Source organism: Chrysoperla carnea, chromosome 4 (genome assembly GCF_905475395.1).
Source record: "Chrysoperla carnea chromosome 4, inChrCarn1.1, whole genome shotgun sequence".
Taxonomy (NCBI): Eukaryota; Metazoa; Arthropoda; class Insecta; order Neuroptera; family Chrysopidae; genus Chrysoperla; species Chrysoperla carnea.
In genome coordinates, this window is record NC_058340.1 from 32534252 (window position 1) to 32606340 (window position 72089).

At 26.8% G+C, this 72089-nt stretch overlaps 5 protein-coding genes across 7 annotated transcripts in view; 1 reads left to right on the top strand and 4 right to left on the bottom strand.

The window, feature by feature from the left end:
• Positions 1-657: 657 nt before the first annotated feature.
• Positions 658-7417, bottom strand: LOC123299161 (endoplasmic reticulum metallopeptidase 1-like). Its single transcript, XM_044881428.1, has 9 exons — positions 7157-7417; positions 4906-5467; positions 3933-4616; positions 3258-3487; positions 3017-3197; positions 2101-2441; positions 1671-1989; positions 1426-1604; positions 658-960 (listed from the first exon to the last, which is right to left on the bottom strand). The coding sequence occupies exons 1-9, from the start codon at positions 7172-7174 to the stop codon at positions 790-792; spliced, it is 2685 nt and encodes an 894-aa protein (XP_044737363.1). The 5' UTR covers positions 7175-7417; the 3' UTR covers positions 658-789.
• Positions 7418-10889: 3472 nt separating this feature from the next.
• On the bottom strand, positions 10890-20202 carry LOC123299162 (ninjurin-2-like). Of its 3 annotated transcripts, XM_044881430.1 has the most exons (4): positions 20140-20202; positions 16933-17106; positions 11519-11745; positions 10890-11485 (listed from the first exon to the last, which is right to left on the bottom strand). In XM_044881430.1, the coding sequence occupies exons 1-3, from the start codon at positions 20173-20175 to the stop codon at positions 11557-11559; spliced, it is 399 nt and encodes a 132-aa protein (XP_044737365.1). In that variant the 5' UTR covers positions 20176-20202; the 3' UTR covers positions 10890-11485; positions 11519-11556. The 3 variants fall into 3 exon arrangements, with proteins under 3 accessions (XP_044737365.1, XP_044737364.1, XP_044737366.1); XM_044881429.1 differs by having other exon boundaries at positions 10890-11745; XM_044881431.1 differs by lacking the exon at positions 20140-20202 and adding an exon at positions 17171-17229 and having other exon boundaries at positions 10890-11745.
• A 4175-nt stretch (positions 20203-24377) lies between these two features.
• LOC123298387 (allergen Tha p 1-like) lies at positions 24378-26090 on the top strand. The gene is made up of 2 exons (XM_044880374.1): positions 24378-24534; positions 25924-26090. Exons 1-2 carry the CDS (start codon positions 24378-24380, stop codon positions 26088-26090), a joined length of 324 nt encoding a protein of 107 aa, XP_044736309.1.
• A 1433-nt stretch (positions 26091-27523) lies between these two features.
• On the bottom strand, positions 27524-30402 carry LOC123299264 (ejaculatory bulb-specific protein 3-like). Its single transcript, XM_044881600.1, has 2 exons — positions 30139-30402; positions 27524-27862 (listed from the first exon to the last, which is right to left on the bottom strand). Exons 1-2 carry the CDS (start codon positions 30329-30331, stop codon positions 27639-27641), a joined length of 417 nt encoding a protein of 138 aa, XP_044737535.1. The 5' UTR covers positions 30332-30402; the 3' UTR covers positions 27524-27638.
• A 16441-nt stretch (positions 30403-46843) lies between these two features.
• The window catches only part of LOC123297299, a 28464-nt gene continuing 3218 nt past the window's right edge, over positions 46844-72089 (bottom strand). Inside the window, exon 2 of the mRNA XM_044878908.1 lies at positions 46844-47944. Within this exon, the coding sequence (XP_044734843.1) occupies positions 47343-47944 (602 nt within the window). The 3' untranslated portion in view covers positions 46844-47342. The remainder of the gene's footprint in view (positions 47945-72089) is intronic.

A 72089-nucleotide genomic window follows, 5' to 3' on the forward strand; every position in this document is an offset into this window, starting at 1 on the left:
CGGCTATCTCTGTAGTTTCACTATGTTTTGAATGACAGATGAAAGGTTGAATGCAACTATTGTCAACAATTTGGTTTCTATAAGTATTGATACACTATCATTATCCTGTCTAGTAGAACGCACTCGAGTCTCTCTTTGATTAAAGGAATACTTTGTTATTCATATCATGGAATATACCAAAAATCCTATCATAAAAACCCTAAAAATTATTAACCGAATAAAAAAATTTAAAAAAGAACCTCCTTCTTTGGTAAATAATTGTTGTTTTTATTTATAATCGCTTCAATCGCTATCAAATCGCTTGGAATAGACTAGAATAATTAACAATCTAAATAAAAGTCTAATAAAAAAAACTTGTAACACAAAGTATAATGATCTCTTTTTTTTAGTATTCGAGACCATAGACTTCTAAAACTGGACAATACATACATAGATTTTATTCGGAACGCGAATATTCTTATATTTTACAAACTATAAGTCGGTCATTTTTGTGTTTTTTTTTTTTTTTAAATTCCATATCCGATTCTGATCCAAAAAACACTTCACTGTTATTGAAACAACACAGTTCTTAGTAAAAATAAGTTCAACATTGAGAATATCTAAGTTTAGAAAACTTAGAAGGTATTCTTAATGTCTAACTTATTAAGATCTTTGTCGTTCTGAACAAGCTCATTAATGGTATTTATATTTAAATTTTTATTCCCGAATAAGTAAATCAAAACTTTCAAGGAGTATGTATGTAGTGTCCAGTTGTTTATTTGTGACTAAAAACTAGTTAGATAATTTATATTAAACCCGATATGATGCATATGATGCTGTCCACGCTGTAATCGCTGTCCATTGTGGAAATTGTTGAAGAAATTCACTAAATATATTTGATCGTTGATTTTTTCCATGTAAGTAATGACTAGTTACAGCAATATCCATTACAGGTTTTAATATGTTATATTTTTTAGGCACCTAAAAGGACCAATAACTTATTTTGTATTTATAATTCGATTTTAATTTGTTTTCATTTGTTTCTCATTCCCCGAAAATATAAAACTTATACGCTATATCGAAGGTCAATGGAAAGGCGCACAAATAAGATTAAATTCGCGATGTGGGGTTGTTTACTTTGAAATGGGATTAATTTCCCAGCTCCTTTCTCTTTTTATACCGAAATACCATGTTTTTTCGTGATTTTAAAACTTTGTGCACCTCTACAGTACCTCCAAATTCAATGAGAATTTATTTATGAATTGAATTAATATTACTTTTGAGGTAATACTCCTTTTGGAAATATCAACTCCCCAGGCTCTCCTCCTCCTTTAATAATAAGAAGCAGGTAATGATCAGAAAATATGACCATAGTAATCAAACTCTGCTGCTCAAAATTTTTTTAAGTTAAATCTTAATTTGCCATAGATTATCTATCCAACTTACCTTAAAATCTATATCGAATGTCAAAGGCACTGGATTGGCTACATAAGCGTAATAAATAAAATATGTGGGTCGCCCTTTCCATAGTTCACCACTTGCTAGAGGTTGACCATCGACCAAGCTCCATTCCAACAAGTCTATATTCGGTAATGGGGAAATCATTACACAAATATGATCGGGACCTGCGAAAAAAAGGCAAATAATATTATCATACAAGTTAAAACCTAAATCGGTGCAGTAAATTATACCTGTAACATTAATTTGATATCGAATAATATCATTCTCCAAATCAATTTTATTATAATCAAAAGTTGTTGGAATTGGTAAATTTGGTGCTGGTCCAGGTATCCAATGTGTTTTCCATATAAAATGTCGCACTGGTAATAAATATGGTAATCCACAATATAATTCTAATTCACAATCAAGATCCACGGGTTTGGCATTTTTCATTTCTGGCACAAAATTATTAACAGTATTTGGACTATTTATATCTAAATCCACAACCCAATATCCTGTATCGCCACCACGTACGTTCCCGGATAAATCGTAATATGTACGATTTGTATTCTAAGAAAAAATTTCCTCGGTTAAAAATTTGTTTAAAAATTAATGTACACTCTAATAATTCAATCAAATTTTGTTGAAATTCCGAGCATAATTAATCAAAGTACAACTTACCACAATCATAAAACGTTGAGGTGATGGAGAATTTGGATCACCAGAGTATGGAAATCCTAATGGTGTTAAAATCAATAAACTAATTGATATTAAAAACATTCCAATTAATAAACTAAAAACACGTTCTGGATTTCGTATTAAGGTGATGAACGGTGTTAAGTAACTGAATAATCCCACAAATATTAAACCAATCATGGCGGCAATCATTAATTCCGAATTATTTCCAGCACCAGATCGTCCCATTATTGGAATGAATAGATAAAATGCACCCAAAGTTAAATAAAATGATTGGATAAATGGTAATGAAAGTGCTAACATTTGATAAACAAGCCATTTCCAATCTAAAAAAAGAAATCAAAACATGTTTACAGAAAAAGAAGGGGTAGAAAGAGCCCAAAACATAAGAAGTTTTGGGTTCGATTATAGCCAAGATGCCTACATCTTTACTCCATATCAAATACTGATTTTAAATCGATACAAGACAGATATGGTTTGAGAACAATCGTAGGCGCTCTGAAAATTTTATATCGCCAAAAAACCACTTTAAGCAAAATAAGTGCGGCTATTACAGGACACTGACTAGGTGGCAGGTACGCTGGCAACTGGAGTACACCAAGGTCATTACAAGAATTGTCATAGTTTGGAGGAGTAGGAAACGATGTCTCATCTTCTCTGTCACTGTCCAGCTTTTACCATGAGGAGATGGAATCACTTGAGCCAGCTTAATTCGACGACCTCTTCAACCTAAAGCTCGTTGAGTAGAGGTCTGGGATGAGCCAACCAATGATACCTTTTCGGTATCACAACGGACCCTATGGTTTAAGTGTGATTTTGGTACTCACTCCAGATAAGCCACTCTAACCTAACCTAATCTACATATTGTTTGAAAAAAAGCACATAATAAAATTTTTATTACCTCGATTTGTTTTAAATATTGGCCCTTGTAGTAAATTACATACTGTTGGAAATATGACCCATATTAATGGAATAAACGCTGACCTTATTCGGAAAATTATTCCCACCAATAAGGCAAAGTTAAAGATTAATAAGTTTCCATCATAATACAATTGGAATTTTGTCCAAGGTGATTTTATATTCTGAAAAAAAATTCAATAATTAAAAAAAATGCATTATTTTTCAAGAAAATTTTGCCTTACCTTTTGATATTTTCTTGATGCAAATAAAACTGTGGAGAATGCCACACAAATTGTGGGTCCCACATATAAAAATAATAACCAAAATGGACGTGTAAACCAACTCATTGTACGCCCTAATAGTGTAAGACTGATACCAATTAATAATACTACGATAAGCACTAGAATCCATGTTATAAAATGGGTAAATGCACTTCCTAACAATAATTTTATGTAACGGCTTTGCGAAATTTCTAAAAACAAATATTTCATGTTATAATAAGTTCAATCATAGACGAATGTTTCACTCATTCGCGTAAATCTTAAGTTCGCCTGGTGAAAATAAACAAAATCTAATTTTTCAGGAATCTCTGAAGTTAACTTGTTACAAGGCAAAGTAGGGGGTCATCCGAAATGCCATTCTCGCCAGACTAAGAGAAATAAAATCTCAACTCTTGATTTTTGTATCTATAGAAATATAAATACACAGAGATTCACGTATAGAATGAATAAATAAAAACTAGGACTCATCGATTTTTTGAAAATAGGAAAAGTCTCGACGGAGAAGCTATGGGCATTCTGCGTTGCCTCAAACTCCGAGTATCGTAAAAGCATCTGTTTATAATAGAGCCTACTCTCATTGTTTTAAAAATTTACACCAAACGAACTTTACAAGTGATTAAGCCTATCGATACTTACCATTCGAAGCTAATAACATATTTTGATAAATCGAATATAACGATAATAATAAAACACTTGCATTAATAATATTTGCAATGAACTCCGACCAATGTACAACAAATGCTCCCAAAAAATCAAAATAAACGAGTCCACCTGAACTGTATAACGACATATCGGATAATTGATGCCCATTTACTATCCCTAATACTAAAGCTTGTATATTATCGCCAGTACGCTGTAAAGATCCCACCGGAACTTGATAAACATCATCGAACAATGTATGATAAACATAACCATTTTTAGACCAAACAAAATCCAATCCAGACACGTTACCAAAATCACGGAAAATTCGATAATCTGTATCGCCTGGTATTAAACCACTTTCAAATATTTCCTGTGCTAGTGAAGATCCATATGGATACGGGGCATTTTTTGAATAGATTTCTAATATCCATGGATTTTTTGAGTTTGCTTGAAATAACATTTCACGCCCACCTGCACCACAAGCTTCTAAATTTATAAATGCTTTAACTTCTTTAGCCCATTTATGTTGAGTGATAAATCCATGTGATGCTTGCATTATATTTTCTTCGGCACCGTTGAATAATAAAATGATGTTGTGGCGTAATGGAATATTGGATTGTGAAAATATACGTAAGAGTTCTAACATTACTGCACAAGCAGCACCATCGTCACTGGCTCCTAAAAATCGGTTAAGTGTGATATTATTGTTCTGTTCAAATTACTGTAAACACGGATTCAGAAAATTTTACAGAGGAGGGAAAATGAACTATGCATCAACCGAAAAAATTGCTCCGAGATTTGACCCTTTGTACAGGATTTTGAGACATATCATAGAAACTAAATACTAAATCGTCAAATGGACCCCATTTTTACATTTTCTGCTTCTGAATTAATGTTAAACTTCTTTAGGTATATGCATAAATTACCCCACGTAAAAAATTGAAAATTTAAACAAAAATATCCTTACCAGGACTATCAGTAACAGTATCAAAATGACAATTCAGCAACAAACTCGAATTAGATCCTTTTATCGGTGATACTTTAACAACAACATTTTGAACATCCCGATAAACATTAGTCATTCCATCCAGAAAATGTAACGGAAATGCACCACTAGATCGTTGTACATTATACTCAATAAAATGTAAATTTTTATTTGATTTCGCTATCACATTCTTAATTTCATCCACTAGATATTTTACCGCTAATACTTCATTTTCATAGCTACCAGCAACACGTGGACCGAACTTTGTTAGATTTATTAGATTAACCATTGCTCGTTCAGCAATAAAACGATTTGGATATAGTTCTTCTTCCGAAATTTTTAAGCCTGGTGGTAATTTTTTTTCAATTACAATTACGGCCATAAATACAGCGACAATTAATATTAATAAAAACATCATGTACGCTGATGGAATTGGTAAATTTGATGATTTCCTACGGTGTTTGTCATATTTGTCATTGTAATTTAATAGTAGAACATCATCTTCGGGAAATCTCCGTAATCTATTTCGTACCGATGTATCAGTCTAAACATATAAAATAGATTTTTAGTATGAAATTTCAATTGACCCTAATGCTTAGACTTATTCTATGTGGACGAATGTTCATTAAGGCACATTTTATATATTCAAGCAAAAATTCTGAGACTTAAGTTATATGCGGATACAGCATGAAAGTAGATATGAAAAATATACGCATTTTGGGAAGAATTGGAATAGAAATAAAGTATTGGTGTCAAAAATATTAAAATTGCACAGGTTTATTTCTTAAATGTAAGTTTACTAAAAAAAAAGGGCAGGGTAGTTACTATCATCATAGTACAAGATAAGCTTTTACTTCTTACTAATTATTGCCTAACGGTTGGTTAGATAAAAGTTGACAAAATCAGTGTTAAAAGAATAATCAAGGTTTTACTATTGTTTAGCCTCGAAGAATATATTAGTATTTCTTTCTAATTTTGGGTGCTATATTTTTTTTTTTTAATTAGGAAAACATGCGTCTGTTCATGTAGACCAAACAGAAAGTTTATGGCATAATGGTAAGCAAAATGGTTACTACTCGGTAAAACGCTACCCAAAGTCAGCGTTTTAGTGCTCGACGTCTCAATGCTGCTAAGGCATTGGTCGAAATGGTTATTTGAAAATAAATAGATTGGGATTATTTAGCAAATTGTAAGATGCCCTACTGCCGCCTTTTTACAAAAACTGTTTAAACCATTTTAAAGTAACTTAAAAAACCCCCACCCCTCCCCCACATCTGATGTACAATTTATAATTTGAATATAGGAAATTAATTAAAATTCCTTCAATTTCGAAAGTGTTTGAAATAATAACAGTAATTTTCATGTAATTTATAAATTTTAAAATCAAAATTCAAGTTTTGGGCGAGAACTTTTAGTGGGTAGGAGGAAGTAGTGTAAAATAACGACAAATTTAGCGACATTTTAATCTTTAATGGAAGAAAAGCAATTCAATAAATTCGGACATTAAATAAATCTTAATAGAGAAGATAAAAAACTCTCTTTTAACCACTTTTGGGGTAATAAAAGTTCTGATTCATATAACTTTGAAAATTAAAGTGAAATATCTTTTCGGCTGTAATACTAAAATTTTTAAAACGCCACGATTAACCTTGCAAAAATCGACAGAATGAAAGAAAAATTATAAAAATTTTCTTTTATTTTAGGAGGTATAATATCGTTTACATGTACTCTTTCGTTCAAGGAAAACCCAGCGCTCTAAGAAACAAAAACTTCTCTTGAATTAATGGATTCATGTTTCACAATAAAAACGCCTAATATTTTTACTTTGAGATAACTAATATTTAAAATTATTTTTTAATTAACCGGCTAATTGTTGTATAAATTAATCGCTTGATTATTTATAGTTAGCCGGTTAATTAAAATTAACTGCATAAAAAATCGTAAAACATAAATAAAATAAAGTAAAAAATAATTTCTGAGAATTGAATTAAATAAGTTTTTTTATTCAATAAATAAATAATCATACATAAATAAATATTTAGAAACATTTTTTAATTAGGTCAAACAAAAAAAAATTGCTAAACAAATGCAAATAACTTCTATATAAGCAAATTTCAACACAAAAAAGGCTATAAATTTATTTAAAAGAAATAAAAAAAAAATTGTTTGTATTGAAAATAAACATGTAGCAATTACGTAACAATTAATGAATATAATAATAAAGAAAAATTACCTTTACTCGTTGTTTCATTTTTGGTTATTTTAATTTAGATTTTAAATCCTTAAAAATTATTTATAATTTATTGTGTAAAAATTACATTGAAATTGTGATTTTGGAGTTTGTGATCCTCTGGGTACTTATTTTTGAATTCATTCCATGATATTATTTGTATATTTTGAAGTAGGCGAGTCTACAAAAAACAGTTAACCTCAAAATTTTGACATTTGTAAGAGATTTATGTAAATCTTCTTTTTATTAATAAGGTGGAACAAACACTGGCGTCACCTGTTACTATGGTAACGTAATTTGAAAATTAAGCATGAATAATGTATTTTTTATAAAAATTTTGGAATTTGAAACATCTTATAAAAATTACAATTCATATAATCAAAAATTAAATTTACTTTTTATTTTTTGTATAAAATTCAAGGTCAATTTGAATCTTGTAATGTTTTTTGAATTTTAAAACAATGAAAATTTTGGATTTTTAATGCCTTTTTTACACTTTAAATTACGAAAAGGATTTTTTAAATTTTATAAACTTAATTGAATTTAATTGTTTTTTTCACTTCACAAAAATAAACTTTTATGTTATTATTAATAAAAGATTGAAGAGTTCATTCATTTCATTTAGTTTTTCGTGGAAATTTATAGCGAAATTTCACACAAAAGGAGTTTTGTAATATTATTTTAAAACGAACAAAGACTTTACTACGATGTTTCTGCGTTGATTATGACTGGTGAATCATTTACAGACAGCATACAGTCACTTTTTGTTCAAAAAACAACTAAACTTTAGACAGAGGAATAAAATTTATGACTCCGTTTTTATACCCTTTGTATATTTAATATATTTTGTTTACAATCGTCAATTTATATAACAATGCAATGTTTTGAATTTTTTCATGAACACTGATTCACAGATTGATTCTTAAATAACTTTATATAAAGTGAGGGGCGTTCATTTACTAATTCTACTTTTTTTTTTACAAACTAAAAATTTGAGAAAATTGTTCAAAAATTGCCAATCTAGCCTCGGTGGGTTAGGTGCCTTGGGCGTGAATAAGTTTCTTATTTCGCACCGTGTTAGAATAGGTAGAACGAGTCAATGTGAAATTTTCATTATTTTTTTTTCAATATCACCTCACCCTTACGGCTTCACATTAGAGCTATTGATTTTGAATTTTAATTATATTCACCTGATAAGAAAAAAATGATTCATTAGAAAATCGTGCTTTTGATGATAATGTAGCATAAGTATATAGATATAAAGCGTCATTGAATTTTGATCATGTTTCAAAATCATGTGCATAAATTCAAAATGATATTTCGTCGGTGAAATGAATTACGCTAACTATAAACAGAGACTATATCAGTAAACCGATATATCTAACGATATATTCTCTGCTATATACAATTCTATAGCTTACTGCAGATGCTGGTAGAATTTCTGTATGGACTTTGAAAATTTAGTTCGAGAAAAATAGATTATTTGCTTATTGCCTATGTTTCTTGAGCATGTATAATCGATATTCGATGGTTTTACACTCATCTAGGCCAGGTGTCCATAAGTGCGCTTTAGAAACCTTCAAAAATCGATTACTCAGGTCAAAAAATATAGTCGCAAGTATTAAAAATTTTAAAATCCAGAACGTCTAATACAGAACGTCTGCCAGCACCCGCATTAGTTTTAGAAAACATTAATATTTTTTGATAAAAAAAAAACCTATTTTAAATCATAAATATTCTTTGTTTTAAAATTTAGATTAAAAAAAATATATATATATAAATAAATTATTAGAATTGAGGTTACGAAATAATTTTTTAAATACATTGTATTTTCAAATTAATATCATTGTTTATTAAATATCTAATTCATACAAATAAATAATACATTTTTATTTACATTTAATAATATCATAAAAATTATTAGTTAGTCGATAATTATAGATTAATATAATTTATCCATATTAAAAATTTAAATTTATATGACAATTAACTTATTGGAAATAAGTATATAATTTTCAATGATCTTTATCGATAATATAAATAATTGATGAGAAAAAAAAAATTTAGTACACTACAGACGCTATCCATTTTAGGGCGTTTTTTAGCTATGGCAATATTTAAGCCCAAAAATTCTGCAAAAATATTTCTCGAGTTGTATTGTGGACAGTATAACCATAGCATGACTGGAGGAGGTCATAGATATTTATGTTTTTCGTAGCGTAGATTACGAATTTTTTGATAGTCTCACAGAATTTGAATCTTCTTTAGTTATAGCCATATTTTGTCCAAAAAATTAGACCAGAGGACAAAAAATTCGTAATTTACGCCCCAAAAATGGACAGCATCGTAGTAAAAGTTCAATCCAATTGAAATAATTTATAAAACCAAATAAGCTTCTACACAATTATATCTATTGATAAGACTGGAGTTTCGTAAACATTTAGTTTTAATATTATGCACTCGTCAGCAAATGTAGACTTTGTATTTATTATTTTGATGTATGAATCATAATATTTTCTTTCAGGTTTTGTCGTTTTCGTTAATTTGAAATTAGTCCTAGAATTGCAGTAATTAAAAGCTTGTTTTTTCAACTCGTTTTAAAATTTTCCAATACTACAGCTATTTCTTCAAGAATCATATTAAATACAGAATGTTTAATAAAAATTGTTTTGTTCTACACTTACAAAACAGAGTTTATAATTGTTCTATAATCAGGTCTTTCTATTTCTTTGCCCACTGTGAATTTCCCATGGTTCCGCCATTGTAGTTCTACATGTTCATATGAACATCCCTGTATAAGTTTGTTCAGGTTTTTAGTCGGCTTTGAAGGACGTCCAGTTTTGTAAAATGTCAGATACAATAATTTGTATGTCTGTAATCAATAAAAACTGTCACTTAAATGCGTACTGGGGACGATCCACAAAATTTGAAAGAAATTGATTCAATAAGCTTACGCATTGATTCAAGCGTTATTTTATGAAAATCAATTATTAAATACAAAAGTATTCTATTTTGTTTCGCAGTTTTATGCTTTGCGGTATTTTGTTTTGCGGTTTGCCACTTGCACAAGAGCAAATGAGTGCTTTTATCGCTCGAATATGCAAGGACAATCCGTACGAGTTTTACACACTACTGTATGAATGTGTGGTTAGTTCTAATTATTTCATTTTGAATTCCCGATGATGAATAAATAATTGATCATTGAGTGCAATAAGTAAAGTGCACGCAAAGGAAAAACCGTGCGAAAAGAGAGAAATTTTCCTGCAAGAGTAAATAAGAATTATTCTGTATGTTTACGAAACTTCTGTTTTTAAATATTTGAATATTGTTTTGTCTAATAAAAAACACAAAAAATTAACACAAGTGTTTTAAATGTTTTCATTAAAATCATTATTCCATTCTTAACATAAAAACAAAGAAATTAACTGACATATTAAAAATACAAGAACTAATTTTTCATAAAAGTTTTTGACAAGAATAATTAACAAAGCAATAAATTTCAATTGGTTTACTGACTGATTTTTTTAAATTAGATCAACTTGTGATAATTTTAGTCACAAAATGTAATTATAATTTCATTATTTCTATTTTTAAGTACATTATTATCATCAATCATTTGTTTTTGTTGATAGGCAACTTTTAATACATAAACATAATAACTTTGCATAAAGTTTATAGATTCATCTCATTCATTTCGTAAAAGATCATTCCGTTATAAATATTGAAATGTCCAAGTTATTAATAAGTTAATTCTATATTATTTTATTTAAAGCCATTTTACATTCATGTAAAATATAGAGAAACCATGGTATTTTTGTAAACTCAGCAAAAGTCATTATTACACAGTATACAATTTATTTTTTCTTTATTTATTGACATGCAAAAATTTCGTTTTTTAACGAAATGAAATTTATGTTTCAATGTAATTTGTTCAATGTTATTTGAAGTGGTATCCTCACTTTTCTATTTTAGTACTATTTTATAGACAGCGTCTTTGACATTATTTATAGCGTATCGATATTTTTAGCGAAATGATTGAGATTTTACTGATTTAGGCCGAGAATACATGAGCGTCATAAATGACGGGCGAGGATTTTAACAAATTTTGTAATTGACATGCGGTAGTGTGGCCAGCTCTAACAGGAAGATAATGTATTACTATAAACGTACGTTTAAATCAATCCACGTCATTTTTAATGCTCGTATGTAGTGTACTCGCCCTTAAGATTGACAGATGGGCTGAAATAATTTTTAATTACAATGCAATAATAAACAAATACTTTATTACAGAGTACTTTTTAAGATAGGGAAAGAATTAACAAATATAGTACATTTTCTTTCTGATTGTTTCATACTGGCATTGTTAGAAAAAGATAATTGAAATTTTTCACCTTAAATTAAAATTACGTATCCGAATTCATGATATACTGACTTTCTTTAATATCAAAACCACTGATTACAACATTTACAGCAACTGTTATAACTGTTAAACTTAATGCAATATTATTTGCACAATTTGCTTTATTTTGCTCGTGTTCTTTATTTATATTTAGCGCTGATCCCAGAAATACACCAATTATTGCAATCAAAATCTATAACAAAAGAAACAAAAAGAAAAAAACATAAAATAAAAATTAAAAAAATTAAAAACAACTAAAATAATATTTAAATAAAATTACTTAAAAAATAAAATTGTAAAAATAGTTTCTGCCCTGTCTAATTGATTAAAATGATTTGAATAACTTCTCCGTCGGTAAAAAGTTAGCTTGTCAAAAGTAAGATTTATTCAGTCAATTTTTGTCTTATGTCATGCGCATTAGGCTATTGCGCATTGGATGGCTCGTACGTCATTGCTTTCAGAATTTTAAAAAGAATAAAATAAATGCAAAAGAAAAAAATAAATAATAACCTAAGTTTGGATAAAAATATAAAGTAAATAAAACAAAATTTATAGAAAATTAAAAATAAATAATGGCAACAAATTATTTATGCATTGTTTCATTAATTCCAAGTGCTGGATCTAAACCAAAATTCATTTTAATAATATCACAAAATAATGCAATTGTTACAAAACCAAGTGCAACATGATTTAATATTTCAGCGATTAATTGTTGTTGTTCAGATCCTTGTAAATTCATTACAGCTAAGATGACTGATAATAATCCAGCTGTTACCTGTAGAGTATTACAAAATTTTACACTAATTTTCTTAAATTTAAAGATACTTCGCTGTCTTTTTTTTTTTTTTTTTATAATTTATTCATTCTAATAAAATACTTTTGTTGGCATTGAGCATTATTTCTTTTATTAAATTATTTTGTATACTCCTAAATAAATATTTAAAAAAAAATCCAACTTTATGGATTATTGCTTATCATAAATGTCTCTATTATACGATAGTTAAAGTGCCTTCGGCCACTAAAAACTATATAGTTAAACTTTAACGTAATGAAATCAGAACTGTTAAAACAACCCAGTTGTTAAAAGTTCTACCGCAGGAAATGAGAACATCTCGAGATAGCAAGATGATTTGGTTTGTTTTGCAGGTCTTTGGTCATGTAATGTTGAAAAATGAGCCAATATGAAATGTGACCTTCACATTGAAAAATAAGCCCAAGGGCTCCAACAAAGGAATAGCTACGAGGAACCCGTCTTGGTTATTGGAATATTTTACGGAAGGTATGTGACATACAAAGTTGTACTGCATTAATCCCAGCTATATAATTTATATATATATTCGGTTAAAATTCAATAAGAAACCGTTGAGTTGTAAAGTAGATCTCAGGACTGAACATTCCTGACTGACTTACTATTCTGGGTATCTGCGTCCATCCCCCATTCAGGCAGGGCATGCATGGAAGTTCATGAAATTTCTAGTCACAGGTTCGTAACTAGGGCGTGGCAAAGGAGGCACACGCCACCCGCTTATGAGAAATAGATCCGCAAAACAAACGTATGTTTTATACGTAAAGCAAAAAGTTAGTAGAGAATCATGTAAAAGGCGCTCATTCATTAATTTACATGAAGTCATAAAGTTAAAAAATTCGATTTTTTTTGATAACACAGACAAATTTGATCAGATCTGATTGAATTTTTTTTTTAAATCCACTAATTTTGGGCCATTCTTTTCAGCTGTGATGTAAATTTTTCGCTAGCTATCATTTATGTGCTTAATTCCGAGATCAGGGCTCCACATTCTTGAAACCTATTAGAGCTAAGTTAATTTTGATCTCAAATTTGAAAAGTATGACCCAAATTTAGTAGGATTACATACTTGGTTTATCAAAATTGGACAAAATTTGGATGTGATAGAGCAAAATTAATTTTTTTGATTATGATGACGTCATAAAGTTAAAAAATTCGATTTTTTTGATAGCACAGGCAAATTTTTCGTTGGGTAGTTCGCGAATTCCACTAACATTTTTTCTCGGTTTTCAATCACTATTATCCCATTAACTTTGCCCTCTAATTTGAAATTACACAATATTTATAGGAGGATGAATTCTAGATTGGAATATGGAATTTCCAGATTTCTTCCACCCTATTTCATGAGTCTTGATTATGCTAATTATCTAAAGTATAGTATAGACATCTGTGGAATGCAATAAAATGATTTAATTTTTTAAGAATTTTATAAAAATTTCATTGTTAACTCATTTTAAGGTGTAATTAATGACATATTATTAGTAGGTACAATAATTAATTCAAGGTTTAATGGCATTGCTCGCCATAGTATGATCATTCAATAAAATTAGCGGTTGACTAGAATGTTCAATACCAAAACCGGATATAATAACATTAACAATTGATATTATAAATATAAATACAACAATAACATCATTTAAAATAACAGCTGTCATTTGTTCAGCATGACGATTGATACTAAGTCCACCAATTATTACAAATAGAATTCCAACAATCATCTGTCAACCAACCAACAAATTATAAATTATATGTGACTAATCTTTTAATTATTTAAATAAATTTATTTATTCATTAAATAATTCTATAACTATGTTGTTAATTAAAAAAAGCACAGATGTTTATACTAAACATAGATCGCTAGCAGAAACTCAAAAGGACAATAACATAATATTTTTATTTTTTCGTATTTTCTATTAAATGTTAGATTCTTATAGATCGGAACGAGATACCACTTTTGAGAAGTCAGAAATCAAAAAAAAAAACCCGATTTTGAATAGTATAGAGCAAGAGACGGTATAAGGTCGAAATCCGATACCCAGATGAGACATATTTTTATGAAATTACATTAATTTTTAAACATTCTTATCAGAGATTTTCTACCGAAAAGTGTTCATGGCTATTGTTAATCAATTTTTTCCATGAACGGTTTTTTGTAGACAAACCTGTACCATTACTTTCGTAATTAAATTGTCTTTATTCTGATCCCAATTTCAATTTGTTATCAGATCGATGTAGATCTGTTCATACATATGAACAGGTGAGTCAATATAGATTGCTACATTGATCGTTTAACCAATCGAAATTGGTATCAGAAGAAAGATAATTTAATTGCGAAAATAGACTTTCCTACAAAAAAACCTTTCATGGAAAAAAGTGATTGAATTTAAAAACTATGTGAGTGTTTAAAAATCAATAAAATTTCATAAAAAATATGGCTCATCTGGTTATCAGATGGGTGAAGTCCGACCTTATACCGTCTCTTAGACTATTATGTTCGGTTGAATTGTTAACATTCAATGATTGCTTTTTACTTTTTGCAATTAATCACTTTTTTGGAAGAGTACAAGGATAATTTGACTAAGCAAACACTAACTTAGCAGTCTAAGATTACGATAGACATCTGTGCTTTGAGAATATAAATCACAAATTCAAGGGCTCATTCACTGGGTCCTATTTAAAGCGTATAGTTTCGTAAACAAATGAATACTTGAAGGCATTATTTTTATTCTAGCTTAAATATAACTAATTTTAGTCGTTGTAATCAGTAAGCGACTGAAGCAAGGAAATGCAATTTTGCTTCAAATGGCTAAATTTTGTTCTAAATGACTAATGGAAAAATTTAGGCATAAATCGTTTCAAATTGTTGTTGGTTCTTAAAATTTAAGGGTGTTGTCTCCGTACAATATTGTAAAAATGTTTTGGGCTATATGCACGGTAATAGTATAAATGTAGTCAAATAATTGTTATTTTTAACTCTAATGTACAACGGGAGATATTCTCGTAATAAATATTTTGTATTCTAATAATTAAGTCTGTGTTAAAATAGATATCTCTCTTCATCTGTCAATACTCTAACTATAGCCGCTTCTGTTAAACGATAAAATTGATTAACTTTGAGTTATTATATTTCAAGAATGAAACAGTCATTAATTTTTTTATTCCCAGAACAAATACACCAATGTTCAGTTAGTTTTTTGAAAATATCTTAACTAAGTCTAGTTTTTTTTTTCTAGAATTAAAAAACACAACCTCTCCTATGCTTTCTATGTTAGAGACGGTTAATCGACTTCAAATTTGTATACAAATTGTTTTATAATATCCTTAGTATATAAGTACAAAAGAAATTTAGAAATTTCTGATACCCATAGCGAGACAACAGCCTGAGAGGTCAATTATTTCAGTATTTCCTATTCCTAATGAATGAGCCCATTTCAGATAGTGTAAGAAAGTGATTTATTCTCCGATTTCTTGATCAAAATTAACATAATATGCAACAGTTGGATCAAATACTGAAATTAATAAATTTAAAGCAGTTATAATAAAGGATGCACCGGTTGAAACGTAGTTTATGTAGTTAGCCGTATAATGATATTCAACTAGATGCAGCTTACAATCATACATTAAATTTAAACTTAAACTTAATAAACCCACAACGACCTGAAGATTAAGCAAGAAAAAATAATCGATTTAGACGATAAATCTGATAAAAGATATTTTAATTTAAGAAACATTACATCTTGAATAAGTTTACTCCAATATCATTACAGATTTGTAATAACATTTGCCTATATTTAATTCTAATGAAGAGGTTTCTCAAAAAAGTGATTCGAGTATTTGCCCTGTTCGAAGATGGGCATCCTATGGTAGCTTTATTTGGCTTTTATCTTCAGAGTCATTTTTAAAACTAATTTAAGTTCAATTTTTCGAAAATGTTAAGGAAGAATTTCTTTAATTTAAAGTTTTCTTCTAATTATTAACAGTTATGAATGAATATGAAAAGACTCTTTGACTTTGAAAAAGCCAAGAAGGATTTTGAAAAAATACTTGTCTGTATTTTTTGATATAATCTATCTCTTTTAAGGATGTATGACCGTATATGGTCAAGTAATTTCAAGTAAACAAATAAAAAAATATATATATTCAATGTTGGTAGTGAATTATGTTATAATTTGACGATATAAGACGAAAAGTAAGAATAAAATTTTCGATATCTTGCGTAATTTTCAAAATAATGAAATATTATTCAGCTTTTGATATTTCAAAAACCAAGGCAGATTTCGAAAAATTTTATTCTTGTTTTTCCATAAGGGCAACGTATTCTTTGAGTAAAAGTCATACATTTAAAAAAATTTTGAGTCTTTAAATCAAACATTGTTGTCATGCTCATACATCCTTAATACTAGTTATATTACAGGTACATAATAACGTTTGCCTATAACTTTTAAATAGTTTGTAATAATGTTTGCCTAGATCTTTTCACTAATGACTAAATATATTTTGTATCGAAAGAATTGAAAATATCTAAAACAATAGATATTTTAACGAAAATTTAAAAAACCAAAAACATATACTTACTTGTAAAACAATTGAAACAATAATTAATGTTAACATTAGCGTATAAAATTGATGTTTTTCACCAACTTGTAAAATATATTTTAATTGTGATGCATTTGCTGTTAATAATGCTATATCAAGCATTCCTTGGGCAATTGTTTTTTTCGTTGCATAACGATTTGCGTCTAAGGTTTTCTGTAAAAAACAAATAAAAATTTTTAGTATTATTCAAAAAGTACATTATGCTTAAAAATCCTACCATGATTATTGCCATTTCATGCAGTTTTGAATGTTTATTAAAATACGTTTTTGAAAGTAAACAATAATCACTAAAATTTTAGTTAAAATTGCATTGATAAGATACGAAATCTAATGCGTATTACTATCGTATAATACCTAATTCAGTTTTAAGGTAGTTACAGTGTTAATCCAAGTAGGTATATTTGATTTGACAAAAAAAGGGAAAGAAAGTTTTCAATGGATTTCGAACAGAGCTATTTATGATGAAAGTGCACATAATTAACATACAACGCGGTGGGAAATAAAGTGTGAAAAATGAGTTTCGCGTATTAAAAATTAAGAAATGTAATTTTTTTTACAAATTTGTTCAAAAGATAAAAAAAATTATAAATTTTGAGCTGTGTGTGTGTATTGAGTATACATATGCGCACTATGTCTAAGTATTATGTACATTAACATGACTGTTGTCATAAATAATACATGAGCATGTTTTAATGAATATAAAGGGCAAAACTACCTTAAAACTCACAAGTAGTTTCAGAAGTTTTCGAAAAAAATTGATTTCTTATCAATTTATGTAAAGTGAGTGGAATATTTTTAAGAAATTATTGATTGATTGATTTAGTCCAGTAATTTGAGATAAAAAAATACTAATTATGCTCGTTTTGTTTGTTGAATTACAAAACGTGATTTTTGTAATGAGTAATACCTATGGAATATATTATGAGTTATACACTAGTTTATGTAGTGACTATGAGTTTATGAGTGCTTCGAAAATTACAAGCCGATTTCGGTTCATGCTTGTAAAATGAATTTTCTCGATGGCAATTATCATTATCTTTACTGAAGAATTAAGTTACTTTTATTGTAAATAATATTTACTATTGAGTATGAGAAAATTATCCATCAAATTACTGATAGAAAATATTTTATTTTTATTTCGCAAAATAGGAATAAAAAATACTTTACGTTTTGAGATGTCCAAAATGTTATTTGTGGATTCTTGTTGTTAGATTTTTGGAATGCAAATAGCTTGTGAAACAATAAAGCATTCAGTATGAAATTTTGGTAAATGGAAGGACATTATGAGAGTTCAATCCCTTGAGGATTTCAAATCGAACAAAAGAAAAGAGAACTTAAAATGTAAATACAAAACTTGAAATTTTTAAGTTAGTGATGATATGAAATGAAATATTAGTATTCAGTAGCAATGCCGCTAAAAATAAATGTTGCTAGAATTTATTTATATCAATACAATTTTACTTTTGTAGCAAGAATTTTGTAGTGATATAATTTAATAATTTATGTAATTTGGAAGATATTACTCTTTCTTTATAGGGTCATACCTACCACTTATTTTGACCTTCTTAGCCAAAACGATATTTTTGGGAAAAATAGTTTTCTGTGATCTTTAACGTTAATAATAAACTGACTTTGGATTATAACTATATTAGTCTGGATTTCATAAATTTAATATTTCAGGAAGTTAATTTTTATAAAGATCACGTTATACGTTTAACTGGACTGACATTTAACTTCCATTCATTTCCATTACATTAGTAAAAATATTTAGAGCAATTTTTAATTTAGTTTTATGACGGTTTTCATTAAAAGCACTCACGCAAGCAAGATAAAATTTATTAAAACAATTGTTCTTTGTCTATTAATCGAAACATTATTTGTTTATTAGTTTTAATAATAATAACATTGAAGATATTTTGATTAGATAAAAGCGTAAGCTAATTTTAGGTAAAACTAAAATTATTTATAATACTTTAAAATATTATCCGATAATTATAATAGTTTTATTCGGTTGTATTATCAAGTTGATTTATCTGTTATTTACATTTGCAGAATTCATTAGTTGACGGATTATTTCAATGTTCTCATTACATAGTCCATAGAAGTCGTAATGTAAATATAAATCACGCGTGGTGGGTAAAAAAATTGAGATCATGATTTAATTCGGTTTATGCAAATATTTTATTTTTGTAAATTCGATTTAATAGGTAATAAAAATTAATTACATTTCTTTGAAAATTCTACCTTTATTTCTTTAAGAAATTAGGATAAAAAGTGTAAAATGTAATTTTGCGTGTACTAAATCTAAAAATTTATTGCCTTGAAAATTAGCTTCATAAAAATCAGGCCTTGGTAGTTATGACCCTTGAAGATCTGTTATTTTCTAGTTACGCATATTAACTGAAAAATTCACAATTTTGTGATAAGTTTTAAAATCTAACAGAATCTCAAAACGTAAAGATCGTTATATATTTTTTTCGATTTGCAGGCCCAAAAGAATACTTTCTTATCACGAAATTGACATTAACATTTGAAAGTAATTTCTGGTTAATTAATTGTATTTATATTTATGAATTCAAGTGTTAATTATTGCATGTTTTTAAAAGTAAAATATTGTTAATAATTGCGAAAAAAAAATTATTTCCTCTAAAACTCACTGTCTAGCAAATGAGACAATTCAGTTAAGAAACTTTTAATTTCTATTGAAGCACGATAAATGTTTTTAGACGGAGACTGAATTCACATGGAGTCTCGGAATGAAAATTACAATGTGTTTGATCTGATTTTTCGACTGACGAAAAATTCTATCAACAAAATTGACGATCAAAATTGAATTTGATCAAAAATGACGATAAATTCTAAAAATTCATTCTGGTAATAACCGATCGTAATTTCCAATGATAGGTGGCTTTAATTAAAATTCTGAGATTGATTATGAAGGATTTCAACTTCAGAGATTAAATAATTGATACTTCCAAACAGTAATTATAAAATCAATAAGCGATAATTTCGATTTAATTCGAAAATATAATTAACGAAACCAATAAAAAACTGTTTTATAATATTACCAAAATTATTTTTTTGACCTCGTCCGAAAACTCAAGGTATTAAACGAGGTCATTTTATTTCCTTAATTAAAAAAAAAAAAAAAAGAAAATTTTTCAAATATAAATCACAAAAACTTACGCCAAATCCAATATTTGGTGATATAGCAGCCGCCATTTTTCATAAACAATTTACTATATTTTTTCCAACAATAAACAATTTTTTCAACACCCAAACACAAAAAATTGGTTCACTTTATTATTTAAAAAAAAAAAAAAAACTCAACAAGCGTGGTAATTGCTAACTCCAATATTATCTAATTAAGAACACTTTTTTATCTGCTTGTCGACTGTGTTTTATTAAAGAGTTAAATAAAAATAAAAATATTTTAAACTTATGAGTCAAGAATGAGAAATTGAACAATAATGCAATAATCAACAAACCGTATACAAAAATTAACTATTTCCTTTGTTTGTTTTTAAATATGGCGGCAGGCAGTGGATGGCCTCAGTCAATATAATAAAATATAAAAAGTAAGTATATTACTCAAATGCATATAAAACTATCTATTACTAATTCTATGTAGAACTATAAGAAACTGAAATGGAAATTCGATCGAAATGTTTTGTTTAGAATTTTCATAACAACGAATCACAGGTACTAAGCGTTAATATACCCGCGTGTTAAAATACGGATCGATAAAATTACGTCATCAGTCGTACCATGTTTCATGAAATTTTATTAAATATTGTCATTATGCCATCATTATGATTAATTGTTATAAATTTTGTATTAATTTTTATTTTTGATATATTGATTTTTCTGGATTTTGACCTTCAGATATATATTAATGTGTGAGGGTGGAAAATTAATTATTTAATTTGAGAAAAGTTTAAATGCTTTCGATTAATTTATAATAAGAGCAACCCGTAGGTATATACACGTGTCTTTGCATTTGACACTTTGTCCCGAATATAATAAGCACTGAAAAAATGGGATTTGATCTATCACAAGTAAACTTTATCCAATCTTAATTTTCAAAATTTATTGTTTAATTCTAGGTAAGAAAAACAGCGATATTTTGTACTTGGTGACGTCACCAAAATCTACAAAAATTGATTTTTCTCTACCATACATATAAATTTTAGTAATTTTTCTTGTACCTACCAAGAATTCTTTTCTAATAAATTTGGGTTATTATGTTTTATTGGGTTTTCCTAAATTTTGTTGAATTTTACGTATCGATTAGCAGATACCCGATAGTTTTGCTGGGCCCTCACGTTATAGCCCTCACTTATCCTCCCTTTTGTGCACAATTTTATGAATTTTAACTTTTTTGAAAATGAAGTTTTGCCCATGATACTAGCTGACATTGTAACTTTCTATCAAAAATTCCCAAACAAAAATTTTTTTTGCCTTTTTCTCGATTTTTTCAAGGGGGTACCTCTTAAAAAAATTGCAAAAAATCGAGAGATCTTTTTTATCTTCAATTTCGATAAAACTCAATATACAAGGTAAATTTGACCCAAAAAGTACAAAAATCGGGTGCATTTGATGACTGGATCCAATCATTAAATTAACCTGATTTTTATACGTTTTGGATAAAAATTACTCCATCCACCGAGTTATATCGAATTCCAAAACAAAATTTGTTTTTGCGTTTTTCTCGATTTTTTCAATGGGGTAGGTACAGTAAAATATTTAAACATAGTGGAGTAAAATAAAGAAACTTGGGTATTATTTCCTTAAACTCAAATATTGGATCCAATTTGGTTTATTTCTAATAAAAACATCGGGTTTTTGTATTTCGTAATGACATTAATATCTAAAAAAAATTTGTTTCTCCCATTCTCAAATTATCCAGTTTTAAGGATCCGGTTACGTAATTTTTAGGATATAAGTTTAGGATGTATTTTTTGTTATTTCAAAACCTTGATTTTCAAAAACAATATAAACATACATTATTTTGGTTAATTACCTTCATTAAGGTAAAAGGTCTCAGTTAAAAATTAAGGAAGTAAATAAAATCTCTCATACGTAATAAATACGTCACAATAATAATTACAATAAAGTTTAAAATAAATTACCCAAACAGAATTTGATGCTCTCATAAAACAATTCAAGAGTAGCAAAGAAAATAATAAATTTTATATCGTAAATTATATTTAGAAATATCTTTTAAGAGATATTTATTTCATTTGCATGTTAATATCTTAATTATTACAGTGTGTAACAGAATACACATGTGTACACTTTTTATATTTATACTATGTATATGAAATATATATGAAATATATCAAGATATATTGAGTTTAGTCCCAAGTTTGCAAGGCCTAAAAATATTGATGCTACGAACAAAATTTTGGTATTGCTGTTCATAAAATCACCTAATCAGTCCATTGTCCATCCGTTTGTCTGTCTGTTCGCCTGTTCGTCTGACATCACGATAACTCAAAAACAAAAAGAAATTATCAAGCATAAATTTTTATTGCGTGCTCAGGACGTAAAAATTGAATTTGAGTTTGTAAATGAGCAACATGAATTTAATTTTGTTCAATATGTAATTTGTATATCATATCTGTAATAAAATTGCCCATAAATAAAAAGAAAGTAAATTACTTTTGATAATATTACTTCTCTAGCCTGTTTTTACCCACGAGCTATAGTTAGTATGTAAAACAGTATTGGTGAATTCCGCTGCATGGAAAATTTGACTGTTACATCCAATAAAGTAATTTAAATAAATAATTTTTGTAGAGAAAAAAGTTAATTTGGGAATAATTTTTTACTATTTAAAAAAATATTTAATGACATTTAATTGAGTATTATTATTTTATCAACATAGAAAGCGAAATTAGAAACAGTAGCTGTGGTTAAGTATGAATCTGCCAATATTTACAATGGTACGTTAAGAAGTAATTCTGATATATTACCTCGGCGATCTTATTTTGATAACTGAAAATTTTTAACATTAGTACATGACATTTAGTACGTTTTGGCTGTGTTAAAAACAGTTATTCTTTGCCCAACGACTAAAAATGTATAGGTAATAGCCCTTCAAATGCCTTGTCGTGTCTTATTTTATTTCACTCTGAGTGAAATAGGGGCTTAGTTTTTTTACAGGGAAAAAACTTAATGAAATATGGCATTGCTTTTTCATAATCTAAATTGGAAGAACGACTGCAGAAACGAGTAACAATTGCGAAAATGGCTAATGACAGTTAATAGGGCAGTCATCTTAGGCTTAAATTTAAAAAAAAAAACATCAGTGGTCTATGGATTGACGAACCCACAATAGGCTACTTTTCAGACAGTTTGATACATTTGAACAGTGTTGTTGTAAGCTACTATGGTTATTCAATATTCACCTATTTATTTAACGCTTGCTGAATGCGGAATATTGTTAAAATTACGAGTGGGTTGGGTTGAATTTGTCGACTATAGAGGAGTTGGTTGGGCTCTGAAGTTTTAGCTCTTGCGTTCAAAAATGGGACACTATTACAGAAATTTTTTTTGGTCTATTTTTTCCTAAACCCGAATGCAATTTAAGCCTCAGATCGTTTAATTTAAAGGCGCCGGTTGTTCAATGGTTAAAGGACTTTCCCAATTAGGGCGGCTTATTTATCAATAAGGCAATAGGGGTATATTGAGTTTTTCGTAGCACTGCCACGAAGAAAAATGTGAAACAATTAATTTTTGGGATCTACAACGAATTTTCGTTGCGAGTATTCAACGATGTAGTTCCAGGATCCGTATTCTAATATGGTGCAAGATGCTTACCATTTTATACAAGACTTGTTATCGGCACAGTGATTTTTGTGGCAAAAGTAAACATTTTTCAAAATGGGTTTACAAATCAGTCAAAACAATAAAGTTTTTTATAGAAACAAAATTTTTTTATTTTAAATTTTCTATAATTCTTTGTGTGATTTTTAAATACACCTAGTTGCTTTTATAGTGAATTCCCCCTTCTGGTAAAATCAACCCGGATAAAAAAAATCGACATCCTATCGGGTCAACTGTAATATATTCGCGATTACACAAGAACAATATTGATTATATTGATTGAATTGTAACAAACAGTTGATTTAAAAACTGCTTTTACCGGATATTTTATTATTATCTTAAAATATTACTGAATTACTCCACATACATTTATTTGAAATAGAGAAACGGAACACTAAAAAAAAAAAAATTGAAGAAAAAAAATGTCATTTATACCCAGATATTTATTGCTTTATATGATAAAAATTTTGTATAAATATAAAAGAAATTGTTACCACAAAATCTGATTTATAAGGTTTAAAATAATCATTTCACTTTTTAAAACGTAATATTTTAAAGTTTTTTTATTTTTGTAAATTTTTTTACTTCAAACAATGAATATGTATTTGGAAACAATATTAGTTATTAGTATGACAATAGTGTTATTAAATAATAGTTCTGCTGTGGCTAGTCCCAATAAATATATTGAGCAACAATTAAATTGTGCATTGGATCAAGGACCATGCGATAAATTTGGATTGGAAATACGAGGTAAATACGATTTTAATTTACTGTGAACCATTGACGTTAGAGTTATATAGACTGAGTGTCAAACGATTTTAAGCGTGCCAACATCTGAGGTCATTGCTTAGGTCAACCATTGTAGATTCGTAAGAAAAAATGTAAAGTGATACGTGATAAGTATTTTTTTTTAGTCAAAAAGCGAAAAAAGTGAAATCACGATGTTTTATGTAAAACATTTTGTGATATGAAAATTTGACATTTTATTTGTTTTTAAAAATATCCCTAGCTAACCTAAACAATTACCTCAGTTGTTGGCACGCTTCTCATTGTACGGAAAGATAGGCGATGTTTAGTCTATATAAAATTATAAAGTCAATGCTGTGAACATACTTTTCATTGGTTAAAAATTCGAATTTATAAAATTCGATTGATTTATTTTTTAACATAATAGTAAAACAAACTCTATCAGAAAATAAAGGAACTCATTATCAATCGCTACAGTAGTAGCTAACTGGCGGTCTGTATAATATCGATTTTCGAAAACGACTTTTTTTTTTCTTTTTTTTTTTTTTTTTTTAATTAAGAGACGCAATCTATACCTCAAAAACTATAAAGTTTTCAAGATTTTACTCATTTACCTTGTATTCGGCTTTTGCTCTCCGTAAACAGCAAGCATGTCAAGGTAATATTTGTTTGAAAGTTCCAGTAAAAAAAAATCAGAAACTGTGATATTGATTTTTTTTCGTTTACTATTTTCTACTTTTTTATATATTTTTATTTAATATTTATTTAAAAATTTTTGTATTTCTTATTTATTTAACAATTTTTTTGCAATAAATCATTCTCGGAACCGTAATGTAATCAATTCCTATTCATAGAATAATATAACATACGTGCCATGATGGCTCACTTTAGTATAACACTGTTAATGTGTGTGTACAACAATTCGTGTGTCTATCTCATTCGCAGTCATCACCAACGTTTTGTCCTAATTTGCGCCTTCACGTGGTGTTTACGAAAAAAAGTTTCAAACAAAAGTTGTTCATTTTTTTTATATAGAACATTAACGTTTATACTTTTGTTTTACTTCAAACGGTTTACAAGATGGGTTCTTGCCTATGTTGCTCATTTACGAAATCAACTTTTTACGCCTTGAGCACTCTATAAAAATTTCAGCTTGATATCTCTTTTCGTGTTCACAGGCGGACGAACGGACAGACAGACAACCAGAAATGGACCATTTTGGTGATTTCATGAACAGCTTTTACTAAAATTTTGTTCTTAGCATCAATACAAAGAATTCGTTAAATATTCAAGGACCTACGTTGCTAATTAAAAAAAAAATAATGATTTGTTACTCTTCTAGTTTTCGGTGTTTGTTTGTATATTTTTATTAATTTTTATTGTCACTTTCAGAATATTTACCGGATGTAATTGGACGAAGCTGTGAAAAATGTACACCACAGCAAGTGGCAATGGTTCGACGGTTAATACGATTTATTCAAACTCAATATCCTGAAGCATGGCATAAATTATTATTAAAATATGGTAAGAAGAAGAAATATGGAAGTTCGAAAGCCTGAAAGGGGATAAAAATACTGTAGAAATTTTTGTTAAATTATTTATTAAGTTTTGTTATTATAGTTTTTAAGTACCTATCGAAGAATTTTGTACGTAATAATTTATATTTTAATAAATTTGATAGTTTTCGATGAAAGCGGAGATGAAATCTATTATTCTGAAATTCATGAAATTTCTTCTAATATTTTTTCTTCGGAATTAGATTAAACTTTTAGGTATTTGAAAATATTGTATTCCAAAAAATACAAAAAATTGGCTCATGTAACGATTCAATGAGCAGTTAAATATCGCCGTTGGAGTGATTCTGGAGATATTTTGTAAATTGCTAGTCGAATCGTCAAATGAGCCAGATTTTTATAATTTGTTGGTTCTATTACCCATGGACATGAAATTTTGGTTGAATTTTCCATTGAACGACAGGATTTGGAAACTACTATCGATTTAAGAAATTACTCCGAAATATCACATTTATTTTTGGATTTTAGTCGATATCTCAGAACTCTACTTGTCTGACCATTTAGACTAGGACTCGATTTTTGTATTTTTTAGATCAAAGTAATCTTAGAAAATGTTTTTTATCTAAATTCGGGTAGGTTTTTATGAAAAGAGTAGGTACTGGTTATGCATATATCAACGATCTTGGAAATGGCTCCAACGATTTTCATGAAAATGAGTATGTAGGGGTTTTTTGGGGCGATAAGTCGATCTAGCTAGGTTTCATTTATCAGAAATGTCGTTTTATCCGTCTTTTCATGAAAAATTCATCAGACATCTATTGGTGTATAACGTAGTTAATGAAATACAATGCAAATTATAACATAACAAAAAGGAGGCGTTTGAGTAGTCTAAAGTGAAAAATATGACTCTTGCTGACATCTATTGGCGAATAACCGAGCGAAGCTCGGTCATCCAGATATTCATGTTTATTTAACGATTGGCTGAATTAGTTTTTGAAATACACTCTACAACCTGTACGAAAAGCTTTTATTTTAGGGCGATTCTGCAGAAATCAGCAAAAATACTTACCTTTATTGTCAAATGAGGTAGGGTTTGTATACTTTTTGGATCCTAAAATATCTAAATAATCCCCATGAGATCTATTTTGCGGTTAAACGGTAAGCTTTGGAGGTATTGGCTGAAGAAAATATTCCGAAGATACGGAGAAACTACGCCCAATTATTAACGCATATCTCCAGTTTACCTATAAAAAATTTTCTAATGTATCAGGATTTTCATTTAAAAAAATCTAGATGAATTTTTAACGCATTTTATTTACATAAATATTCAAAAATTAGTATAAAAACACTAAATTTAAAAAATATAAAAAAAAACAAAGATCATTTTTTTTTTTCAAACAAAAAATATTTAACAAATTCAACAAATTTAAAAAAATAATAATTAATAACACATTTTACAAAATTATTTCAATGTGGTGGGATAACTTCAAAATCAAAAATTTTTTTCAATTAATTTAAGCACAAAATAAAGCTTTTTTGAAATAATTTACAATTGGTTGGCGCAGCAAAATGAATATGAGCGAATAATGAAATCTATGATGATGCTTCAGCTTCTGCTAAGGTTTCTTTAGCTTTTTCTTCTTGTGCCATTTGTTCGAATTTCTTTTGATATTCACCTTTTGGATCGAATTTATTTGTTAGTTTTTTCCAATCATCTGAACGTTTTGTTGATAAATGTTCAATGACTTTTTGTGCGGTAATTTTTTGTTTATCGTTACATTTTGAACATCCTGTTTGTAGTGCATCGGGTAAGATTTCTGTAGAAAAAATAAAAATTGATTAGGATAACATAATCTTATTTGGCCACCTTGAGAGCTTTTAATCCTTTAAACTATTTAAATTTACAATTTTGCAACTCATGATGTGGATGGAGGGGAGGAAATTATAGCATAGTTGGGAATTTGATGTTTTTGCTGCAGGGAATTTTAGCAAATTTTTGTTCTATATTATTCTAAGAGTATTAATACAGTTGATACACTGTTTTGCAAGAAGTAAATTCTGATCGTATTTACCTCCGCTATTACAAGTATACCTTACAGGCAACTTCACTGATAATGAATAAAAATTAAGAAAATTTCGTATAATTATTTACAAGACATGGATTTGGAATAGACATTATTGCTATTTTTAATAAGAATATCTCAAATAAAATATCGGGATAGATTGTAAACAACGATGTTGACAACGTTCCCCATAAAAGCATGCGAAACAACTTTCTGTAAACTTTTCCTCTCTATGTGAGCATTTAATATATGAGTTGAAATGAAAGTATAAATTAGTATGCAGAGAAAGTTGTTATCATTTTTATCAGAAAAAGGTAGGGTTACATAATCATAATAAGAGTTATACTTGGTTGTCACATGATTTTTTTAGGGTTCGGTACCAAAATTGTAAATAAAGAGCAGTATGGTGAGGCTATATTTCAAAACGTATTTTTTCCGAATCGAATCTTAGACTTTTGATTCTAACATTTTTGATTCCGGAAAAATTTTGGTCCTAAGTTAACAAAAGATCAAAATATTACCAAGCATTGCATTTATTTTTGAAATGGAATAGTTTTACGGAACCCTCAATACGTGAGTTTGAATCACGTTTACTTTCTTGTTTATTACTAAATATGATAATATTTGTCCATTAAGTGAAAGTTATATGTCATTTAAGTTCATTAGCATCGATTAAAATATCTTCTTTAAGTAACGATATACGATACCATAGTAATTCGTTATTAACTTGATAAAATTCGATATTTCTATAAGTTCAGGAAAAAATGCTCCTGTATAAAGTGAATTATTTTTTAATATTATTTTTGTTAGGCAATCTTAAAAAAGTAGGTCGAATTAATTGCCTAACATATAATGTTTGGATATTCTGAAAAGTTTGCCTGAATCTTTTTTCATGACTTAATAGAATAGTGACTTTAAGATAGAGATGAAGGAGGCCAGAAGAATGATTTTCAAGATTAAAAATCGAAAGAATTAAATGGTCTGTGTTTCAATATTAAGCAAAACATTATTAAAAATTGAATGTTTTACAAAATATTTAAAAGAGAAGTAAAATTTTTGCCGACTTTTATAATTTTCAAATTTGATGACGTTTACAAACCAATTTTTTAGAATTATGGTTGCTTGTAAAACTGTAACATTGATTTTGACCTTTAATTTAAAAATAATAAATGTTTTCATAGTACATGTGAAAATAATACTATAAGTAAACCGGTAAAGATATTTACGTATGCTCCTTTTGATAAAAATGGCTGTAAAATGTGATTTGAACTGATCTTAATAGGCATATCTAATTCCAGTTTATTCTTATATATTATTTAGATATCTTCCTTATTTCCTTTAAAAATGTCCCGCTTAGGAAAAAAACAGAAGAAATAGAGAAATAATATTAACATTTAATTTTGTTCATTATGTAATTTGTATGTCATATCTGTAATAAAATTGCCTACAAATAAAAATAAAGTAAATTTCTTAGTTGATATTATCTTTTTTCTCTGGCCTGTTTTTAGCCACAGGTACCGCACTACGGAATTTCTCACGGTCAAGCTAGTTCTCATTTTATTGATTTTTTGAATTAATATAATTATTCTAACAGTTAAATTGTTTCTATATACTTATAAATTAGAATAGACAATTCAAGAAATTCAAATTGTACACGTCATCATCGAATTCTATTTAAATTTTAGGCAAACAATAATTGAAAATCATCTTCTTAGGGAGTTCCTTAAAAAGTGAATGTATGATCATATTTCAGACTTCTGTTTCGAATTTATAAACGAAAATTGAGAGTAAAGTTTTTGAAGTAGTGATGAGCAAAGACTAAGAGAAAATCACTTATACGATAAAAAAACGATTGCCACTTGCTATAAATTTCTTTATAGTTTTTCAAATTTTTCCTTAGAAAAAAAAGCTTTTAAACATCACTCGAGTTTGATTGTTAAAAATTTGAAGAAAAAAAAAGTTTTACTATTGATTTTTCAACTGATTTAAAATTTATAGGATTTAAAAATAATATTAAAAAAGTCACTCACTTTTAAGTTCACGTCCTTCCGTTGTGCATGATCCTTCACCCATAATACACTTAATATAACTGGTTAAAATACGATCATTTGATAAAATTTTATCAACATCCAAACCATCATATTTTGTTGGATATTGTTTATCACCCAAAACTACTACTAAACTTAATGATACTACAAATATTGTTACAATTAAAAATCTCATATTGTTATAATTTATTATATTTTATATTGTTGCTAATTTAATTGTTGTATAGTTGATTGTAAGAATCTGTGTGAATATTGCTGAATCTTCACTATCCTTTATACTAAGAATACGATGGTATAAAATAATCAAGAATATCAATTCAAGCACGTTTATTTGAAATTTTTATCATTTATTTCCATTTCTTTTTTCAAATTTCTGATCGAAAGTTATTAATTTCATCATGAAATTCGAAGTAAAAAATATGCTATGCGTGAGAACACTTGAAAAAATTAAATAATGATTGAAATAAAATTAGAACTCTGAAAAAGTATTGTGAGCGACGTTTCGATTTGTATTGATTTTTCATCAAGCTCTGGAATTAAAAGCAAGGAAAGCTAAATTATTAAAAATTCCCATAAAATTGGGGTGTAGCAAAGTATTGATTTTAGATGGAAATATTAATTATAGTCAGTTTACTTTTTAGCAACTTAAGGGTCATTCCTAAATTTAGTAAGCATGTCCCAATACCCCTTCTTATGTAAGATTCAATCTTGTTTTGCTGATACTAAGTTTAGGGACGAAGGGAAAACTAGCACAGCGATTAAAGAAAGACTCCAGAGAGGCATTCGAGCATACTTTGCAATTGCGAAGCTCTTTAAAAGCAAGCCTATGCCTTACTAATAACCTATGGGAGTGAAAACTGGACACTCACGGTAGAAGATCAGGAGAAGATAAGAAGGTTCGAACGGAAAATAATCAGAAGAATCTATGGAGCGATACAAATCAATGAGACAGAATGGCGTATCCGGAACAACAGGGAGATATAAGAAAACCTGGACGGTGAAGACATTGTTAAGTTTATCAAATCCCAAAGACTCCGTTGGTTTGGGCACGTCCAGAGAATGGAAGACGCCAGGATGCCGAAGAAGATACTTAACGCCAAGATCTATGCTACCAGGAAGAGAGGAAGACCAAGGCTAAGATGGATGGACCAGGTGCTGGATGATTTGAGGATAATGCGAGTCACTGGATGGGGAACCAAGACCCAGGATCGATACGTCTGGAGGCGCATTGTGGAGGAGGCCAAGGCCCATGTCGGGCTGTAGCGCCTATTGTTGTTGTTGTTGTGTAATGTGATAGAGTAATCAACACTGTCTATATATGGTATTTCAACAATTAACTCAGTCAATTGTTTGTTTTCACTTGTTTTTCTTTAGCACAGAGTTATAGTTCGCGATGTACATACATTACTTCTAATATTAAATTTCAACTCATAAAATCTTATGTAAGAAAGGGCTTAAGTCCCCCTCCCTCCCCTATATAAGCACACGAATAGATTTTTAAAACCTCCCCCCTCCAAAATGCATATCTAATAATGAATGACCCCTTATCTAATCAAGAATATATTTTTAAGAGACTGTCATCAAACATGTCCTCAGCTCAGTTTTTCAGCTTCAGAAACTAAACCTCGAAAGTAAATATGTTCTTCATATTTAGTAAAACTGACTAATGTTGTTCTTTCAAGCATAAACTGTTTTAATTGGTATCGGCGCCTAAGATTACTCAATCTCAGATGGCTCAGTTTTGAAATCTGATATCTGTAAACGTTCGCGGTAAAGTTCTTATAAGCCCACTGCGCATCAGTTTGTTTTTAAACTGAAGAGCTTTTTAAAAAAAAAGTTAAGGGATATATTTTGAGATAGGAAGTTTTGTATGGCACAAAAGGAATCTTCTTGTATATGTAGAAGCGGGGTCTAAGTTTGGGGTGCCTTGTTTCATGTTTTCAAATTTGAGAACAGTCTTTCGGTTGAGGACACGAATTTACCAACAACTCAATTATAGAAAATAAAACTGATTCAATGAAGACAATAAATAAGTTATTTGATTAGAAAGTGATTCATGTGACTTCCAATAGCCATATCCATCACAGCTCATAGCTTGATAACATGTATATTGAAAAAAGATAGATAGATAGATGGATATATACATTGTATGTAAAAACTTGCTGTAGTAGTCTGTTGACCCAAATATTATAATAATATTAAGGTGGTACTTTACTTAATTTTTATAAAGCAACTTGTATTATTCGTGCAAAAAAATATATACAAATTAGAATTATATATTGGAATATTTTTAATTATAGACTTCTTAGTTAAAATACTAGATGTGATATTCATCAATTTTCGCAAAGATACTGATATGGTTCACACATGGTTCACGTATTCAACCTCCCATACGGTGAAAATACTTTTCTAACTGTTTAATATTAATAATATTGATTTCAGTATTTCTACTGATATCAAAACCCAGCACATGCATTTTTTTAAAAATGTTATGCAAATTCATAAAATCAATTATCGCGAATTTTTCTGTAAATATTAGTTTTACAGAAAAATTTATCAAGGTAAATTTTTATCAAGAAAGAAAAATTATCAAGGGATAAATTATTGTTTAAGTGATTTTCTATAACTTCTCTGTTTCTTAATTTTAACTGAAAAACTTTTAAAAAAGTTTTATTTATCTCATGAACAAGCCACCCCCCCCCCCCCAAATTTCTACGCGATGTTGTGAGAAATCGTGATACAATAGTTAACACATAGGTACTTCCATTAAAAAGTGGTGTTAATACCTTGCACAGATACATTGCCTACTGGGAAGTTATTATTAAAAAATGTGTAAGAAGGAAAAACTGTATCTGTTATCACCTGGGTCTTGGGAAATACATAATCGATAAACTGTATAGTTTTATAATTAAACGGCTAATGGAACAATAAGCGTCTAATTAGGTTCTAAGAAATCTGGAAATCATATCATTTTCCAATACATTCAGATATGATGTATCTGATATCTGATATATATTATTATCGTGAAAGTTTGGATGGATGGAGCGATGTTTGTTACTGAATCATGCCAGAACGGCTGATAGATTATCGTCTGGAAAAGCACACAGGTTACTCTTTCTCCCGGTAAAATGTATGGTTCCCGTGAGATAAATTTTAGGAGTACCATATGTTGCAGTGAAGTATCTACCCAATGAGTAATTATTTTTGTCTAGTATATAAATAATATATGTCTATGGGTGATATACAAGACTATTGCATTAAAAACAGAAAAACTCTCTCCAAACTTTGTCTATCGTTAAAATAATAAGATATGTCATATTAAAAAAAGATTAAAAATTTCATTTTTAAACACAAAACTTTCTTTTAAAGACCTAAGGGTTTTGAAAAAAAAACATTTTTTTTAAAGTAAAATATTTAACTTTTTAAAAATTCCACTCCCAATTCCAAAAAGAAATCAATTAGACTTCGAATTTTTCAGTTTCTTAGTATCTACTAATTAATTTAATAATAAATGGGAATTTTGAAATTAATTTTAGAAAATTAATAATTAATGGGTTCATTAGTTAATTTTATATTTGTAATATATTAAAAAAATAAATAACTTCTTTTTTTAATTTATTTTTTTACAAATTCAGCAACAATTTATGAAGGTCTTGTAAATTACAAACACAAAAATGGTTAATTCAGCAAATCGAGTTTTTTGAAAAAGAATTGTATTTATGTTATTTGATTAAAAAAAAATCCACTTTAGTACAAATGTGATAATTATTTAATTAATAATGGACATGGACACGTTTATGGGAGTTACAACTTATTTTGATCAATTATACAAATATTTTAATCTTGAAATTTTTATAATACTTTCACCTTGAAAATAAGTTGCATCTATTTGGGACTAAAATGGCATAAAATATTATTCTACGAGATTACCATAACAGCCTATTCAAGTTAATTATAACCAAATTCAGGCTAGTCAATTTAGGGTTGCCACCTCTCCAGATTAGATCGGGAGACTAATTTTGGATCAATCCTTTCAGCTGTGATGCCAGATTTTCGCTAGCTATCAATTATGTGCTTAATTCAAGGACCAGAACTCCACATTTTTGAAATCTATTAGAGCTAGGTTAATTTAGATCAGAAATTTGAAAAGTATGACCCAAATTTAGTAGGGTTACATACTTGGTTTGTCAAAATTGTATAAAATTTGGATATGATAGAGCAAAATTAAATACATTATTTAAAGTAAAAAATTCGATTTTTTTGATAACACAGGCAAATTTGATCCGATCTTATTGGAATTTTTCTTGAAACCCAGTAATTTTGGGTCAATGATTTCAGTTGTGATGTCAGTTTTTCGATAGTTATCACTTATGTGCTTAATTCAGGGACCAGGATTCCACATTCTTGAAACCTATTAGAGCTAGGTTAATTTTGATTACAAATTTGAAAAGTGTGACCCAAATTTAGAAGGAATACATTCCTGGTTTATCAAAATTGTCAATATGGTACTTTTTGATACCTTTTAATGAACAGCGAATATATTAACAATAATTCCAATTTTAATCCAACTTTGAATGTATTACTGTGTATTATTTACTTTATTTATTATCAACAAAATTTCGATTTTGGAGTTTAATCAGTTCTTTATGCAAAATACCCCAGTTTCATTAAGGAGAGTAACGAGTTCTTTGGTTTGCTGGGAAAGGTAGAGAGAAATCAATACTTTAATTTGATACTCTATCATTTAAATATATTTAAAAAGTTTATCAATTAAATGTACAGACTCTTTAAGGTAAAATGACACGCCTTTACTCTTATGTTGAATACTATCAGTATACTAATTTTCATCAAAATCGTTAGATCCGATCCCGATATATATAAGGCGCAACCTAAATACTTGCCACCAGCGCTCTGTATCCTCGTTACGGCCCTGTTGTGAGCTTTTCATTGAGCTTGTAAATTGTGGACTTTATTATATTATATTAATAACAGTGCTTGCCGTAGAAAATCATGAGCTTACATTTCTAGCTGAAAATAAGTAGATCAATTTGTCTGAGAACAAAGATTTTAATTGTTTGTTTTTGCATTCAAAGTTCCATTTTGTTTTCTCAAATTTAGCTTTTTGGAAAAATCAAAGATTTATAAATATTTTGACTAATTTCAAATAAAAATTATTCTAGAAATGTAATTTTTTTAAAAGTTCAATGTCCAACATAATTAATGTTTATAAAAGTATGTGTTGAATTAAGTAAACATAAAAATTATTGTTTTAAATCACGAATTTCTAGTACTCATTTGTTGATACGTTTTAAATAGTAATACAAATTATTTGTAATCATAATCAATTTCTGTCAATAACCTTTTGAAAAATGGCTATAAATTGGTACGAAATATTTTTAAGCTCGATTTTATGTTGGCTCAACTTCGATTCTTCTCATAGTATCGTTAATAAATACTTATTCTTAGAAAACCTCTTGGAAAAAATGAAAAGAATTTTTGTATTATTATTGTCCGTTAATTTGAGGTTCATGAAGCAATAGCAGTGCTTTCACCAAATTCAAATCGAAATTATAAACTAATTCATTTTATAGTAAAGCGGAAAAAATTTGTGTACCGAATTTTCCTGATTTTTTAAGGGTGGCCTTTGGAAAAACTGTAAAAAATTAATTTATAGTTTGTTTTTAATTTTGTTGAAAATTTTTTGTTTAAGGATTTCGGGAACCATTTTCCTAGTTTCAAACAAGCCTTAAAGTATAGCTTAATTCTTAATCGAATACATTATAAAATAAATTACTGGATTATGTTCTTATAAGAAGTAAATATTTCTTGAGTCGAGGATCTCATTACTTAATTTAAAAAAAATTTGATTGGTACTTCAAAATTTTCTTGGTTCAAGAAAACATTTACTTGCAGCAAATTTCCTTGCAACTAGTCCCTACTTTTTTTAGTACAGTGTGCATAAATAATCACTTACAATTATTAAAATGAAATAAGTATTGTTCGTTTATTAATTAAATTACCAACAGAAAATATTTGGTGGGTAATAAATCATTATTTATTGATTTAAATTAATGATACTAAATTGATAGATAGGTGTTGAATTATTATGAATAATAATACTTTTTTAATTATTATTTTTTTGTTTTTCATATATTTTTGATGATAATCAGGTGAAAGTTATTTAATAATATTAAATATTATTACTGTTCTCGAATAGAAAGTTGTAAGTTATAAGATTTCTAAAATGACACTTTATGCTTATATTTTTTTAAATTAATAAGAAGTAGAAATATACATACAAATTATAAAATTAATAATACGATATTAATCTTTATTTGAAATATCTAATGAGTTGTGATTATCTTCAATAATGTTCTTGGAATCAAAAAAAATATCCCAAATTATAGAAATTAATGCTTAGAATATTAGAAATTTGAAAGAAATTCACTTTAAGTTGTATAAGTTTGTTAGTCAAAAATAATAAATAGAAAAAATTATTATAATATAATTACTAGAGCAATTAATGCAGACCATAGTAAGTAGTTTTTTTTAGATATGCAACTTCTTTAGCTATAATGTAATACAAATTGCATAGAGCGAAAGCAATATAATTGTGCTATTATATGCAACTTGTTTCACTTTTATTTTATGTATGTTGCCGTAGTCTATAAAATAAATTCCATTGCTTGAAATTGTGACGAAAACTACAAATTTTATACTAAAATGAAATCTGGTTTATCAACTTCTTTAAAGTAAAGCTAGAGCAATATAGATTACACTATATATTGACAAATGTATGAATAATATTTCAGTAAATAACGAGTTTGATTTAATTTATTAAATAAAATAAAATCGTTACCTTTCGGACGAAATCCTTCGATTAAATGCAGTAATGACACCTTTTTAAGTAACATTTCCTCAGAAAGCTAACGATTTTCGAAAAAATATTTTAATTAAAAAATGTCAGTTTTTTATTAGGATCAACTTTCTAATTAAAAGTGTTATTCTATTTATTACTTTTTAGGATCTTAATTGATTATTAAAGCAACCCGGATAGCTAGATTGCCAGAAGAAGGTTATTTTGATGTCAGAGCATGATGCCCCCAACAAAGCCTGACACTTTTGTATAAGTTATTTTTTGATTGGTTAACTACAAAACAACCTTTGCCATAATAGATTAAAATGGCCCACCTTGTATATTCTTCGATCCTGAAGGAAAGATTTCGACCCTCCAAGAAGAGAGGAGAAGAAATTAATATTTTTTTATAATTACAATTAATAATAATACAATTTATTCAAAATGAAGTTTTGTTTCTTTCCAATCGAGAATGGAATTAAAATTATCGAAGAACGAAATGATTTTTTAAAATTTTCTTTCTGCAATTCAGTGTTTATATTAAGCAGGCAGAATTAATAATAAAATGACATGATAGAAAGCAGCAGGGAAACATTTTAATAGGGTTTGTAGATTTGAATTTATTAGCAGGAGTGGGCGGGTATTAATTTTTGGTAGTAGATAAAAAGTTTTGGATAGGAAGTATAATTTGAGCAATTTTATTTAGAAAGCTAAAAATAACTTAATAGGTTGAAAGTTTAATGTGTTGATGTAATCAAATTGAGACTATTAACTTTGATGGGTACAAAAGATAAATATTAGAAACCGCTAAGGTTACAAATAAACCAAAAATAACGTAATAAATAAGTGTTCAGTTCAGAGGTAAATTAAAGTCAAAATAACAGAAGAGGTTGTACAAATTTGATGATAGTGGTTTACAAAAAAACCTAATTAAGTATTAATTTTCATATAATTTATATTTAAATTTATTTTAAGTATGTAATTTACTTAAATTTAATTATATGTAATTTTGTTTTAGTAGTATTTTCTGTCTAATTTTTTAATTTGCTCATTTGTGGTTTTAATTTGAATATATTTTTTTTTAGTTTTGTTTATACGGTTAGAATCATTTAATTTTAAGCAGGATGGAAAATTTTTTATCATTTTGGTTTCAGTAATTATCTATTGTTTGAAGTTCGAAAATCAATTTTTTAGATAACAAAGCCAAATTAAACCGATCAAATATTTTCGGTCAAATATTTCACCTATAATGCTAATATATCGCTACCATTCATTACTAAGCTGAACATCGAGATCAAGATCCCACACTTTTGAAACGGATTATAGATAGATTAAATTTGATCACAAATTTTAAAAGTATATCCCAAATGTAGTTGTTTTACATACCCGATATATCAAAATTGGATATAATTTGGACGTAATAGAGCAAAATAAATTTTTCGTATTTTGATGACGTCATTAGATTCAAAAAATTATTTTTTTATGAATCTAAGAGAATTTTATTTCGAAACTCACTAATTTTGGGTCAAACTTTTCACTTTGGATGTTAGTTTTTGGGTACCATTCACTGTTAATCTAAAAATCAGGATAATGACCCCACAATCTTCAAATATATTAAAGATACTTTTATTTTGACTAGGAATACGAAAAATATTCCCCCAATATAGCAAGTTTTCATACCTGATTTGTCAAAATTGGATATAATTTGTAGGTGGTAGAGCAAAACTAATATTTTTTATTTTGATGCCGTCATATGTCCAAAATATCAAATTTTTTGATAACGCAGTCAAATTGTCCGATCTGAATGCAACTTTTTGGTAACTCAATAATTTTTCGTTTAACTTTTTATCTTTTATGTTAATATTTTGCTCTCGTTCACCCTTAAGCTAAACATCGAAACCAGATCTATAATTCTTGAAAGCTATTAAAAATAAGTTAAATTTGACGAAAAATTTAAAAAGTGTGAACTTGGATGTGATAGAGTAAAGCTAAATTAAATTTTTTTCGCACATTTTGATTATGTGATTAAGTTCCAATAACTATTACATCTTTTAAAAAAAAATCGTACACAGTTGTTATTAAACTTCCAAATGATTAAAAAATAATTAATATTTCAATTTTGTATTGTTCTGTTTGTTTGTTTGAAGTGTTATCTTAATCTTCGCACCATGATATTCTTCCCACCATGAGATAATAATAAGTTTGAAAATTTTTTGAGATTACCTACTGCAGTAAAAATAATGCTTTCGTTTTGTTTTCTTCTAAAGAATGTCTATTTTTCAAAGCGGAAATTATTCAAATTTTTTAATACAATATTTAAATAAAAATGCTAGACATTATAATTACGGTTTACTCTGAATTATTCGGAATGGTAAGTAATAATTTTTGAGAAATATTCAACAAAAAAATTTGAGTATTTTAACCTTCAAAAATTATATATTCTTTGAATTATACCTACCTAATTATAAAATCGTGAATCCTCTATAAAAATTAAAGTTGAAATCAAAAAAATCCCCTGCTCTATCTCTATATTATTATGTAATTTTGAATTTAAACAAGTGAAAACAAACAATTGACTGAGTTAATTGTTGAAATACCCTACATAAATTGTGTTGATTACTCTATCACATTGCACATACATATACAATTTATATAATACATACTATACAATTTACGCCTAATTTGCGCCGTCACGGGTAAACAGTGATGTTTACGAAAAAATGTTTTAAACAAAAGTGGTTTATCTTTTGATAAGAAACATTTTTTATATTTAAACTTTTGTTCTATCTCTAACGGTTTACAAGATGGGTCTACGGACCCATTAGTCGAGACCCAATTGACCCAATTTGACCTATGTTGCTCATTTACGAACTCTACCTCACTTTTTACGTTTTTGAGTTATCGTCGGACACAGACGAACGGACGGACGGACAACCGGAAATGGACTAATTAGGTGATTTTATAAACACCTATACCAAAATTTTGTTCGTAGCATCAATATTTTTAAGCGTTACAAACTTGGAACTAAACTTAGTATACCTTGCATATTACATATATGCATGGTATAAAAAATTAGTAAATTTTTGATATTATTGTGCAAAGTATGTAATTTAAGATAATTTACAATTGAACTTCGGTTCTTCACAATTTCGGTTCACAAGTTTTTAGTATTTTTTTTTTTTTTGGAATTAACCTGGACTACCTAATTTAATACATAAAATTCGAAAAAAAAAAGATTATAAAAACAGTTTTATGCTTTGTGATTTTTAGCCCCATAAAAATTTAATAGTAAAAAATACTAATTAATATAATTTATACTATTTTGAAGAATATTTGTAAAAAATATAATTATTTAAAATTAAGTTGTAAAATATAGATTCTGAATTAATAAAACATAATTTATTACTTGTTTCGAGAATTTATTTATCAATTCTATTAAACAAGATTTTAGTCGCAATTTCGATTACTTATATGTATATAGCAAAGCGTCACAAACAATAAATTTCGGCGAGGAGAAAAAACCATTAAATTAATTATTTGCTGAGAAAAAGTGGAAGCGCTTGATAAATAAATTAATACCATAACTATGGTATTATTCAATTCGACTACTCGGCGATTCTATTTTGATTTAAGCGAAAAAATCAAGTACCTATGTTCATGAGATTGAGAGTATTTTGTCATTTTTTAGTTTTGTGTATCTTAGGCTAATTCGTTGCTCATCGTTTGAGATACTTATCAAGATAGATTTGCATAAAAAAATTACGTGAAATGAGGTATATTCCTAATGACAGTTTCAAAATTTCTTTTATTTTGGAGTTTTAAGAAGTCGTTCAGTTTAAAAAAGGTCAAACTTCGTGCTTTCTATGAACAAAAAAAAAAGAAGATTATTCCAATGAAATTAGATAAAATTTGCTATTCGGATTCCCAGTCTATATTTTATTTAACTTATCTATCAGTTGATCATGGATTCCCATTATACTGCTATTGCTTATTAAACTGAATTATTTTTAAATTATGTACTAAAAAATATAGATTTGTACCACGTGATCAAATTAGAAAATTTCTAGAAGAATTTTTACAATGTAGGGTCCTTGGCCTCATGCATACACAAACATAAAATTATTGAAATTTATAAAGAATAAAAAATTAGTTTACAAATATTGAGAAACATGCGGCACTGGTTTTGCAAATACCGGTGAGTTCAGTTTTTATATTTAATCATTTAGTTTGATTTAGTTGGTCTAAGTGTGAAGCCTTTTTGGCTATTCAACTATTTTAAAGGTTGCGTTACTTTGGTAACCAGTATTTATATAAATAATTTAATTATGAAGCATTACTTTATGTTATCAAATGAATTTAATAAGTAAATATACTATAAAATTATTTTACTTCCATGCGCTTCCACCATTTTGTTAAAAATGACCCGTGTTGAATTTTATGTACACTACTATTTCGAAAGTTTCAACTTCAATGATCTTATCGACTTTCGCATACTTAATCTCGGTAAGCGTTGCACCTAAACATAAACAAAGATTAACGGTTTATGATAAGAGTAAAATATAAAATTTCCATTGAATTGTAATCCAAAACAAATTTTGGCAAAACCAGTTTTCAGTTTTTGTATGCGAATTTTATAAAAAACTGGATACTTCACGGAATATTAAATTGTACCATAATTATATACCAATTATATTTAAATAAAGCTATTATTTGTAGCCAATTATTATTCGTATAGGCATATTTTCTTTCACTAGCCATAAATCAGCAGATAAAAAAATTGATTAGCTAAGAATACAATTTTTGGATCTGTGATATTTAATTATCTGATTACAAGTTATTTTTATAGTATTTATTATATGTTATAGAGGAAAAATTATTTTTTTCGTATTTTGATAACGCCGAGCAAACGATGATCACTCAGTCTTGGTCTTGCAGTTTGGGTTTTGGTTTGGTTTTGCGAATTTTTCAAGATCAAGACCAAGGCCAATATAGTACCACATCGATAAGACCAACACCAAGATCCTATCTAAGTGAATTAAGCTGATCATACTCGCTGACATTGTAGCTTTCTATAGGTTCAATCATTTAAATAACCTGATTTTTAATGATTGAACCAACTTAAAAAGCAACTTAAAGAAATTAAAATTAAAAACTTTAAGCAACTTAAAAAAATTACTAAAAATCGAGGATTTTTTTAAATCTCCAATTTCGATAAAATTCAGTATATACGGTAATTTTGACCCAAGAAGTACAAAAATCGCGGTGCATATAATGACTGGTTGAATAGTTTTTGAGTTACGGACTAAAATTGATCCAACTATTTTGATATCTCTGAAACTACATCAAATCATTAAATTAACCTGATTTTTATACTTTTTGAATCAAAATGTTGTGGGTCCCACATCAAAATTTGATGAAAAAGTTAAAGATGTTTGCCCTTATGTAAATATTGCTATAACTTTTACCTGTAATCAGTGAATCGAATTTAAATTATCAGATAGCTTTTTGAAATCTCAATGAAGAAGATAATTAGTTACTTAGGAACTTATTATGTGTGCCGTAACGCAGTCATACTTACCAAGGTTTAGTTACTGTTTTAGATAAAAATTACAAAACAGGGCTCATATTTCAGTTTATTACTAACCAATGAACTTTTAGGAAAATGTTAATATTTTTGTTGATGAAGATCTCTATTTAAATTGTGTTAAATAGGGTATTATCGTTAGTCAAAAATAAATTATGAAATTTGAAAAAAGTTAAAATCCGTTCGAGTCATAAAAGCACATTTTTCTTTAAAAATATTAAAATTGAAAATCGTAATTTTTAAACTGTATATCATGTGACCTAAAACGCGGTCAAGCCCTGTTGTGATGTCAAAGCAGTATGAGTCATAGACCATCAGTTAGTTCAGTGTAGACAGCTGGGTATAATATATACATAGATAATAAGTATTTATATTTATTATAATCAGATGTCTATGAATATATTTGTCAAACTTTTTTGTGTTATTTCGTATAGTGGTACCCATAGTGGTTTAAAATTTAAATTTTTTGACAAGAAAGCGTGTGTATTTTTCCGAAACAAATTTTTGGTGGCTTTTTATTAGTAAAATCAACATTTTGAAACACTTTTTCAAAAATAGTGGAATACCCTATTCTGTTGCTCGATTCTACCAAAGAAGTTTATTGATTATTAACAAATAATTTATCAACAGATTAACAGATTATCATTGTTTCAATATTAATTATAAGAAAAAAGTTTGCAAAGAGATAATATTTAATAATATAATAAAATAATAAAATCACAGATTATTAATAAACATTATTTAACTGCAGGATATTATGAAACGCTTCGTTGGAATAATGTAATTATTTAAAAACTTGTTAGAAACATATCGAAATAAAATCTTAAAGCCTTTGTTAAATGGTACCTATAAGAAAATAATGGGAAAATGCATCATTGTTATTCATTGTCAAGGATAAAAATATTATTTTTCATTATGGAAAAAATTTGAAAAAATTATTGTGAAAATTTTTAATTAGCGTTTATTTATTTTATAAAGTTTTAGTCATAAAAAATTAGCAAAATTGAAATTTTATGTACGTAAAATTTTGTTGTGAAATTAAATATTGCACACAAAAATTATCATAAAAATTTATTTAGAATTGTTGTTTAATTATATTAATTTTTTAAATAATAATTACATATTTATCACAAAAATTTGTTAAGTGTTTTGCAAAGGTTATTATCCTTACAGTTATCAAACGCGGATACAAAATAATGTTTATTAGGAGACAATATGAATGTTTCTATAAGTGAAATTGCTCCGAGATATCGCCTTTCGTGTGAGATTTTAGTCAATATCTGCGAAACAACTTGCCTAATCAATTAATGGATCCCTAATTAATTATTTGTGTAAAAATTTCCCAGAATTTTTTTAATTTTCATAAGCTTATCTCTCTGTGAAAAAATCGAGAAAACTACAAGAAAATTGTTTGTTTCGGAATAGAAATATTTTAATAAAGATATCGCCTAAAACCTAGAGGTACCTTGAAAACCTCGAAAAATATCTTTTATGGATTATTTAAAGTCTTAATTGCTCTAAATTTAACGAAATAATTATGATTAAAAATTTTTATTTCTTTTAAATAAAAATATACTCAATTTATAGGCCTGGAAAAAATCACAATTACTTAAGCTGCAAAATATTTGAAAAAAAATCATTCAACAATATCTTCATTAAAACAAAAAAATAAGCCGAACAATTGGTCCCCCAAGAGTTCACGGAAAGGATTCTGTGGTCAATAAAAATTAACAAATTTCAATTAAAAATGTGTTTGTTTATTTTATTACAAAGTACACAAATAGTAACATTTTATTATATATGATTATTATTATTATAAATAATTTTTGTATTATTAAATACAAATTTATTAATATACATCACAGATCAATTAAAATTACTTTATCAAAAAAAACATTCTAATACTATTATTATTTTTGAAATTTTGAAATTTTTTTTTCGCTCTAAGAAAAATTAAATTTTTTAATGAGAATATATTTAAATATTAAAAAAAAAAAAATTAATTGAAAGTATTTTATAAATAATTTTAATTTTCAAATAAAAAATATCATAATTCCTTCCGATTAATAAAAAAAAATATTGTAAAAAACAAGTTGTTAATTCAAAGAATAAAATTAAAATAATTAAAATACACTTTAAAACAAAGCATCGAAAAATATGAACAAAAAATTGTTGTGATTTTTTTAAATTATTAATTATCTATTTTCAAGGTCAAAAAATTCAATATATAATTAAAAAATAAAAAGTTCACACAAATAATAATATTTTTTTGTAAATTTTCCTAAACATATTTAATATGGCTGTGATTTAAAGAAGATTAAAACAAAATTTATTAAAATTTATTAAAAAATTAACATAATAATTAATGTTTATTTATTTAATAAAAATAAATTTTAGTTCTATTTATTTATTTTTCAAGGTTTTATTAATTTAATAATTTTGTAATTATGTAAATTTTTTTTTACACATGCCTGGTCTGTGTAGATATATTTAATTAATTGGTCCAAAAATATATATTATTTCAATTTAATTGAAAATTTTTTTGAGGGTTTTAAAATGCATTTTTATTTTAAATTTAAATGCAATTTAAAATGTAATTTTTGAGTTTGTTAAATAAAAGGAGGAATTATGATATTTTTTATTTTCGGATAAGTTTCCAAAATTCGAGTATTAAACAAGTACTTTAAAAAAATATACAAATTAAATAAAAAGACAAACAAAAAACGTAATGATATCATTTATCGTACATAATTCGGAGTGTCACGAGCAATTTCCTTTGAAATTAAAACTTGGATTAGTGGTGTAATTTTTTTGAAATACAGTTAAATGTATTTTTTTCTTTTGGAAGTTTTTATTAAGCAAAAAATAACTGTAGAGAATATTAACTGTAATTAATTGCAAATTTTGTGACACCTTGCATACTAATATTTTTAATTATGGCCCGTTTATATTGAACATCAAAACATTGTGTTAAATCAATAATAGTCAGTAAATATGAATGCATTTATGAAGGTTAATATTTTTAACTTTCTATTTACTAAAAAGTATGCTATGAATTTTAAGCATTTATAGGTGACATAACACTGCCTTATATGTTTGCAAATTTTAATTAAACTTTAATAAAAATTGAAAAACAATTTATAAATAATTATTACCGATTCACTGAAATACGATAGCAAAATAAAAAAAGTTAACGAATGAAAAATTATAGATGTGACCAAATATTTTTAAAATTTATTCAATTTATGGAATGGATTTGAAAAATATATTACATTTAATATAATCGATTTATGATGTCGTATATTACAATTTTTTGTTAACAAGCTATAACTAAGAAATATTCATATAATATATATTCGCTGATATAATATATATTTCTCGATAATAACAGATATTCATCAAATTTAAATATATTATCGAAATTTATTATAAATTTTGAAAATTTATGACAAACTATTCTAGAAGATATTCAAGAAATATTGTAGATATTAACGGATATTCACCAAATATAAGCGAAATATTGAAAATGTAACATAGATTTTACAAATATCACTTAATATCTGTTGTATTTCTTAAGAAAATCGTAAACAGTATATTGAAATCTGTTTGACAAACTATTCTAAGAGATATTCAAGAAATATTGTAGATATTAACGGATATTCACCAAATTTAAGCTAAATATTGAAAATGTAACATAGATTTTACAATTATTTCCTAGTATCTGTTGGGTATCTTAAGTAAATCGTCAAAAGTATATATACTTTTTATAAAATTTTTAATATAAATTATAAAGTGTATAATATAATGTAATTTTTCATAATTATTTGTTAATTTAAAATATCATTTGACTTGATTGACCCTGATGTCATCAGATACAGGTAAAATTTAATGTCAGCGAAGAAATATATGATTATAAAATTGTTGAAATATATAATATCAGAAGTATTTTTAATAATAACTTAAAATAAACTAACTTGATTTAATAAAAAATAGAGCTCAAGGAGACTTCAACTCCAAAAATAATATATTTTTAATTATAAACAATGGCAAAATATTATTTTTTTATTAAAATTAAACGATTTACTATGAATAATTCTAATAGTATTTTTATGAGTATATAATATTATTGTATAACAGCCATCTTAAGAAAAAAAACTTACATTTTAAATTTATTTTTAATCATTATTTAGAGCGAATTTTATTAAAAATATAAGAACGAAAATGTATTCTATACAATATGTTTTAAATTTAATTTGAGCAGAAAATTAGGATTCTTTATTTTTCACAATTCGAGCATAACAGATCTTAATACAATTTAAGTTCTATTATAACTCTATTTTCGCTGATTAAGTTGAAGAATAAATCATTTTTTGTTCGAACTTTAAAAATACTTGTAATGATAAAAATTTGTAGGAATCATTTAGACGAATTTTACAATCAAACCTTTGATCCAAAAGCTTACGTTTTTTACGGCTAAACATACAGCCGTTAATTGTTGCTAGTTTGAAATTATTCACTGTAATAGAGAATGGTCTTTCTTCATCAATCTTTAAATATTCCATTTGACAAGACCTGTTTATGAGTTGCCGGAAAAAACGGCTTAAAAATAATCAACGCACTAAGTGCTATCTAAGAATATTATAATGTTTTTTATACAGAAAAAACTCAACACTTAGAAACTCACAAAGAAACCAGCAAACAAAGCAAGGTAAAAATATTCGATTCACGATTGAATTTTTGATTTGTTTAAGGTTTGGATGTTGTAACACCATGTAAAGCTGCGTGTCGTCGATATTTTGCTCCAACAACTACTTCAACTGTCGATACAAACATATCTGCAATTTTTCCAGCTGTTTGAAGTACCTGTGACCCTAAAATATCAAACCAATGATGTTGGGGTTGCCCAGCTGTACCCATAAACATTAATGTACGTGTGGTGGTTGGAGCTGATGTTGAAGTCTGAGATGGTACACTAACAGAATTTATTGATGTACTACTAGCATTTGGGAAATTTGATTGATCGATATTGTCTAAGTCTCCTGTGGAGGAAATATCGTTTGGCGAAACTTCGTTTGCATTATTATTATCGTTGAATCGGTTAAATAATGGAATTTCGGTTGTGGAACTAGTAACTGTTGGAGGAGCTGGTGAACGTTCAACTTTATTTGGGGAATTGAATAATTCTTCAAAAGCAATTAAATATTTTCCAGTTGGATCCCAACGTTCAGATAATTGTGCCCATAATTCAGGGTATTCTTTTTGTAAGCGATGTACAACACGCATTGCGTATACAATTTGTTTTTCTGTGCAACGAGCGCATGTTGTTTCCAATGCTTCTGGTAAAATGTCTGAAACAAATAAGAAAAAACTTTATTAATTTGGAAAATTTTGTAAGTTTTATGATTTATTGTGGCTAACAATTTAGTTGGCATGGAGAGACATTTTTAAGGAGTACAGTTTTTAAATTAATAAATTTTTCAGATTTTTAGTTTAGGTAAAATATCGAAAATTTAATATTAATTTTATAAATATCTCTTAAAATCTCTTGTGTATCCTAAGAAAATTCGTATATAATAAAGAATGGAAATTCATTTTTCTTGGAAAATTTTGTATACACACTGTAAAAAAGGGTAAAAATTTTAATTAATTTGATTGATTTGAACCTTTCAAACATTATAAATTTATTCGTAAATAATTGAAAATAATTTTTATACTGCGAGGGTGTAATAAATTTATGTTGAAAAACTTGATAAACAAACCAATTAAATTTACACGTTTTTATAAACAACTTCGTTTGGCAAAATTTTTGAATGAAATATTTATTATTATGTTTATTTAAGGCAATTTTAATTATATAATTAATTTATCTAGAAGATTCTTCATCAATGGCTTGCGCAATTTTTACGTAACACTTTTTAAAAAGAGTAAATAATAATATAAAAATAAAAACTTGTTCAAATGATATTTATTATAAATTTTTATGTAATATATTATTTTTTCTAAACGATATGACTTTTAAGGGTAATATCAATAACTTTCTGGTTGAGTTAAGTGACCAAAGATATATCTTTCCCTATTAATAAAACTAACTGAGATTTTGACTTAGAGAACATAAATAACGAAACAATAAATCACTAATTCATCTGAAAATTTCTTTTTAAAATATCATTTTTTTGTTTAGATTTTCGGGATGAAAATAATTACTTTATATCAGAAATTTAAAAAATATATTATGGATAAAAACTTAAAGTTGTTTTGAATTTTAATTATTATTTTTGATTTTAATAAATAAAGAGAATATATGCTTGTAAACAGGTTTCAGACTTTATGTATGCTTTTACTAAAAGTTTCCATAAAAATATTTATCTCTGCGTACGTTGTTGTTTATTGTTATACAAATTTTATTATTATTATTATTAAAATTAGCGAAATGAAAACACGGACTGACTGACTGCATTTCTTAACAATTTTATTTTCTAATGGAATATTTTATAATTTTTTTTTTGAAGGCAATTTTGATTTATTTTGTAAGTGGCGCCCACTACAAGAGTAATGTTTTTCAATATTTTGTCATTAAATATATAATGAATAATTAAATGTTTTTTAGAGACTTATTTAAACTTTTGAGATTGAGATTTTAACAGTCGGGGCTCATTATTGGGAAGATTAGCGTATTATTACTTGGGGACAAAAATACGCCTTTTTTCAAACAGGTATCTTTTTTCAAACAGGTATCTAATGTAACGATACCTGAACTGTCGAATTACATCGAGTCGTTTGGAAGATACGAGGTAATTTACAAACACGTATACATACCAGATACGTGCGAAAAATATAACCACGCACTCCTTAACAGTCGGGTTCAAATGGTACTTCAAATTTTAAACAGAATTAAATACGTAGTAAAATCTGTTCACGTTCACGAGAGGAAAGTTTATTATTCACAAGTACAAATCCTTGAATTTCTAGAGGTCAAGTCCACATGATTTAGACAATTTCGTGTAATAGATATCTAGGTATATCGATTTCATAAATTTACCTAGCAATTATATCTCCGGAAAAAAACTTGTTTTAAATCTTAAATTACTCAAAAAAAAAAAAAAGAATTACTTTTGCGTATTTACAGAAATTACGAAGATTAATTGTTTTAAAAAGTAGCGAAAAAATTCATTCAAGAAATTTTAACGAAGGCACTGATCAGGTCACGATTTCTTGTAAAAAATTCCATGTAATTATTTTATAAAAATTTTTTGTTTTGATATATAATTGAACTTGAAACACGCAAAATTTGGAGGAAGAAGATATGCTAAAAATTTTAGAAATCATGTTTATCAAACCGTAAGACATGTGACTCTTAAGAGCCATTGCAATAATTCCCTGGTCAAGCGAATTGTAAATACTATATGCTAAAGTTTATTTTCTACTACTCTGAATGTGGTAAATATTTTCGTTTCAGGACTTTAAAAGCGCAAAAATTGTTTTGATTAATGATATCTCAAGAATTTCCAAATTATTAATGAAAACCAAAACTATGTTTTACCATAAATATTTCCATTTTGTAAATAGTACCTCAAAAATTATTCTTGTGTTTGAATATTAAATAGATTAATAATTTTTCAAATTTTTTTCATGAAATATAATGTGTCCAAAAATTGGCTGACACATGCCAATTTTTATAAATATTGCAATATTTACAGAAACAATAAAACCTAAAAATATTAAATATTGAATTTTCGGACGAATAGAATCAATTTCAATCATGAAATTTCATAGGATAAAATTATTTTAAACAATTATTGTAATTGCTCACAGTTTTCATTGTGTTAAAATTATCGCATGTTTAAAACTCATTTTTTATATTATTTGTAAATGGTTATAAGGACAATTTTAATTTAAAATAAATAAATACAAAATTTTATGTTAATCATTAAACGCAAGGATCTTAAAGATTAAAAAAATATTACAAAATAATACTTTTAAATACTTTTTGAATAAAATAAAATAAATTTTAAATTAACCTATTAAAAATTTTTGAATAAATTAAAATATATTTGTTTTTTTAATATAATTTTTTGTTTATATATACTTATATTATATAAAAATTATGTTTAATTAATTTTTTTTTTGATGCATTTAATTTATGAATTATTTAAAATAAATTATTTCCTTTTATAATTGAATTGTAGGAAAATGTAATTGTTTGTTCGATTATTTCCATATATTATGGCATTTAGTTGATTTTAATTAATTAATTATTAAATGCATTTAAAAAACTAAATGTTTTAAGGTTAAAATTTAAATCCAATTTTTATTTAGAGAGGTTTTAAATGTGTGGTTGAACCTTTTAGAAATTTTAACGTCATTGCAATTTGGTATCTAAAATTAAAAAAAATTAAAATGATTTAAAAATTGCGGACAAGTTTTGTCGACATTGTGGTCTTTACATCGTACTGTTATTTGAGACTGTTTTAATCGTAATGGCTATGAGCTTTGTGCGATGAAAATCTATTCAGAAGTTTGAATATAATTATATATATATAAATATATTTCTAGTATATCGAGCAAACCTGACCCTCTATTTATTCCAAAATGACGAATACGTCTATATATTCACCCCTTTGGAATAGATCTAGGGTCAGAGTATATTTTGGTAAATCATTTGGCTAAGGAAAGAAATTAGAAAAACTATTATCAAGGTAGAACCGGCGAAAATTCGCCAAGTTTTCTCTTTCATACAAACTAGTTTGCCCAACTCTTGAAAGAAAGAGATCTTTTTTCTTCGATATCTTAAAAAGGAAATTTTTAGGGTTCCGTATATCGGACTTCTCTGCTTTGTAGAATGTTGGACAAAAGAATTTTTGAATTTTTCATTCAGCTATCTTTTGATATGAATATCGTCAATAATGTAAATTTATCAAATTTAAGCTTGTGTAAGAATTAAATATTCTCGGTTCCCTTGATAGGAAAATCTATGCTCATGACTCTTTTTGTCCAGTTTATGTCTTAATAAAGTGAGTTCCTATAATATACACTAACCGTAAGCTTGATGTTTCTTTTTCGTTTTGAAGTTTCCAAAAAATTCTGATAACTTCTGAAAAACTTTGTTTTTTCTAGAACGATTCATACTTTTGTAAATGGAATAAACCCACTTGTCAATATAATCTAATATGATTTAACAAAAAAATAATATTAATGCTATTACTATTTAAATGCAGCAATAAATACACTTTGAAAAAAAAAAAAAAAAAAACTGTATTCTTGCAAAATAATTGTAGAAACTTAAGTAATATTCAAGTTTTGTTGTAGGTTTTTGTTATATTGATGATGATGATGCAAATGTATATGTACAATGACCAATAAACTGGTCACTATTTTAGTCATAGATTACCTATTCAATAATTAATTACCTATACATACCATGTATCAATAAATGTTTACTATTAATTTTATTGTTTGTTTATAAATAGACTTCTTTTGATTAAAGATAAAATTAGGAAAAAAAGTACCCTTGAATGCAATCATTTACTTTTATTTCACCAACGAAGAGGCATGCTTAAACTTTATGAACAAATACTACTACTAAATATACTGAAATGTCAGCTTTTAACCATGAAAAAAACGTTTTTAAATGTCCTAAAAAGTTGGCTGAAATGGGAAAAATATTAAGTTTTGCTAAAAGATTAGAATATCTCAAAACAAAGGTTTATCAGTGGTTAATAGGTTTTTTAATACAAGATAACACATTTAGCCACATGTCCTCGAGCTATTGACATCACTGCTGACTGAGTCTTCCAACGTGTTCTGCAGCTTTTTACCCGACTTGTATGTAAATTTCTTTATTACCTCGTATCTCCCCAACGGGTCATAGATAACATTTAAGATATTATTATATTTTTCTCAAAAACTCAAGTATTTTTAGATAGGTTTTTGAAAAAACAAAACAAAATGGCGGATTTTTTGAGCAAACTAGTAATACGTTAATGAAAAAAAATAACAAAACCTATTGAGTAGGATATCAAAATAAAGGATATTAAAAAAGGATTAAAATATATATAAGTTATTTGCTTTAATTTAATTAAGAAGAATAAGTTGGTTTAAAAGTTTTAAACCAATAGGTTATAATATAATTAGACGATTCTTTTTGTGCTGGGACAATAAAAAGTCTAAAATAAAATAAATAATAAAAAAAAATAAAAAAAAACTCGACTAATTTAAATAAAATCTGAAAATGAAGAAACAAGTCCATTAGAATACATAGCGACCTTAACAGTAGGGCCCCGAAAAAGCTCAAAAAATGCCAATAGTAATTCAAACAAAAAATAAATAAAAATTGATTAAGATAACCGATAAAATAGTACACATAATAAATGGTTATAATTCTTAGAACAAAATATTTAAGTAGTCTGCATTTGATTATAATTTTTATTCATTAAACAATATTTTAAAGTTACGCAATTCAGATTTATACAGACAATAATATTTAGATTAGGTATACTAAATTATGAAATGAATCAGAAAGACCTTGAAAAAAATTATAATAAAACTTAAAGTAGTTTAAAATATGATATAAAGAATTAAGGCAATTGGAGCAGATTTTACTATTTTAAAAGAAGATACATTAAATTTTCAAAGAAAAAAGTATAGTTTTAAAGATTCGGATGTTCGGATTTAATTCCCTTGTGAAATTAATTACCTTCATCTTGACTTTATTCGAAATCGAAAAGAGCAACTTACGTCTCTAGCCTGGATAATTTTCTCATGTCAAAGAGTCTAATCAAAGACTTCAGTTAACAACAAGAAAAAGTAATTTTAATCTTATTTTGAATATGGAAAAATTTCTTTGTATTTGTCTGAATTTCATGTCCGAATTACCTTAACTTGTAGCCGCATTTAACCATATCAACAACCATTGCAAACAAGTTCATTAAGTTTTAATAATGTTTATTTCAAAAACTTGAAATGCAACTTTAGTGTCACAAATTTTGATTGATATGTTTATACTAAAAGTTTTTGATGTTTTTCTAACCTTGACTTCAAATTTTAATATTATTCAAAAATTTATTCTACTGATTCAAGCATATGATTAATTATGTCTATTTAACGTTTTAAAAAGTGATGTAGCAAAAATTTGGAGATGCGTCAGAACACAAATTAAACAAAAACATTTCAAAATTTTGAATATACTTGACATAATAATAACAACAAAGTATGGATTTATTTAATTGAATAATTGAAACATGAGGTTAAATTAGGTACTTACAAAGGTAAAAATTATGATATTTTAAAATAACATCGTTAATAATGTCTTTTATTTTGAATTAATTCAACATAAATTTTTGTATTTTTTGATCAGTTTTAAGCAAAAAAGTACAAAAAAGTAAGTTATTTTTTATCTAGACGCTTAGTTTTCGGAATAAAACTTCTTGAAAAGTTAAAAATACAATAGGCAGACGGTTTTAAGAAAAATGTGTTATATTTCCAATCTCTGAGGGAATTCGCTTAGCTAACGCAGCTCCTACGCTAAGAAATTGAGAGATTTCCAAAATAAAGCCTTTTTGGCTCAATTCTTTCATAAAGGATTCTTAGTAAGCACTTACTAAGTTTTAAATCGACCTATACTAATTAAAGCCTTGAGCTTTGAGCTTTTACGTGAACTTTTTACAATCTTATATTATTTATTCAAAAGTCAAAATATTGTACTATCTGTTATAAAATAATTCATGATATTTGATTAATTTCATTTTTAAGTATACTTTAAATTTTAAGTAAATAAATATACTTATATAGAAAGTAATTACTTAAAATTGCCAAATTATTTCAGTAGCTAAAAATAAATTTATCAGACCGTTTACATTAAAGGTATTACGCAGATGTAGGTAATATTTTAATACGATAATTTATTAAAATAATAACTATATTTTTATTAGTTATGTAAACCACAAAATTATAAGTTGATAATTGCAACAAAATATGACAAATTTTTTAGAGGATCCAATCAAATTTTTATATAACGTAGATGCTTAAAATAAAAATGATTGTGATGGAAAACTGCCAATTTTCGAAATTTGCATTTGTGAGATTATTGGTTTAAAATGATAATGTCGTAGTTAAGAATACTATACTGATTTTTTTCTAATCGTTGATACTTTTTTTGTACTTTTTTTGTAAAATTAACTTCCTTTTACTATTTGATAATAACAATTGCATACTATATTTTTATTAATTGTAAATGTTGATTCTTCTTATTAAAATTGTATTATGTCTCCTAAATGGTACTAATGCAGAGTTACTGAAAACGTACTTTAAACTTTCATATAATATACATATAAATTATGTTTATAGAGTTTTTATTAATTTTTATGCAATTTTTATTAGGTAAATGAGCTATTAAAGTTATTAATTGGTGAGTACCATTTATGAAATCGGTTGCTAAATTGGTACTTTTGTTATAAATAAAATAAAATTATTTGAGAACATATAGACAAATCAACACAAGAAATTATCTGAGAAAAAAAATTTTTTTTAATATAATACAAATTCTTTGGAGTAGGTACGATATAGGATACTTACACTCCCTTAATATGAAAGAAATGATGATAACTTGTTATTGAAATAATATCCACAAGGCAATCCTAATATGGCTTAGAAAAATTCTAGAAACAAACCCTTTTTTTATTATAAACAAGAGAATGTTATATATTAAAAAAGTCATAAATCTTATTCCGATATAAATGCAAAACAGATAAATAGACATTTTAATGATAATTTTTGAAGGCCGTAATAATATTTTTTTCTTTTTTAATCAAAGATTTAAATTATATCAATAGCAAGCAATTTATTTTAAAATTGCTCTAATTCCCGTAAAAAAATAAAAATACTATATTTAAATTATTCATTTAATAATAATAAAAAAAAACTGTTTTAAATATTAATTGAATTTTTAATTATACATTTTTTTTTATTAATTTCAAATTCATCAGTCATATAATAAATGATTATTATACCATGTATATGAAATATACCAAGATATACTAAGTTTAGTCCCAAGTTTGTAACGCTTAAAAATATTGATACTATGAACAAAATTTTGGTATAGGTGTTCATAAAATCACCTAATTAGTCCATTTCCGGTTGTCTGCCTGTCTGTCTGTCTGTCGTCTATCTATCCGTCTGCCATCACGATTAAGCAAAAACAAAAAGAGAATTAAGCTGAAATTTTTACAGCGTACTAAGGACGCAAAAAGTGAGATCGAGTTCGCAAATGAGCAAAATAGGTCAATTGGGTCTTTGGTCCGTAGGACCCATCTTGTAAACCGATAGAGATAGAACATAAATTTAAGAGTAAAAAATGTTCCTTATAAAAAAATAAACAACTCTTGTTTGAAACATTTTTTCATAAACATTACTGTTTTCCCGTGAGAACGCAAATTATTCCCGAATTGTAAAGTATGTATTATATGGGAATATCAATTATATATGTGTGACATGTATGTATGTGTAATATGACAGAGTAATCAACACACAGTAATCAACTCTACACATGGCATTTCAACAATAAACTCAGTCAATTGTTTGTTTTCACTTGTTTTATTACATGTTTTTTGTCGTGCCTAAAGACTACAAAAAAAACTTTATTAATTTTGTATACTTTTCTTTAACTTTGAGCAGTCTCTGAAGTTTTTTTTTGGATTCGAATATTGTTTTACGAGGCCGCGCTGTAAAAATAATGAATTAAATTTGTACGTCTTAGACAATTTTTCATTAAGAATTCATTTTGAATATTAAAAAAAAATTAACAATGCATTATTTTTATTCATTTATTCAAAGTTTGTATGTTGAATTAATTTTAAATTAATTAACTTAAGATTGAATTTCTTAATAAAATGTCATTTCCTCAAAGGATATGACATTGATTCAAAATGTAGTAAGTTTACTTTACTGCACATAATGTGTCATGTTTTAATGTAATAAATAATAATTAATTGTAAAAATTACATCATAATCTTGTTGATATAACAAAAATTAATTTCTTTTTATAATATGTGATCAATTAGTTTTGTAATTTTTTCTAGACTAATATTGGCATAATTTTAATGTTTATTAATGTCAAAAACTTTAAAAAAATAAAAGAATAGGGAATATTCATTTTTTTTTTTTTTTTTTGTTTTTTTTAATGCATTGTTTACACCGTTATAACAAAGTAAAAAATATAAATATTGAATAAAATGCTGCATTTAAGTGTAAAAAATACTTAAAATATACATTATAATTTTTAGATATTTAAACGCAGTTTTTTGGCACTCTCTGTTGATGACGTATAAGTACGTGATCTGTCAATTGGTGACAGTTCAATGTATAATTTACACTTAAAAAAAATGAATTTAAAAAAAAGAATTTACACTCGTTATCATTAAGTTTTCTAATAAAAAGCCGTAGAAGAGTATAATTTAATGAAATACCATATAAAATGTAAGTAATTAATATCATACAGTATGTCAACAAATTGGACAAGCCCGTACTTTGATGTCACGTACGTATAAAAATTTGAATTTCCGTTTTAGAAATTTTTAAATGCCCTCACTGAATTTGTCATTTTATTAATAAATTTTTAGTAATTAAAAAGGTATTAATTACTAAAATAATGGTTTAGTTAAAATGTCCAGTCATTAAAGTTACGGAAGAAAAATATTTGAGCCAAATTTAAATTTCATGAATCTATTATTAAAAAAAAATTGAACATTCTTTCTTCATAAAATCAAACAATGATCTTCTGATTTTCATCGATATTTTACCAGATTCTCTAAATAAGCTTAAGGCATTTTTATGGCATCAGTTTTAATAAGATTAAAGTTCACGTGTTTCATGGATTTTTTTCGTACATTTTTGAATTCTGAGTAGGTACCTATCCTTCGAACAGGTTTTTAAAAATAATTCATATTTGCTTAAAAATTTATTGTTTACTTGAAAGCTTTCCGCGGACTAAAAGTATGTTCGAATAAACAGTGTGCCTGATTCTCTAAATAAGCTTAAGGCATTTTTATTACATGAAGTTCAATAGGAATAAAGTTCACGTGTTTCATAGGTTTTTTCTTAAATCATTGAATTCTGAGTACCTATCCTTCAAACATATATTTTCAAATAATTCATATTTATTTAAAAAATTTTTTGTTTACTAAAGCTTTCCGCTGACTAAAAGTATGTTCGAGCAAACAGTGTACCTTCAGGTACACTGTTATGTAGGTTTAGCTAAACGACAATAATTAATTTTTGTACTTTTTTTTGCCGATTTTTGTACTTTTTGGGTCAAAATTACCTTATAGACTGAGTTTTATTGAAATTGGAGATAAAAAAATTTTTCGATTTTTTGCAATATTTTTAAACGGTACCCCTTTGGAAAAATCGAGAAAATCGGCCAAAAAAAATTTTGTTTTGGAATTTGATGAAACTCAGTAGATGGGGTAATTTTGATATAAAAAGTATAAAAATCAGCTTTAAACACAGTGTAAAAGGTATTTTGACCCAAAAAGTACAAAAATCGGATTCATTTGTTGACTCTTCGAATAGTTTTTTAGATACGGACTAAAATCAATCCAAATATTGCGATATCTCAGAAAATCTGCATCCAATCATTAAATTAACCTGATTTTTATACTTTTTGGATCAAAATTACCCCATCCACTGAGTTTCATCAAATTCCAAAACAAAAATTTTTTTGCCGATTTTCTCGATTTTTTTAAAGGGGTACACCCCTTAAAAAAATTGCAAAAAAACGAAAAATTTTAAGTTGTTTCTATTAAATTAAAATAATACCGAGAAAATAGGAAAAAACCAACCAACAATTTAATTATTATATAAAACAATTTTTACCATAAAAGAAAATCAAGAAAATGTTTTTTAACCTTCGAATTAAATCATTTTCTATCTTACAATATTTATAGCATTAAAAATAACATTTAAATGACTAACAAATCACAAATCACAAACTGTTATAATCGGTGTCTTATTTCTTGTCTATAATAAAAGAAAATACGTGTTACTATGTTACTACTGACTTGGCATTATTTATTATTTTGTTTACAAAAAATTTAAAATTATTAATAAAATCTATTATTTATTTAAACAAAAACCACCCACACTTTTAAATAATACAAGAGGTTTTTGATCTGAATTTTTTAAAAAGGTAACTTTGGAATATGGTTCATATATCAAAGATTTATCTTGACAATAACATTTATTCTCGACTAGCAGATACCTGCCCGATTTGCTACGCAATTTCTCCTTTAAAAACAATGACTATCACGTTATAGCCCTCACTTATCCTCCCTTTTGTTGACAATTTAATAGATTTTAATTTTGTTGTGGAGAACTCTAACTTTTTCGAAAATGAAGTTCTGTCTATGATACTCGTTGATATTGTAACTTTCTATAGGTCCAATTATTAAATTTGCCTGATTTTTATACTTTTTGGATCAAAATTACCCCATACACTGAGTTTCATCAAATTCCAAAACAAAAAATTTCTTTTGCTTTGGAATTTGGCTTTTGCTTTTTGCTTTTCAAAGGGTACCCTTTAAAAAAAATTGTGAAAAATCGAGATTTTTTTTATCTCCAATTTCGGGCACCCCTTACCAGAACTATTCAATTTTTTTATTTTCTTACTCTTCTCGATACCACATTTACATGAAAAAATATATAGACAGAATTTTAATGATATTAGAAATATCAGAAATTTTCCACATATTTAGATTTTAATCATTTGATTTATTTTTATTTTTAGAATTATATTCAAATCCATAAATTTAAACGAAGATGTTTCTTTGAACATGTTTAGAATTTAAATTTAATTTAATTACGTTCTTATTGCAATTTTATACAATTAAAAATAATATTTTACATTAATTTATTTTTGAAATTTGTTTCTAAAACATTAATTTTGGATAAAAATAAAAAACATAAACATAATTTTAATTCCTAAATATTACTATTATTATAAAAAAAGGTTAGATAAAAATACTACAAAAGAAATAACCTTGGCAATCATTGCAGAAAAAAAAAGTAAATTTTTGTGGTTTTTACTCCCAAATTAACTTTGGTTACAAGAGTTTGATAATTAATTTCAAACGCACATAACCGTACCGTAACTTATGTGATCATAGCAATAATTAAATCACCTTTTCTTCTAATCGTGCGATTTAGATTCTGAATCATTTTTGTGTAAGAACCTTGATCATTGAAATTTATCTTAGAATAGTCTAGAATAAATCTGAATCACAGTGCCGAATCATTCGTTATAAAAATAGTTTAATGACTAAATCCTTCGAAGGTGAAGTTAATTTTCAAGATCAATTAGTCAAGGTAAAATAACTCGTAAATATTCCGAATTACAATTCACTTTGGTTACTTTGGTTCTGAACAAAATATAAACTTTTGTTGTTATGGATACCTAAGCTGAAATTTTATCGACATATTCTTTGAGTAAAAGTCTAACTATAACAAAATTTTTAGTCTTCAAATCAAACATTGTTGTAATGCTCGTACATCCTTAAATCCAATAATTTATAAAACATCAGAATTTATAGTTTGAAGGTTTGTCACGATTAATTTAATCCCTGATATAAAAAAAAGGTTTGGCAAATAAAATATTGTTTATATGCATTAATTATATGTTATTAGATTATTACTAATTATTACTTGAAGGCGTGAATCAATGCATTAATAAATCTATGGTGTTGATTTTATGAAAACATGAAAATTGTTAATCTGAATAATTAAATTGGCAGCCCCATATATACTTAGATTTATCTGTAAACACAAATTGTTTTTTAATTTACGGAATTTTTGTTCAATGTAAAAAATAATTAATTATTCACAAAGATAGTGTGTCATTCAAAAAGGGATTTAAAATTACACAAGATAAAACTTTTGTTAATTTTCATAGTAAAACCTTAAGCATGAAAGATAAAAATTATTGGGCAGACATTTGAAATTGAACATGTTTTTCGCTTAAATTCACCATTTGCGTCACAATTTGTAGCTTATTTGTAACAAAAAGCAAATTGATCGATCAATGAAGAAATTTAGAACCGCGAAAACTTAGATTGGCAGTTATTAAGTTAGTTACTATCTTTGGTTAAATTAAAGCAAAACAGTGGGCTTTGTAGGTAATTCGGAAAAATTAAAGCTTGAATTTTGATCATCGGAAAATATAAAACTACAGGAAATTCTATGATACAGTTAACTTATCCATGGTTATTCGTTCGAAGTTCTAATTCTCCATATCGTTACACACCGTTCTGAAAAAATTTGTTGCTAAAATTAAGGCAAATGTCTAAGAAACATTAGAAAAATGCCAAAAATATCTAGAGTTCGAATAAAATTCATAACAATGTTAGCATTTTTTAATTTTTCTAATTTTTCAACGGTTTTTACTGGCTGGCAACGATTTTATGAACACATGAAGAAAACATGTCAGAGGTTATCTTTTTATGTTGGTGGAAAAGCAATTAAATTACAAAGGATATTATTTTTGTCCATGTACTTTGCATTTATTGACGCTTCCACCATATTTAAGTGATTTTTTTAGATAAACAAAAATAGTAGTCCACACGACTAACTTCCCAGAGGGGCAAAAACATTAAACAAAAGTTATTCTTGTCATCCTTCATAGATTATTCTTCGAACATGTATTGCAGCTCATGCTGTAACGATCATTATCTCCATAGATATATGATGTGTTTTATTCACTTTTCCGATTCGCGAGATAATCGAGGCGAAAGCATCCGAACATACGCACATACGTATGCACACATCTCATTGAAAGGTTTGTATGTAAATATGTAAAACTAGAGATTTTCAAAATCGGCCCCATTACATCAACTTCCTCTGGGAAGTTAAAAATAAAATAAAATTTTAATCACAAAATAATTTTTCAGTAAATATTGCTAATTTTCAATAAAAAAAAGGAAAGGGACACCCTGTTTAAAAACAAAGCAAAACATACAAGTAATTAACTATATAAACATGTATTTTATATTGTTCGTAACATCACAATGACAACATGCCGTGTACAGATAAATATATAAAATTAAAAAAAATACCATACCTGTAAATTTTTATAATTACATAAGTTAATTAATTAAAACAACATCAGATTTAGATAAAAGAATCAGTAGGAAATATTTTAAATTGCATTTCAATAATTAATCTTGATATTTGTTTTTTTTTTATTCACTTTTAATTTTATTTGACATAACGAGTTTTAAATATGAGATATGAAAGTTATATAAAATAATTTGAATAAAATTAGAGAATATGATTTTTTTTGGACAAAATTTGTTAAAAACAAAAATTAATTACACGATTATGGTATGTGGGGTCGCTTTATGTTAAAATTCTACGATAAATTTCGACTTTTGTCACAATTTGCAAGATCAATTTTTGTATTTTATAAATAAATATTTCGACTACCAAGTAGTCATCATCAGTATCAATTAGCTAATCGTAATTACTTTTTTTGTGTATGTTACTCGTTGTTAATTTGGTGACAGTCTGCAATTGCACTTCATTTATTATCTTTGATAATATTTATAAAATTATGTGCCTTTCAACCCTTTTCTCAACGTATTTATTGCTCACTTTTCTGCTATTGTCTTTTAATTTTGCCATCAAAATTTCCATATTGTTCTAATTGACTTACATACAAAATTCAGGTATCGTTTATATCGGATTTTATAATAGAATTCGAAAATACGCAATGGGATTTAAGTTTGTCGCCTGAGTAACATATAATATAAAAAGGTTGTACAATTTCAGAACTCCACTGAGTTCAAGTTTAGGTTTCAAGAATGATCGATGTCAAAAACTGATATTTCTTTTTCGTTGTTAATTTTCCTACTGGAATCATGCAGTCAGCCTAAAATGGTACATTTTCATTTTCAGAATCATTTGCAATATGGTTAAATTCATACTTCTTCAATTTCGTTGATTATAATATAATTGAAAAAAAAGTATCTTTCAAAATTTACACGCAAAAAACAATATGCAAACATTTGGAAATGTATATTTAAAAAGTTGTAGTATTATTAATTACATGTTTAAATATTTTTTTTTAGGTAACAAAAATGTATCGAAGATCGAGAATAAGTCATTTCTGTGATAATTTTTAACTGAAACATTGCCAAGCTACGTGTAAAAATAATCAAGTGTAGACCCAGATCCCTGTTGATGAAATATTTTGTATATTACACACCTCTATAGAGCAAAAGTGACAAATGTCTCAGAGGATTAGTCGAGAGTGACAAGCACGAAATCTGACGCTTATTTACTTGCTCCCGTGGTATGTATACTGTTTTTTTCCCTACGGGATGTGTTAACTTTCGTCTCACTATGCTAAACGAACGCTTTCCGCATAAACACGCTTAAAAAACTACAATGAAATAGGACTTTCCCTACGGAAGCTAGAACAACATGATGCCAAAAATTTTTAACCGTTAGATTACTAACTTTTATATTCTACTTGGCTGTAGCAAGTTTTAGGCGTAGATTATTTTTTCTTGGCATAATAACTTTTCGATTTTTAGGTATAAGTAAATTGAAGATATAAATTAAGGAACAAGTAAAACTACTTAGTTTGTTTAGCTAATTTATTGGTGAGATGTTACTGAATTATTTTCTCTTAAAATTTGAAAATAACATGAATTAAAATTTGACCTTAAAAGATTAATAAAAAAATTCTTATGAATGTCAAGATTAATCGAAAGAAAAAGCAATGAATAAAAATATTGCGGTTTTATAAATTTTTGTTGTAATAAAAATTGATGTATTAATTTTAAAACATAATTGTTATTAAATTGTAGGAAAAAATTAACAATAATTTAAAAAATTTCTCTTTTTTTCTTAAAATTTAAAACAAAATATTAAATAGTAAAGACAAAATTTATCATAAAAGAGAATTTTTATTACATTATTATTTTTAAGTATTATTAAATAAAATATGTATTTTTATAATATTAATTTAAAATTTCACTTTCGTTTGAAAAAAAAGTGAATAAAAATAACATGATAATATTTCAAGGTAAGTTAGTTATCGGTGCAGTAGAAAACAGAAAAAGAATTAATAAAAATAAATTCTTCTGCTTCTTCAAATATACCATCTTCTTTTCCAAACTGTTGAATATTTTTATGAGAATAATTTTATGCATCAAGTTTTTAAAACAATATTTATCTTATTATATACCATCCATGTATATAAAATATACATAGTAGGTATATTAAGTTTGGTCCCAAACTTGTAACGCTTAAAAATATTGATACTATGAACAAAATTTTGGTATAGGTGTTCATAAAATCACCTAATTAGTCCATTTCCGGTTGCCTGTCTGTCTGTCGTCTGTCGTCTGTCGTCACGATTACTTTAAAACGAAAAGAGATATCAAGTTAAAATTTTTATAGCATGCTGAGGACGTACAAAGTGAGGCTGAGTTCGTAAATGAGCAATATAGGTCAATTGGGTCTTGGGATCTTGTAAACCGTTAAAGATAGAACAAAAGTTTAAATGCAAAACATATTCCTAAAAATAAAATAATAAACAACTTTTTTTTCAAACGTTTTGCCGTAAACATCCCTGTTTACCCGTGAGAGCGCAAATTATACGCAAAATGTATAGTATGTATTATATGGGAATATCAATTATATTTGTGTGACATGTATGTATGTTTTATGTGACAGTGTAATCAACACTGTCTATACATAGTATTTCACCAATTAACTCAGTCAATTGTTTGTTTTCACTTGTTTTTTTTAACAATTTTCAAACTACCCTATTTTTTTCTCATAAAAAATTAACAAATTTTTGATTTATTTATAAACTTTCTACAGATATAAAGATTTGACTGAAAGAAGGCTCCATTAATTAGGAAATTTCAATAATTTACTATTATGCACGGCTTAAAGTCTTTGAGAATTTCATATTTTTTCTTTTTTGGCTTTAAGTTCTCCATAAAAGCTTGAACGAACTGTACTTGACGTATGAGATCAAAGTCATTTGCTTTTGGATGGCGAATTTTATTCAAAATTTGTTCCAAATTTGTTTTAGTAAGCTCTTATTTGCCTTCACTTAATAAAGTAAGTGAAATTTGGAATCCATAATTGTATGACCTATTTATATAGGGAAAGAAAAGCGAAAGATATCGATAGATGATTTTGTAAAGTTTTTATTGGATTAGAAACTTTTTTGTTTGTAAATTAATCGCCAATTTTATTGTTTATAATGAAAACAAGGAATTTGTTTGAATACTCTGTAGGAGATAATACATGTAATTAAACTGGTTGGCCTCTATGTACTAAAGAGTCAGTAAACAACAACTCAAGTACTTAAAAGGCCTCTATAGATCATTGTCCTTTGGAATATCAATACCAAAGCAACAGACGAGGCTATACAAATATTATTAAAAGGCTTTATGAAATTAATAATAAAATCTAATATTCATATTAAAAATTTTTCGACAAAAATTTCGAAAATTTTTGAGTGAATAAACCTTGGGTTCATCTAAGATGAAAAATCAATATTGAGAATACACTTTTTTGTTAGCCCACCATTATTTAACTAGCTTGTTTTAGAGGTATATAAAAATTAAGAAAATGAAAAATCAAAGATTATCAATACTTTATATGAGAAAAGGTCTTTCATTTGTTTCATCATGAAATCGTACTTGTGGGCATTTGAAAAAAATTAAATATCATTGCGCCTGAAGCATTATTATGTAAAATTTTATGCTTGGTAAAGGGTTTTTGGAACTATGTTCCTTAACGCAATTTGTGGTTCTGATTTGTTTGCTGGTTGGGAAGTAAAATAAAAAAAAGTGCAAAAAAAACCGACCATTTTCATCTAGGTTACCTTTAGGTTACCTCATCTAGGTTAACTTCTGCAGTCGATTCAGCTTGCAATGAATTTTGAGAAAATGCAAAAATATTATTATAATTGTCCATTTGTATTTTTTTGACAAAATTTTATGTTTTATCATTTCAAAAAAATGAGTTGTGAAAGCTATTAGAAGTTAAAGATAACAGAGATAATTTAAAGTAAATACAATGAAATTTTTATGTTATGTCATAATAAATATCCTAATCCAAACGTAATGTACGCACATTGGGTTGACTACTAAATCAGAAGTAGACCTTTTTTAAGCTAATATTACAATTAATGTATACAGTAAAAACTAAAAGTAGATATAAAATTAAATTCTTTAAATAATCAAAGAAGTATTTGACTTCAAAAATGAATACCTTAAATTTTCAGAAAAATATCTTGTAAATAAAAAAGTAAGCGCTACATTTATAATGTACCAAGGTACGAAAGGAATATAGTTTCTACCGGATGTTTCACGACACATCTCACTCTTTTTATTTAAATAAACATGTGAAAATTCATGTTTTGGACATTTTTGGCGAGCAACATACATTAACAAAGAAAATTTCCTATAATTTTCGGTAATACATGTTAAAATAATGTCTAGGTCTCAGGATGATAAATCAATAATTTTATAGATACATTTTTTTCCAAATCAATTAACCTATGCAACATGAAATTATAGTCAATAAATTAATAAATCAATCATAATTTTTTTTTTTTTTAATAAAAGTTGTAAATATAATTTCAACACTTCACAACGATCGGTAATAATAATTAACCACTATAGGTAAGTAAATGTATTTTGAATTTAGAATTAATCGATAAAAACATGGTAATAAATTACTAATTGTATATATGAAAGTTACTTACAATCCTAGAAATAAAATTTATGTACTTAAGTTATAGCGTTAATATTTAATCATAAACAAGAAATCAACGTAATAAGTAACTCCCACTTAACTGTAAAAAGTAGAACATTTTAAAGGACAATGAGGACAATTACTTGATATCCTGTTAAGTTAGAAAACCAGTTAATTGAATACATTAATTAATATCTTGTAATATTACTAAATACGTGATTATCTAATTACTATATTACTCAAAGATTATCCTGCAATATTTTGATGACATTACTAAAAAGGAATTTTCTTTAAAGTTATCTGCATTCTCATAGTTTGTAGCTTCGACCTATCGAAGAGTCTGTACAATTAAGACTGCTTTTTGGAAGCCAATTTTTAAATAACAAAAACGGAATCCTATTTAATGATTTAAGTCCATCTCAAACTATTGTTCTATATCTAACGGTTTATAAGATGGGTCCTACGGAGTCAAGACCCAATTGATCTATGTTGCTCATTTACAAACTCGACCTCACTTTTTACGTCCTCAGACGGATAGACGACAGACAGACGACAGACAGACGACAGACGACAGGCGAGAGACTGACAACCGGAAATTGACTGAGTAGGTGATTTTATGAACACCCATAACAAAATTTTGTACATAGCACCAATATTTTTAAACGTTTCAAACTTGGGACTAAACTTAGTATACTTTGGTATATTTCATATACATGGTATAAAAATTACTTAAATGCTTAGTTAGATTATGATATCATATTAATTTTTCATCGTCCATCTTTTACAGAATGTATTTATTTATTCGAATAAGCGCAAATTTATGGGAAATCTAAGTGGATGCTTATCAAAATATATTTTTATCGGAAACAGAGTGTCAGAATAAGATCTCCTAGTACTGATATTTGAAGAATCATTTTGCCTTTTCATAACAGGATATTTCACCAGACGTTGAATTCATAGATGGATATTAAGAAATCATAGTACTTAACAACAATACTGTTAAAAAACTAGGACTCTATTTTAATATTCTAGTAATTCCATAGATCATTGTTCTTTTATAGACTCCTTATGACTGTCATTATGATTGATTAATGTCATTAGTGATTTTAACGACAATAAATTTTTGCCATAAAATAATAAAGAATACCATTTAAGATAAATACTTAAAACTTCAATGATTTTGATTTAGTGAAAGCTATTTAAAACGTTCTTTTCGGTAGCGATTTAACAATCACTGATTCAAATGAGACATTAGGTAAATTTATCCAATTTGTCCCCCATTCTGAAATATATATGCTGTTTAAAATTCTTTTAATATTAACTCTTTCTTAAATGAGAGAGTAAATTGTTCTTGGTGAGGTATATCGTGGTGAAATGTATCTCACGAATCTTGTTTTAGATAAGATCGAATCTCAAGCAATTTAGAAACATTTTTCCACGAACAATAGTGCTTTTAAACATTGAATTGACAACCCAGATATTCGAAGGTTTATTAATCAAATTCTTATATTATGCATAATTTAATAATTAATTTTTATTAATTAATTTCCTTTTAATAATTTTACTTATCAATTTATTTTTATCAAATAAAGTTTAAATACCTCTATTAACCTTACATATTTGATAAAAATCTTGTATGCAAATTGCAAATAAATATAATTGTACAAATATTCATATAAAAAATACACAATTATATTCTTACAAAATTAATTGTGTGATTTATGTAAAAATAAATTGTTTAGTTTACTATATAAACAAAAATCACCCACATTAAAAATAAAAATAATAATAAATAATATTAATTTTAATTATCTATAATCTATGACATCTAAAAATATTTATTATTTTATGAAATCGGAAAATGCAATATGAAATTTAATTAAATGTTGTGTATTTATTTATAATTATATTGTATAAACAATTTTGTTGAATATTCATTGCTTGATGGTCAATAATCTTTTTTATGTGGAAATTTCAGTTTTAACATGACTAAATAACTTGCAATTTTTCAATATTTTCACCGCTGTTTCGGCTCAGATTTTGGAAACTACTAATCTTATTTTCAAATTAACCCAATTTTAGAAATTTTTAGGTCAATAATCAGTTCACAAGTAAGGTTATTTGAGCTTTTTTTTGAAATGGGTAAGTAATACGAATATGAAGCTCTTCATGTAATGTAATTTTGACCCAAAAAATTATAAAATCAACCTTATTTGACGAATAGATAATTGGTTTTTGAGATTTCGTCGAAAATCTCACTTTAATATTGAATTTGCGGTCATTTTTTAGAAACTACTCACCCAATCGTCAAGTAAATTAAGTTTTTAATTTAATTTTGGATCTATATTACCGGAAGTCCCGAATTGAATATAATTCAAAATCAAATTTTTTTTCGATTTTTTAAAGGTATCTCTGCATCATAAAATGTGCACAGGGCACATTTTGTGACGCAGAGTATACGTCTTAAGAAAATTGATAAAAATCTAGAAAAAAATTTCATCTTCAATTTTGTATATGTATAATATATGTGGTAATTTTGACTAAAAAAATACAAAAATATCGATCCCTGGAAAACTGGACACGTAGTTTCCGAGATATCGTCCAAAAAGTTTTCTCGGATCGATTTCAGACAAAATATTAAACTTTCATGATTCTTATGTTCAATTTTTGATAAAATTTCTTATTTTGAAGTAATTAGTATCTAAAAAAATACTGAAATTCAATCTTTATGGGTGATTGGCCATTAAACATTTTTCTTATGAAGAATGAAACCCGAATACCGTTATTGTTTTAACGTGTGTTCATTCTCGTTAAGTAAATAATTCTCATTGATTGTAAATAAAGAATGACGATTGACCTTTTTTTTTCCTTATAATTTTCTTTGTTGCTATTAAAGAAAGACAATACAAGTATGAATATTTTTTATTATTTTATTTTTTATTTACTAGTTTCCTCATTGTAAACGATTATCGTATGGTCATGAATTTTAATTAGTGATTTATAACATGAAGAACTAGAATCAATAATTTCTATTTGATTTTTTTTATAGATGGACGACGACGTTGGAAACTTAACTTAAATAAATTTACAAATAATAATTATTGTTAAAAAGTTAGTTTTACCTTCAACAAGCTAAAACATTACTGTTTTGACTCGTTTGAACTAAAATGAAAATTCAAGAATGCTACTTTAGAACTGTTCCAAAGTGCCCTTATAAAGGACAAGTTAAACGATAGTATCCCGATATTGGCTCATTAATTAATCAAAATCATCATGGATCTAGAACGAAGCGTAGGATTTGACAATCAGTTCAGAACAGTTGGAAATTTATAGAAATGTGAAAAGCCGGGCTCAACTCTTATCAGGCTTGGAAAATAGTAGTTAAGAATGGTATTCAAATAAAAAGATCTTTGAATAAAAAATGTTAAAATTAGATAATTTCAGCAACAATTCTGACTTCATATTATATTCTGTATATATATGTAATATATATCAAGGTATACTAAGTTTAGTCCAGAGCTCGTAACGTTTAAAAATATTGATGCTACGAACAAAATTTTGGTATAAGTATACATAAACCACCTAATTAGTCCATTTCCGGTAGTCCGTCTGTCAACACGATAACTCAAAAACAAAAATGGATATCGAGGTTTATATCATGCTTAGGACGTAAAAAGTGAGATCGAATCGTAAATAAGCAACATGTCAATTGGGTCTTGGATCCGTAGGACCCATCTTATAAGCCGTTAAAGATATAACATGAATTTAAAAATGTTCCTTATAGAAAATACACAACTTTTGTTTGAAACATTCTTTCGTAAACAGCACTGTTTACCTATAAGGACGCAGATTAGGACAAAACTTTGGTGTACAATTTCTCCAAAACTATAAATAATGAGCAATTGAAAATTTTCAGGTAGCTTCAACTAGTGGTCTTGTGAATGATTTTCGCAAAAAAAAAAAAAAAAAAGAAAATATTTGTAAAAACCAAAACAAATGGCGAAGGAATTTTAAACTTCTAATTTATTAAAAATAATGCAAGCACTGGCATTCAACACTTTTTGCACAGGGTAATTCAAAATTTAAATCAGCCAATTGTTTATATATACTTTTTTTTTCCAAATTGTGCGTTTTTCAAATGTATTACGATTTTATTAAATAATTTGGTTTAATTGATTGGCCTACTACACTAAAACATAATTACTATCCGTTTATTTAGTTTGTTTTTGTTTTGCTATAAATTTTTAAATCTTTAAAAATTTAAATATACGTTTAATTTTGTATCGCTTGTCAATTTTCAAGGTGCTATTTATAAGTTATTAGTGAAGATTTGAACCTGATTTTTAATTTACAACAAATATTATAATATAATGATCATTAATTTTTGAAATTAATACCTTTAATGTTATTGATAGATTTGTTTAGATTAAAAAAAATATTTTTTTTGCCCCAATCGTGTAATTATTTTGATAAATTGACACGATATTATAATTTTGATTTTTATAATTTATATATATTTAAATTAATTGGTTATAATTATCAAAAAAAAAATCTAAACGAAAACAAAATCTCAACTAATCTAATTACATAAATTAATTTTTATGAACTCAAAAAATTAATCTTTCAAATTTGTTTTTATAGGTTTAAATTTTCGGATTGGTATCTTAGAGATATCAAAAATTAGAACAACACAATTAATAGCATTAGTTAAATTTTGGTGGGAGCGTCGATAAGGAATTTTGTACATTCATAAAATAGTATATATCTAATTAAAAAATGTAGGCTCAAGAAACGCCAAATCATACACCAGTACTTTTCGGTGGACTATTCAACGTAATATTTGGCATTCAAACATTTAATAGGAAAATTATGTGTTTTTCCATTCGCGGTCTAAGTTAATCATATACATACTTTATAGTAAGTAAATTTCGTAGGTCCAGTAATTGTTTTGCAATATTGTTCTTATGGTGACATTTGATTGTTTATGTTTGTGCTTAATTGTTTTGGTTTAATTTCAAGACTAATTTAATAACTATACCATTATAAGCCGATATTCACTTTATTTACGGATATTGTGACGGAAATGCAAGAGCGTCAGTGCGGAAATATCAGTGACGGTTTTCTGATCTAAAAATTCCTAATAAACAAGTCTTCTTCATTTCACTCCAATTTTCTAAAGCTAAAGCGTCTCGTATAAGAAGTACTTTCCGACGAAGAAGCTAAAATTAAGCTACTTTACCCAAGAATGGGCTTACTTTATTGACTTTCTATCCATTTTTCAATTCAATTATTATTTAGCAAAATCTAGTAAGACTCTGTTTTCAAATTAAATTAAAAAGTTGTTTCATTTCAGTTTGAATAACTTTAGCAATGAATCTATATTACAGTTTGCGAGTTTTATGTTCTCTTATAACTAATTAAAATTGAGTAAAGAGTGAATTTGTAATCAGCTTGTAAAAAAAACTTAAATATTTCAGTATACGTGATAGATTTCACAATATTCTTTTTAAATCAGGAAGTGATTTCTTACTGTAAATTAAAGGGTAAATAAAAAGTGAAATATTGTTCAATCGCTTATGTTGATTTCAATCGATGTTTTTAATAATATTTAAATATATATAGGTATTATATACATTTATATTTAGTATACCTACAACATATCTATTAAACATTCCAATCCGTAGGCCTGTACATTCTCATATGTGGGTAATTATTTATACCCGT

Coding starts and splice junctions, on each gene's coding strand:
- LOC123298387 (XM_044880374.1), top strand. CDS start 24,378: ATGAATATGTATTTGGAAACAATATTAGTTATTAGTATGACAATAGTG. Junction 24,535..25,923: donor ATTTGGATTGGAAATACGAG/GTAAATACGATT, acceptor TGTCACTTTCAG/AATATTTACCGGATGTAATT.
- LOC123299264 (XM_044881600.1), bottom strand. CDS start 30,331: ATGAGATTTTTAATTGTAACAATATTTGTAGTATCATTAAGTTTAGTA. Junction 27,863..30,138: donor GGAAGGACGTGAACTTAAAA/GTGAGTGACTTT, acceptor TTTTTTCTACAG/AAATCTTACCCGATGCACTA.
- LOC123299162 (XM_044881430.1), bottom strand. CDS start 20,175: ATGGCGGCTGCTATATCACCAAATATTGGATTTGGC. Junction 17,107..20,139: donor CACCAAATATTGGATTTGGC/GTAAGTTTTTGT, acceptor TGTTTTTTACAG/AAAACCTTAGACGCAAATCG. Junction 11,746..16,932: donor TTGTTTCAATTGTTTTACAA/GTAAGTATATGT, acceptor CTTTTGTTATAG/ATTTTGATTGCAATAATTGG.
- LOC123299161 (XM_044881428.1), bottom strand. Junction 4,617..4,905: donor TACTGTTACTGATAGTCCTG/GTAAGGATATTT, acceptor ACCGATTTTTAG/GAGCCAGTGACGATGGTGCT. Junction 3,488..3,932: donor TATGTTATTAGCTTCGAATG/GTAAGTATCGAT, acceptor ATTTGTTTTTAG/AAATTTCGCAAAGCCGTTAC.